Source organism: Microchirus variegatus, assembly GCF_963457635.1.
Source record: "Microchirus variegatus genome assembly, chromosome: 6".
Classification (NCBI taxonomy): domain Eukaryota; kingdom Metazoa; phylum Chordata; class Actinopteri; order Pleuronectiformes; family Soleidae; genus Microchirus; species Microchirus variegatus.
In genome coordinates, this window is record NC_139807.1 from 26,105,428 (window position 1) to 26,177,516 (window position 72,089).

Below are 72,089 nucleotides of genomic sequence, written 5' to 3' on the forward strand. Positions count from 1 at the left end.
AAAACCTGGTCCTAACGAGACAGAACCTTGTTACTAACAAACTGATTAAGATTTGAATTGTGATTAGTTATAGGTTAAAATAAGGTTAGTGTTAGGGATGCGGCTTTGTGTGGAAGTCAACGCAGTGTCCTCAGAAGAGTAGCTGTATAAACTTCTGTGTGTGTGTGTGTGTGTGTGTGTGTGTGTGTGTGTGTGTGTGTGTGTGTGTGTGTGTGTGTGTGCGTGTGCGCGTGCGCGTGCGCGTGCGTGTGTGCTTGTTTTTGTTTACTGCATTTCTTTCTAAGAAACAAAAAGCTGACATTTTACTCTCTGACACATAAGTGGTTTGGGGAGAGAAAGTAGGAAAGAGTGTGTGTGTGTGTGTGTGTGTGTGTGTGTGTGTGTGTGTGTGTGTGTGTGTGTGTGTGTGTGTGTGTGTGTGTGTGTGTGTGTGTGTGTGTGTGTGTGTGTGTGTGTGTGTAGTGTAGTGTAGTGTAGTGTAGTGTAGTGTAGTGTAGTGTAGTGTAGTGAGGCAGACGTCCACCCTGGGACAGTATGTCATCGATTGAGCTGCAGGAAGAGGCCTATTATCTCCAGCCATGGTTCAAGCGGGGGAGTCAAGTGTGTCATATGTGTTGGCTCTAATTGGCAACCCACCATGGTGGAGGCTGACTGGGGTGAAGGCAGTGAGAGCTGCACACACACACACACACACACACACACACACACTGCTGCTGATGTTTCATTGTGTTTCACTGTTTTCCAGCACCGGTGAAGAAACGACAGGTTTGTAAATGCGACTTTCAGAGACAGAGACAGAGGTCGATGCCTTTTAATTCACAGCTCATTTATGATAACTGCATTGTGCTGTTTTTACATGTAAACGCACTCAGAATTGCTGCACGGCTCTTTGTGATTGTGTTATTTTGATTAGCACTGTGCGTTCGCGACACTTGTATTGTGAGTTCGTCTCTGTTGTTGTTGTTGTTTCTTTTATTTCTCTCTCTGCTTCCTCAGGGTCGTTAGTTATTTGTTCTATTCTTCAGCAGGTTCTCTTATTATTAGACAAACCCTCAGGTTTCCTGTCTCCTCTCTCTCTTGCTTCCACCAGTTGATCATTTACATGGTCTAATACTGCCCCCTGCAGGAGGTCAAAGTCCCTGCATTTTCTGCAATGCAAATAGCTGATTTTTTTAGAAGAATTTCACATGAGTAGATGAAAAAGGACTGAATTATTGACATTTTTAAAGTTTATATTCTGATTTTTTTGATGAACATAGGTCCATTTTATATGAATTAATAACAAAAAAACAAAACACATTACATCACTGACTCACACTCATGATATATGATAATAATAGATTTATTACAAGGTAAAACATCAAGATGAAGCAGCTACAAAGTGAAGCAAATAAATACATGAAAGCCTCCATATTATATTAGATGTATTTTTCTCAAAAATATAAGACACTATAATGAGATTTACTCCTTTGTATTGTGTCAAAGTCTATCAAACCATAAAGAGGTATTTACTTTTCGTCTAATAACATGGTCAAATGCCCATTATTTTTAAGCTAAATCTCAACCTGTTGACTTTAATGTGTGATTGTGATGTTAATTATGATTTGCACTCTGTCATGGCGATAGAAAAATGACACCGTTGTCATTTATATTGATCCATGTTATAAATAATTGTAGGAAAATGAGGTCTATGTTATTCTGTATCGGAAAAACAATGAAGAGAATAGTATTCACTTGCCATTTCTTGTGTTTTCTCTACCTTAAGGTGTTCATTAATGACATGACGAGATGAACAGTGACCAATAAAGAAGTCGCCTGAAAACATAAAGAACACTTTTGGTTTCATAACCAAATAATAATTCGACTGAATCCTCAACTGATGTCAGAAATACGGTAGTGAGAACAAAGCAGATACAGTTTCTTTTCCCTTCCTCTCAATATCCATCATTAATAGTGTTATTATCAGCCTGGTGAGCCAGACACCTCCCAGGTTTGCTTCCTTATTTTTCCGATCAGTGGGGGCCTCCTGAGCCACCTGTGTGAAGTGACCTGACTCTATCTTCAAGAGTCTTCACTACCTGTTTTTTTATTTATTTTTTTTGTGGCTATTATCACCTCAGTGAGACCCAAGAGGAACAGAGGCCTTTGAAAGTGGTGATCTCATCTCTTCCTGCTCCGCCGTGTCTGACAGTCTCCATTATTTCAGCAGTGGATATGTTCAGCCGAGCAAAGACGCTGCTCGTCATATCTCCTTTCCTGCAGTATTTAATCAACCTGCATATTCATGGATCTCATGTGTCATTCATTATATCCATAAATATGCAGCTTTTTTTCCAAACTACATACAGACATGACTCATAGTTAAAAGCTTAATTTGCTCAAAGGATAAAAGGTGACTTGAATTTCCAAGGTCATGGAGTCTGAAACTCACTCTCATTTGGGCTGTTGTGTGAATGTATCGCAATACATGGTTTTGCAGATACTCTGTATATCGCAATATCCTGATAATACCGTGTCGTGACCTTTAACACCTTTAATCATGAAAGAGCCAGAAAATGTCCTGTAACTGTCAATGCTTTTGCCCATTTTCTTAGACTAACTTTCAATATCTGGCACTTATTGACAAGTTACTGCATGTTAAAATGTATTAACAATTTAGAATGAAGAAAAACAAAAAAAAACACTGTAGGTGTACATGAACACCAGATTTTGGGTGTTACATTTGTTATTTGAACAGTATAAAATATATTTAAAATAGCATTTGTTTGAGATATTGCCAAATTAAAATATAACTAAAATACATTATTTGAATTCTTATTATTTAAATCACAAATAATGCAGTTGTCAATGTAAAGAGTGTAATTTACATAAACAATATAAACAGGCTCTTTTACAACAGGCACTGACAATGACTGCACTTCTCCACCGAGCCACTGTGGGGCGCTCTATACTAATACGTGCTGTGACATCATGAGCACTTTGTGCCAGGTGCAGCAGGTGACGTTCCGCTGTGGTCTATTTTGTTTGCTTAAAGGTAAGAACAGAACATAACCTTATCATATTTTTGTTAAAAATAAGAAAAAATTATTTGTTGTTGCAGTCAGTAACTGTGGACCACTGTGTTTAAGTGTTGGTAAAGCGCTTAAGTGCTCGTCACGTGACCGTGACTGAACAATTATGTGGCAGCTTTTTGTAAGCTAACTAGCTAGCTCACAAGTTAATCTCGGAAAATAGTAGCGAAGACGAGGAAAATGCTCAAATAGTCCACTTACCACCAGCCCATCTACTGGTATTACTAACAGTGGCTAACAATGGCTAGCCCAAAATACATTTGTGTTTTTTTAAGACTTCTCAACTGGAACAAGGTGACGTCACTAAAATAAATATATAAATTGAGTGACGTATATAAAAACTTGAGAAAATCCTGTTCATGTGGTAGGTAAACTTAGCTGAGCTATTGAAACAACAAGTAGGGAAAATAAGCATCTGCACACTCAGTCTTTGCAAAATAATTTTAATGGAACACAAGACTTTCTTTTCCCATTTTGTACCCACAAATACTACTTATACTTCCTCAAATACAATTCTAAACCACAGATTTATGCAAATCTCCGAAAACAAGTTGCATCCGTTAGTGCACACTTTGCTTTGTTCACTTGGAAACACCTTGACCTTGATTACCAGTTAGTCTCACTCATGTTTGCACCTGTGCAAACTTGACACTTCAATCACGTGGTGTGAGTATAAAAGAGGCTACAAGTGACTTTTGACTCTTTTGTAGCAATTTTGTTTCGATGCACAGCTTCTCAGTGTGCTGTTTCTTATGAGAGGCCGTTTGAGAAATAATTCAGTCTTGCGCTCACGTTACATCATACTCTCTCACAAACAGTACTATAGTCACGTACATTAACTTTCATAATCTCTCACAAACAGTACTATCGTCACGTACATTTACTTTCATACTCTCTCACAAACAGTACTATAGTCACGTACATTTACTGTCATACTCTCTCACAAACGGTACTATAGTCATGTACATTTACTATCATATTCTCTCGCAAACAGTACCATAGTCACGTGCATTTACTATCATACTCTCTTTCATGCTTTTATGGATGCAACAACATAATAGGGAATGTATGAGACAATGATATGCAGTGTATGCGAGTATACTACTATGTGTTAGAGAGTTTGATTGAAACAGAGTTTGTTGGCTACAGCAGCTACAGGAGGAGAGGATCTGCTCCAGCCTGATACATACATTCCCTTTCATGTTGTTGCATCCATAAAAGGATGAAAGAGAGTATGATAGTAAATGTACATGACTATAGTACCGTTTGTGAGAGAATATGATAGTAAATGTACGTGACTATAGTACTGTTTGTGAGAGAATATGATAGTAAATGTACATGACTTTAGTTCTGTTTGTGAGAGAGTATGATAGTAAATGTACGTGACTATAGTACTGTTTGTGAGATAGTATGATTGTAAATGTACGTGACTATAGTACTGTTTGTGAGAGAATATGATAGTAAATGTATGTGACTATAGTACAGTTTGTGAGAGTATGATAGTAAATGTACGTGACTATAGTGCTGTTTGTGAGCGAGTATGATAGTAAATGTACGTGACTATAGTACGGTTTGTGAGAGAGTATAGTAGTAAGTGTGCGCGACTATACTAGTGTTTGTGAGAGAGTATGATGTAACGTGAGCGCAAGGCTGAATTATTTCTCGGCCTCTCATAATTTCTCACTGTGCTCACATACATCAGTGATATTATTTGGTTTTATTGACTACTGTGTAAAATATATACACCTGTAGGTGTTTTGAATATGTAACATGAGCAATATTGATGGCTGTGTTTTCAATTCAGTGTTTATTTTAATGCTGTGTTAGACAAAAGGTTTTTTTTAGTGGAAGGAATCAGGTTCAAGATTAACTCTTCTCAGTTTGTGTTCATTGTTTTGAGAAACTGAGCCACACTTTCTGGAAATGAGCTTAAACATTTGGGGGGAAACTGTCGAGGCACTTGACTTAATGAGCCTTAATGCAGAACAGTTGTGGCTGAGCATCTCGAGAGAAATGTAGTTTTTAATCTAGTAGACTGCAAATTAAAAGCACAGTGTCTGTAGAGATGGTGAATAAACACAAATACCACTTTATTAGGGACACTTAATAGTATAAATAAATAAAAGTTTCAGAAGTGTGGTCGTCCGCTGCGGATGATTGCTTCTTCATACCTTGGTTGTAACCAGTAGTTGTTTCAGTGACTGTTGACCTTCTGGTGTTTTGAACCAGAATGTCATTCTCCTGTGACCTTTGGCATCAATGAGGCATTTTCTCAAAGAGAACAGAACAGCTGCTGCAGGTGACGTCTCTAAACGCCCTGTTGTAAACATGGCAATGACTAAATTGTCCATTTTGTAAATGGAAGTTCAGATTCTCATGGGTGGTGGTGGTTACCATTCGGTTTGTCACACAGACTCTATATTGCTTTTAATTTTTGGTCCACTTTACTGAGAACTACATTTCCCTGGTAGTTCTCAGTACAGTGGTTTTTGCATGGGCTGAGTGCATGGGAGTGTTTTCTATACCTTAAAGTTATGTAGAAAATAATGCCAACTTTCCTCTATAGCAGCAAAGATACAAAAGCATTGTCGCTGAGATGAAGTTCATATACAGCATATATACTCCTTTTTTATTAATACATTTTGTTAAACTAAGATGCAACTCTCTCTCTATGTCACCTAGGATTGGCACCAGTGACCCCGACGACCATCATGTGGAGCTTAAAGCTGTAGAAGATGACTGAAGGAGCAGAGCTGGACAGTAACGGAGTACATTGTGAGTACAGTACTTAATTACAGTTTTGAGGGATCTGCACTTGTACTCGATCTGTACTCGAGTATCATTTTTGGGGAGTACTCATGACTTTACTCGTACATTTGAGAGGCAAATATTGTACTCTTTACTCCAATACATTTCTATCTCTAACCGTGAGTACCCGTTACTTCTTCTATATAAAAAAAAACAACAACTCCATGGTCAGATTTAGTTGAGAGACGAAACCATGGACGAAACAATGGATGAAGACGCAGTAGGTCCATCCTGGGATTGTAACACGTGGCCCCACCTCACCAGACTATTTCAATTTTCTGAACAAGTTAATACTAGTGTTCACTTCAAGTATTTGCTTTGTTTACCAAAACAAAACTTCATCACCACCTACAAAAATTAAAGGTGCATTATGTAATAAATCTAAAGCATCTGGCCATAAAATCCTCCTAATATGTCACAGAGACTCAGGAATAATATTAATATAACAAACTGAACTCACCAACAACAACAGTACAGCCAAAATATTTGCATTAAAAAAAATCTTTTGCAGACTGCAAATCATGTTTATGTTTTGAAAATCATTTTTTTGACGTGTGGCGCCACCTACCGCCGTCTACCTATCATTGCAGTCAGTAGAGTCTCAGCTGCCAAGTAACCACGGGTGCCAGTTACGTCTGAGCTATAATGGTGGTGAAAAACGAAACCTAAAAGACCTTGGTATTTTAATTTTTTTTACAGTGTAATTGGAAAGCATGTTTTTTTCCTAAAGATTTTTGTAATTTCAGTTTTACATATATGATCTACTTACATAATACAGTTTGCATGCTTCCTTGTCCTTTTTAACCAGACAAAATGTCAATTATTTTATTTCTAATTGTGTATTTTTAATGTTTTAATTATTTGCTTTCCAAATGGCGCTGTGGAAAAAGCCCACATCTGACAGGGAAGATAGCCAATACTGCAGCGTGGCACCTGGGATGGTGAAACAGTATTGTGCAACAATTGGATAATTTCCTGATTTTCAAAAATTCACTAAAATTATTCCTTAAGAGATTTGCAAATATTTTCAACGGATCCTTGTTCAGGGCAACACCGACTATTATCATGGTACATTTCAAGTCATTCCGAGATACTTTTTGTTTTTGAGAAGAAAGTCAGCTCACTGTCAAAGTGCATCAAGGCAAATGGATCATTTCCTGATTTTCAAAAATTCTTTAAACTGATTCCTTAAGAGGATGGTGCGAAATACAGGGGGGTCTGTGTTTATTAGTATTGTGCAACAAATGGGAGATGGGGGGGCCCCCCCGATTGTTAATGGGTATTTCGCACACTGAGTACTTTTACTTAGGGAGACATCTGACTGTAGTACTTTTACTTGTACTTGAGTAAAATTTAGCAAGGGGTATCTGTACTTTTACTCAAGTAATGAAGCTGTGTACTTTGTCCGCCTCTGTGAGTGAGTAATATGCAACTTAGATATTATCCACTTATCTTATTATTGCAGTCTTGTGTTGGCTCTGTTCTGCCAACAGGGGGCAGCAGAGCTCTGTCTCTGAATCTGTACAAAATAATGTCAAGCCAGACAAGTAATAAAAACAACAATAAGACAAATACAGAGCAGTGACCCACAGAGAGGCATTTGTACCAGTGTTTCCACAGCTGGGACTGGTCGCATTTGTTTGTTAATGCCAAGATGATTTAATTTCCACAGTCTTTGAAGCGACACATTAATCTGTACATGAGATTTCTCAGAGCAGACTGAGACAGGTTCACTCACATTACACCTCTGTCGCTCTCATTGTTGTCTCTTCAGACTTTCTACCTTGTCTTTTTGTTTTTAAACGGTTCAACTTAGTTACAGTTACAGTAGAAACTACCTTTGGACCTTTTTGTGTGTGTAACTCTGATAGGACCATATTAGGACTATAAGTTAGGACCGTAAGTCCTCATATGTGAAATTTCATAATTTTAATGCTCTCGTTAAAGGTCCAGTATGTATCATATAGGGGAATTATGTGGAAGAATTGGAACAACCCATAGGTATGTTTGTATACGTGAATAAAATGGAAATTAATTTTGTTTTCATACTCTTTAAAGCTAGACTTACCTTTCTTGCATTTTTACACTTTTCTTTTGTAATCTTAAATTGCTCCTAATAAGCGTATGGCACTCTAAAACGTAAGATAAACCCACCAGGTTTTGAAACTCATTTAATTCTCATATTATTATGATAAAAGTATGAACTCCATCCCCCTGACCATCCGTAACTCTGATTCACTGCCGTCACTGCCTGAAGAATCATTTCCCACCCCATCTCCCTCTCTCTCTGTATTGTTGTCTTTTTTGTTTTGTGTTTTTTGGGTGTACCTAGAAAAGCGCTATATAAAACCTGTGTTATTATTATTATTATTATTATTATGACCAATTAAAATATTCGGACAGAATAAAATAATTGGCTGAGCTACCTGTCTGTCTTCTGTTGCGCGCCTCGCCAATCGCGCCTCGCTGATCGCTGTCACAGCTTGCGAGTCACGCGCATCTGACAGAGCAGTGTTGCCAACGTGGCGACTTTGTAGCTATTTTTTTTTTATACACTGCAGAAAACTAAACCGGGGAACAACTGCGCCGCGGCCAGGTGCCGATTGAAAACCCAATTCACACCATCAAATGCGTCATTATTACGTTTACATTGTTCTTGTCAATAAAGATGTTATATTTAGGGATGATAAGTCCTCGACCAAAACACAGTGAGTACACTGTGGAAATTGCGTCTGTTATTCCCTTAATAACAGCGCTAAAGCGTCTTCTACACAAAGATTGAGACCACGGAGTGACAACAATGAAAAGTGCGCTCTGCTCTTCAGAGTCTGTCACCATGTTTTACTAAGATCTACTCGGATCACCTGGATTTCATCACGAAGATCATTATTTGTATGTATAGAAACAGGTAGAGACATGATCCAGTCTTTTTTTTCCACTTTTTTATTTCTGTTGATTTATTTTACTTTTAAATGTGTCCATTTCATGGCTTGTTTGAAGATTCACTGGTCAATTACTTTTAACTTAAGTGAAAAAATGTTTTATATTATTTATTTTAATTGTGTGTGCCTTTTTGTAAGACTCTATAGTTGGTGTTCAAGTATTGTTAATAAATGTCTTATAATAACACACAAATAACGATAACAAAACATTTTTTTTACAAAAACACCGTGGGCTGTTGGTGGGCTGCCCGAGAGGCCCCGCCACCGGGCTTAGCAGGTTTTCATGCAAGAAAGGTAAGTATAGCTTTGATAAAATGTTTTTAGCACTTATATATTAATAAGGCCATTGTGTTTCTGCCCAAGCCCAAACAGACAAAGCAGCCAGTGTGTATGATTTGTGTTTTGAAGTAGAAGCTTACTCTGTAAAAGATTAAAAATAATACATATTTTTACTGTAGCGGTGAGCAGAGGAGTCCTCCATTTGCTGCAATCTGCAGTCACACCGTTAGATGTCACTAATTCTTGAATATAGATTGCGGGTTGGTTAAGGTTAAAGTTACAGTTAGGCATTAACCAGTTAAGATAGGGGGTTGAGTTGTAGGTTAGGCTGTCAAATGAATGGAGGAGTGTGTTTTTGTATGTGTGGGTGTGTGTGTGTGTGCAGAAAACATCCGGGTGGCTCCTGCCAACTGCCTCTGCCTAAAGTGACAGAGACAGGTGCTGTAAAATCATCCTTTATTCCGGAACCACACACACATGCAAACACCCACTCAGCATGCACAGTCAGCCTGCCAACACACTCGGTGATTCTCACTGCTCTACTTTCTGCCATGACTTACTGTCTCCACTGTATGATCATAACAGGATCGTTGTCTCATTTTCTAACTGTACACTCATTTGTCCTCACGTTTGGTTTTAATTTGAAACATTTGTGCATGTGGCCTGCAGATAGAGGAGCGTCTGTGGTGAAATAGAAGCCACTGTGGCCCAGTCTTGTTTACTTTCTAAAGCTCCGTGTCGACCGTTGACCTCTGAGTAGACTTGCTGAGAGGCCGTTGATGAGTGTTCAAGTAGCGTGGAGGAGATCTGGACTCCACGCTCTCATCCCATAATTACAAACACATCTTTTGCTCCTCCCTCGAGGACATTTATCCAACAATGCAAACAAGTCCTTCCAACTTTTTCCCCCTCTCAGGCAGACAAACATCCACCTCACTCATACGCGCAGGCATTCCTTACTCGCACTCGATCGCACTCTGTTTTTTAAGTCACATTTCAAGCATCGCAGTCGTGGCGATCTCCGTTTCTGACTTCGCTCATAGATCTTCATCTTCCGCTTTGACAGTGTCCAGAATAGCAGAAGATCAAAGGGCTGTGAATATGTGAGGCCACAGCACAGCACACGCCACGCTGCACAGCGAGGCTTCACATCTGACCTCACAACATCAACGTTGATCTGGATGAGACGGATTTAAGAAGAATAACAATTCCTAAGACCTTTAAGATCCTTTAAAACCTTGACAGAGGTAGTGTTGTCAAGTGGGCTCTGTAAAATACCGGAAATATTTTTTTCTATTTTTAGTAACAAATCTATGGTCCACACAGAGCCACCTGAAACACACCTGTAATTTACTTTTGACAAAAGTTAAATTAACACAACAACACAATATTGTGGGTTAATAGAATATTACCATTACTTAATCAAGATATGATCTATTTCATGCAGGCTGGTGCTATAAGTTTTGATTTTGGCTTGTTTACAGCTGTGGAGCAATAATTGATTAAGCGTTGGCAACTTTTGGGTTGTTTCATCACATACAATCCACAAATTAAGATTAAAGTGTCCTCATACTATCAGTTCTGGTGCCATAATATCTTGAAAATTGATTTAATATTTGATTTTTACTGACAGTAACTGTTACTGACATTTTAACTGCAAATGTTCTGCTTTGTCCAACTTTTGACTCTTGACTTCCTTTTTCCACTCTTGCCATAAAAAGCACCTTTTTCAAAAAGTCTTCAGTAAAGTTTACTGACTCACTCACTTGCAACTGGTGTAGACACTTCTGTCTGCACCACCAACAGCTGCCCTGTCCCACTCTTCATCTTTATCCGTCTCTCTCTCCCTCTTTCATTGGGTTTGTGAGTGACAGCACATGTGCTGGGGGAACATGGGAGGGACGCTGCTGAAATTCTAACCCCTTACCCCCACGACTGTTAGACATACCCCAGCTTTGGACAGGGAGGAGCTGTGAGGGACGGACGCTTGGAGAGGGGAAGCAGGGAGAGAAGAGACTGTGAGAGGATAGAGAGAAGTGGGGAAACAGAGAGAAAGAGAGTGTAAGGTTGAAGAGTTTGGCCCTTTTGCCCCGTGGAGTCACTCAGGAGCTCAGATCTTAGTGGAGGAGCCTCAGATCTCTGGTCCATCTTCTGAGTGCAGGTAGTGAGGATGACAGCAAACATGTTGATGGTGTTTGTGCTGGGTGCTCTGCTTTGTCAGGTAAGAAAAAAATCACTGCCTCTTTATTGTTATTGCTTAAAAAAATAATAAACTTTTTATTTTACATGGTGGAGCAGACTAGCATTGTTGCCTCACAGCAAGAAGGTCAACGTTTGGCCTTGTGTGTGGTGTTTGCATGTTCTCTCCGTGTGTGTACAGGTTCTCTCTGGGTATGTTTACTTTTTCCCACATTCCAAAAACATGCAGTTTGTTAATTAGGTTAATTGGACACTAGTCTTAAAAGAGTGAATGGTTGTTGGTCCCTGTGTGTTTGCCCTGCAATTGACTGGCGATCTGTCAAGGTTTTACATTGCCTTTCACCCCCTTTGTCAGCTGGGCAGCAACGCCCCTGTGACACTCATGTGGAAGATAAAGCGGTAGAAGATGAGTGAGTGACTGAAGGCCCTGGTATGATTGACTCTGGTATACTTGCGCATCAGTGTCCTGTAGTATCAGACTTCACCATCGGGTGGCGGTACAAGTCTGGAAGCTGGGAATAGGACGCATTCCTACCAAAGGAGACAACAATGCTACATCTCCTTCCGGATATGTCTTAGATTTGAGTGGCTCATGAGTTGAAAGGTCCGCCAGGCAGGAGAGTATCCTTGGCAACTACTTCTTCTGTTGTCAAAATGTTTTTTCTGCTTGGTGAAGGATGTTTAATACTCCACCTACTGGTGGGGCGGAGATTTGGTTCGCGCATGCACTGTCCACGCACACCCAACGTGCTCTTTGCAGCATACAATAAAGTTCCTTTGTTTCTCTTCATGAAAGACCAAATTGCAATACTCAACAACAACAACAAAATCACCTTCAGTTACACAGTGCAGCTTTAAGTTTAGCCACTGACTTTGGAAGAACGCATAGTGCAGGTGTGACTGGAATGGAGGTTGAATGTGTTTCTGATTGCTTTGGAATCGAAAGCATTGGATTTTATGAGCTCCTGTGAGTTGTTTTCATGTTTGCGCTGAGCTGTCCTGTGTGATTCCTCCTCTCCGTCCTTTGCTGTGTGGATCTTGGTACAGTCTCTCCTCTATTTTGGTGCGCTCTACACCTCTCCCTTTCCTGCCCCTCCAAAGTGTGATCTTGTTTGGGGAGTGACCTTTCGCTGGCCTGCTGCTCAAATACACAGTTTACAATATTTTTACCTGAGTGATGTCCTCAGGCAAACATCCCCTGATTTTCATCAGCAGAGGCACTAAACACTGGCTCTGCACTCAGAGGTTGTGGCTGATGTAAACATTTGACCCTGGTGGTAAAGGAATGATGAAGTGTTGTGAGGTTGGACACTCCACATGTGTACAGAAGGCTCCGGGCATCATTCGCAGATGCCATTATTTGAGATCTAAAATGGATGGCAGTGTAAACTGACAGATTACCAACAGCACTTCCAACCATCATCAATCTTCCCCTCTGTTTGGAGCCGTAATGCAGCCCAGGTTAGAGGAGTGAGAGTGAAGGAGACTTCTGTGAGGGGAAGTCTTCATGCTCAATGTTTGTGTTTAGTGTGGAAATGGATAAATCTTTGTGCTTCAGAGACGTTATTTTAAAACCTGGGCTACTTTTGTAGATTTGGCAAATTGATTGTGGAGAAAGTCAGGTGAAAATATGCGACGTCTCTTTTGAAAGCGGGAGTGATAAATCACTGACTGAGCTGTGGGGAAAGCCAATTTGTCACAGTGAGGCCCTAAGCCCCATAACGTTACACAACATATTGTATATTTTTGCTCACATACTCCGGGATCTTAGACACATTTTATTTATGTAAAGCGGGGGAACATGATACTGTGAATGATTTGAACTTCAAATGTAGCCCGAGCATGGTGCAGGATCAAAGTCCTCAGCGTTTATAAGCTTTGTAATGAGGCTGATGTATGGAATGATGTCAGAAGGCTCCCAGAAACAAGATTAGGAATAATCAGATTAAGTAAATATCTGGTTGAATAGAAACATTCTCTTTTGTATTCACCAAAAAATATAAATGTTGATGTTAGATGTTTGAATAGTGGTCTACAGGACACAGATCAACATCAAGAAAGTGGATTCTACTGTAAGTGATTTATTTTCTCTCAAGGTTGTAATAATTGTGTTCTTTGTCGTTTCTCTATCTAAGAAAGAGGGAGACAAAACACTTTCTAAACCATTTTCAGAGTAGAATAATTGTGGCATATTCCTTTAAAGACTGAATATGCACCGTAAATGCAGTTTTTTTGACTCTGGAGTCCTTATTTTTCTTCCAATTCTGACTCAAAGATCACATGATAATGCACAAACAAAAGAAATGATGTGTTGCAAACCATACACTAGATACTGTATATACATGTTTAATGCCTTCAGTGCAAGCAAATGCACATATTTGTTTGTATAATGACTGCTAAAGGTAGCAGGTCACGTACAAGGCCACTCAGTTTCAATACAAATCTATTTATTTCTTCCTTGAGCCGTACCCTCTTTTAGTTTTGTAAATATGCTTCGAACAAAACAAGACCAAAAACATATGCTGCTTAGCAAATGTATTATAAATCCTAATAAATAAATGATCGGAATTAAATAAAAACGGAACATAGGCCACTGTCAGTCCAACTCTGAGTCTTTGCTCAGCATCACCTGCTTGCTTTCACTCAGATGTGAACAGTCGGTGTTGGATGAGTTGGTGAGTTGAGTGTGTGTGTGTGTGCCGTGGTGTGGAGTGGGCAGCAGCCACAGCTGTTCCCAGATGCATACGTGATGCCATTTGTCCCGCTCCGTAATCCCCCCTCGTGGAAAGAGGGCCGAGCCACTCCTGGACCATGAAATTGGGTACAAATCAAGCGAGTGTAGCGGCGGGCCAGCTGGCGCGGAGGTCTCACTCATCGGAAACAATCAGTCAGAGGATTTAGAGTCTGAATCTCAGGCTCCTGCTGGGCATAGATACCTGCAAGCTGTTTTACACTGACTAGGGTTTCAAAGGAGGGAGAAATGTCCAGATCGTAAACTCGCTGACTGACCTGTGAAGTTTATTTTTCCTTCTTGTTGTTGTTTAAGCCTCAGGTTCTTTGTCCAGTTGACACGAGTTCATTACCACAGAAGCTCTAACTGCATTTCATATAATCAATATTCTATCACCCTTCCTGTCTTATTCTAATCACTTTCACCAAAGTTCTGTTGATGTTTTGAGTTGTGAATGTTCTATCACTTTCCCTTAACTGTTGACAGTTTCACAGTAAATATAAGAACATAAATGTAAAAATCTTGGATTTGTGGTCTACTGTAGGTCTTTGTTTTAACAGAATGGGTCTGATTTGGTTGTCCTGATAGTAGGTGTGTGTCTCTTTTGTGTCTGTTAAAGGAAATGTGTTCTTGATTATTTTAATCCACCATCACATTGGGTTATCTTTTTTATTTTTTAGTATTATTATATAGGTTGTATAAACTTTATTCTGTATTGCGGTTATATGGATGAATATCTATAGAATACCTATAGTGAATTAAATGTATTTTCTATATATACTGTAAATAAGCTCAAATAGATGTAGTCTGCTGGGAGCAAAACAAACCATTTTTAAGTATTGAGATGTGCTATTTGACCTGTGACAAATGACCTTGTTTGTGAGACGAGAAGTTCACAGACAGCTCTCAATCACACAGGGGGTCTACTTGATTGTTTATTATTTAAATTGAAACATAATTAACATAACATGCATAATATGCGATTGAAGGTGACCTGAAACCATAGACCTTGTGAAGTCTAATGAGAATATACTGATGAGCCATTAGCAGGCGAATCACTTTGAATGGAAGTCCACGAGAAAATGAACTTCTCACTTGATTACACAATAGCTCAGTGTATCCGCGGGGTCTTAAAAAGTCTTAAATCCAATAATTTAAATTTAAGGCCTTAAAATGTCTATAATTCTCCTAAAATCTACTAAAAGGTCTTAAATACAATTTTGAAAGGTCTTAAAAATCTATGAACTTTACTTTTATTTAAAACATGCATAAACTTCAGTCTCGCTTTGAAATGTTTCTATTAACCTAACTACAACACGGAACTAAAGTAGGCCACCTGTGCTGCACGGTGAGAATTTATCCCACACCACTAGCTAGTGTGCTGTCCGCGCCGCGGTGTGTTACAGCTTAGCATAGCAGCGGAGAAAACTTAATGAAAACCCACAGCTAAGCCGAATTGCTTTCATAAGATGGATAAGTGCAAGTTCAATGATTTGTGGCTCTAAATTTCCTTCATGTCTTTTGTACTTTTTTGCCAAATGGGTCTTAAATTGTATTCATTATGGTCTTAAAAAAGTCTTAAAAAGTCTTAAATTTGACTTTTTGAAACCTGCAGAGACCCTGATAGCTATTGTTCTATGGTATCAATCACTAGTGTCAGCTCTTCATAAATGGAACATCATGTCACTTGCAAAACATCACGATCCTCAAGGCTGATTCTTCACATTCGTCAGATCATTATATACATATCATGAGCAGTGAAGCTGTTTATTAAATGAAATATAATTTTCCCTTAGACTTTCGTTGAATGGAGCTCTTTTTACAACTTGCTTACTCCTTCAGCCTTCACTTCAAAGCAAAAGACTACATCAGTCAGTTTCTTATACGTGGTCTATTTAAAACCCTGACGGATGACAGAATGGAATGCTTATTGAAGTTTAATGTCTATAAGTTGGCTGCTTATTTGTCATCAGTCTGGAAGAACTGTCAGAAGGGGATTGTTTGTTTAGTATTATTTGTGATTTATTTTCTTTGGCTTTCTGGTCTGTCTTCTGTTTAAAAATGGATGAAATCACTGATGTGTCTATTAAGCCTAACCTTTGGTCTTCTTTTTATGTTATAACCTTGCTCAGCATTCTTATGCATTAGACATCTGCTCCAAGACTGACACACACACACACACACACACACACACACACACACACACACACACACACACACACACACACACACACACACACACACACACACACACACACACACGTAGTGGCACCATAAATAGAGTTTCCACCGATGCCAGGCAGTCATGACTGAGCAAAGAGCAGGAGTGTGGGAGCAGCACTGCTGTGGTTGAATGTCAGCAACACAAGTGAACAGGGCGACACCTGTGTGACCTCTTACCCTGTGGTTGAAGGGACGGTTAGACAAAACGGTTTAGCCGCATAGTTGCTCCTTGAGATGTTTGCATGGCTGTGCCACTCCTGCATTATTATGGAGGAGACCAGGGTAGGAAAAAAATGTTTTTGGATCATTTCCCGGACAGTTTGAGTAAACATTTCTGTCAGGGTACAGGCAGCATTGTCCAAATTAAATGTAATACTTTTTAAGAACATTTCAATAGCTCTTACAATATGTATATCTTACAATACAAAGCTGCAATATCACACTTAAATTACTGTCTGTCTGGGCAGGAGGGGATCGCTCAAGTGAAAAAAAAAAAAGAATTCTGACCTTTTGGGAAAAAGCAACTGTTCAGTAGAGGTGAATCAGGTCAGGGCTGGACTTGGCTCAAAAAATCAGCCCTGGAATGTTTTACCATGGTGGCCCACTGTCATTGGTGAGACAGTAATAGTTAGATATTAATATGTACTTGAAGCTTGGGGATTTGACTTTGTCTGCCAACGTTGCAAAAAGCTATCTGTCCGTCTGTCTGTCTGTCTGTCTGTCTTTCAGAAAGTCTAAGGAATAAAATGATAGTCATTTACAACGTGGTGAACGATTTTTGTCCCCATAAGGAAGAGAAGCACCCATAATGTGACTGTGCAGATTTAGGTCCCCACAACATAAGGAAGACTTTCCTCCATCTCTCTCCATCTTGTACTACAGTTTATCCATTTTTTCGGTGTTTGGTCTGTTAGTAGTGTCCAGTCGTAGGGAGATTAAGATACAAGCAAAGACAGAGATTTTCACTGCTACATAGTGTAGTGAGCATTCTCTGGATTGGATGTTGCCTTTTGAATGAAATTGAAACGTCACACACATTATTCATAATACCGATGTAGTGTATAAACATCCCCCCCTTACACACACACCACATATACCATTACTTTAGGCTTATAACAACAGAAATGTCCATCAATATGAATGGTTAGTTGCATCTGACAGGCATTAGCACCGCCGTATTAAAATGCACTTAAATCATGGTAGTTTATCAGCAAATGCTCGGACTTACGACTGTAATGACTTCATGAATGCGTGTCCTAGAAGTAGCCTAATGCTTCTGTACCAGTGACAGCTCCATTGGCTTTGGGAACGAATGTTTCAGGATTAATGCATTTTGCAGCAGTGGTAAATGGTTTTAAACAGTCACAAATACATGTCAAATGCAGTTTTAGACTATGTTTCAATTTGTTTTGTTATTTGACAATTTCTTTGCCATAAAGATTCAACAACATACAGTATATCCCAACATTGGACAAGGACTTTGACTTTGGAGTCTTGCTCAAGTAACAATAGCTGTGTCTGTGAGAGCTGTTTCATCCCCAAACAAGCTGTCCATGCTCCTGTGAGGGCTGGGGGTGAAAGGTCAAGCTGTAACAGTATCTGGGAAAAGCCCCTAAAACAGTTGATGATGTTGTGTGGTATCATCACTCAGTTCTGTCAGAAAAGGGACGACGCTTTGGTCTAATTGGCAACGCGACACTTTCACATGTGTTACTTTACACATCCTGGTCTGGTAAAAACATTAAAGCAGTAGAAGATAGTCGGTGACCACACCACTGTCTGGCGTGATGTTTGTTTTGAATCTATAACTCAATTACATATATTTACAACATTTTATGACATGGAATAATGTTCTTGGTTTAAAGGTGCCATATGTAAGAATGTGGTGGCCGAAAACAGTTATTATATTCAAATTCAAAATATCGAGGTCTTTTAGGTTTCGTTTTCTGACGTAACTGGCAACCCGTGGTTGCTCGGCAGCTGAGACTCTACTGACTGCAATGATTGGTAGATGGCGGTAGGTGGCGCCACTTTCACTATACCAGTGTGTGAAGTGTATGTGAGAAAGAGGAGGATGAGAGAGCAAATGATCTTATCTGTTGGTCTATTTACACCATAATGACGTTAATGGTGTTAGTTCAAGAGCTCAATATTTTCTCAGGTGGGACTTTGTATTAAAAGATTGAGAACCACTTTATTGGGTAAAAAATTTAACCTGTTAGGGTTCGAGGGTAGAGCAAGTTGGCTTTCAACTGGAAGGTTATGGGTTCAATTCCTGGCTCCGCTAGTCTACAATAATGATATGTCCTTGGGCGATACACTTAATCCCACATTGCTCCTGACAGCTGTGCTGGCAACATTTGAGCAGGTATGAAAAATGTTTGATAGAGTGTGAAAGTGTGACTGAATGGGTGAAAAAGTGCTATATAAACATATAAATACAGACCGTTTACATACGCTATCAATATTGTGGTTATAATCTGAATACCTTTGCAAAAGATGATTTATTTAATTTTTACTTTTCCAAACAAAATAAGGGCTGGTTCTCCCATTTTTTTCCCCACTTGGTCAAGTGAACCAATCATTATGCTGCTGCTGTTTTGTTTTGTTTTTTCAATTCACCTATCTGTTACCATTTTTTTACAATAATTATTTAATGTTTTCAGGTCTTTTACTTGTACAACTCGAGTTTCATAAAACAGAAACATAGTGAAGAGCAGTGCAGGGCTTTTATTTTCTTTAAAATAAAAGGAAGTGACTTTGTAAATGTTATTATATTTTCTTCAATCCCTACTGCCTCTGTTGTCCTCTGTTTTCTCAGATCCACTGTGTGATGATCAAATAACACATTTATTAGTAAAAACGTGGGTGAAGTGGCCCTTTAACCCTTGTTATTAAACACTGATTCAAGATATACTATTGTTCTTCTATTAGAACATAAAGCTATAGTTTGAATTTTTTTAAAAAAAGCTATAGTTTACTCTGTTTTTCTGAGAGCAGCATAACTCAAAATGAAAATTATCTTTTTGAGCACTTCCTTTAGCCTCTAAATACATTTTTAGATGCAGCTTCTGAAATCTAATTATGACTAATCATATTTTTTGTATAAGAAATGTCTTGTTCTTCTCAACTCAGCAGTTAACATTTAACACGTGTGAAATCAGTCAAACTTTTGTGAATGTGCTAAACAGGTGTCACGCAGTTGTTATTGATTTTGAGGATAAGTAAGCTATGCTGGATCTGTATCTGAGTGTCTGAGACATGGAAGTGGATGAATTCCTGTGGGTGACATACAGTACAGTGCCGGAATGTGAGTGTAAACATCTCTGTGTGGATGTGTGGATGTGTGGATGATGATAGCTACAAAAAAGCTAAATAGGTGGGGGTCAAGCATTATAGAACAGTCTAAGATTAGCTTGCCCTCCGACTCGGCCCCTACAGATGCCCACAATTGTTGCCATTCCTCCCCGCACGGCCCTGCAGTGTGACACAGGATCAGAATATCAGCTCCCACACTCCAGAGACAGGGCAGGGTTTTTACAGGAGCATACACTACCGTTCAAAAGTTTGGGGTCACTTAGAAATGTCCTTATTTTTGAAAGAAAAGCACTTTTTTTTCAATGAATATAACATTAAATGAATCAGAAATGCACTCTGTACATTGTTAATGTGGTGAACGACTATTCTACACACTAAGAAACAAGAAATACTAAGAAAGAATGTACGTGACTGTATAAAAATCATTATTTCTAATCTTGTCAATGTCTTGACTATATTTTCTATTCATTTTGCAACTCTTGATGAATAAAAGTCTGACTTTTAATGGAAAACACAAAAAAGAGATTGTAAAGGTGAACCCAAACGTTTGAACGGTAGTGTATATACCACCAAATATTCACAGATTCATCCACTCATTTGGCTGATTCAGTCTGGATTCACTCAAAACTGAATCTATATTTATTTATGCGTGAGTGAATACTGACGTTTATGTGCATTTTTCCCGTGGATTTGAGCGGTTAAACATGTGTGAAGTATAATGCTGACTCCAGTGTATTCCCACAGAGGAGGAAGGAACCGACGGAAGTGTGTAAACAGTGTATGTGTGAGCGTGGGCTGTTTTTTTTCTCTGGTGTTTATTTGATGCATGTGCATATCCTGTATGTATATCACATACAGGCGCTCACATACACACTGTATGTATCCGTGGAGTTCCACACCCGTAAGGTGACTCCAAACTCCCAGTCAGGTGCAGAACTGAGCACAGGGGACGGAATTTGTGAGCACTCAGTGGAGAATGTGGGTGGGAAAGCGCAGGATCTAAATTCATAGTGGACAGCTGTCGTATGAGTGTGTTTCTCATGCGTGGGTGTAGTTTGTGTGAATGTGGTCCCCCGCAGCAGCGCTTGTGAAGAAATTAACATGAGTGTTTGTGTTTCCTCGACCCTCGAGCTGTATCAAAGGAGGCCGTCACAGACGTGTATTAGCGAGTGAAACCTGAATCTGTGGACCTTCATCACTCCCTCACTCCCGCCCTCAACAATCCCATGGATTCTACATTTACGACACCGCAGCTAACATATTCCATCAGGCAACTGATGCAGCACTGAGGAATTCTCCTCACGTTGTTTGTTAACAGCTGCAAATATCTATAATGACAGAACTGGTGTCATTCCATGAATCTGAATGTCTGATGTGTGATTTATTCCCTCATATCTCCATGTTTGGGTAGAGAAATGCAACATGTGTTCATGTCTGACTAAATACACATTGCTGTGACTGTCTTTTGTGATTTTCATGGTGTGTGGTGTTGCTTTTTTTTTACCCTGCAGGTGTGGAGCTCTGTTGAACCTCCTCGCAACGAGGAAGAGCTGCATCCTCAGGTCCTCTACCCCTGGAGAAACCAAGGCATGGGAGTGGTCAGAGTGAAGAGGGATTGGATCATCCCTCCGATCAGAGTGCTGGAGAACAGCAAGCAGGTTCCTGAAAACCTTGTCCAGGTAAAAGAATGTCAAAGAATGAGAACACTACAAAACTGCCAAGAATTTCCAAATTCACATGAATGGAAAACGGTCAAAAACCCAGCCCACTTTGGAGCCTCACAGTGTCGTCATATTTTAACGTAGAGACGTGGTTGAAAATTTAAACGAGTCACAAGACCTGAGACTTTTTTAGCCTAAATTGAAGTTTTGATACCTATTACAGTTTTTAAAGAATTACAGTTTAAGTTTTAACCTTTTTTTCTCCTGCCCACAACTTCCAACCTACGCAGACCATTTTTACATAAAAATGTTGCTATGGTTGTTGTTTTGTTGTCTGTGTGTTTTAATTTTCATCCGACTTGCATTTGTTCTTAAAATCACCTGAAAGTGCAGAGAGTTCTGACCAAACTTCCCATTCACTTCATGTTAAAAATCAGCTTTCTTTTTAGCAGTTTTTAAGCAGTTTTAAAGGTTGATCCCAAAAAACAACCTACATTTTTAAGTAGTTAATATTTTAAAGGTTAATTTCACAAAAACACTAATTTGTCTAAATACTAAAATAAATATAAAGGTTCACTTTCATTTTAAACTTTTAATCTCGCATCTTGATAAAGTAGTGTTAAAAAAAGTAAGCAGCATCCAAAATCTTTATCCTAGATACATCCTATATCAGTATTATTGATCATATATACACAAGTAGTGCAGTAATGAGTACAAATCAACATTTAAACAGAGCTAATTTTAAATACAACCACACACATAACCATATAAGTTATGTGAGATGTAAATGTAAATGCTGTTACAGATCACCAACAGAATATAAATATGGAAGTGATTCTATGAAGTGATGGATTACCTTACACATGATATGTCAGAAACAGTGAGTGGGGAAAGCATAAAATATGGACTCTCAGGGATTATAAATTCACAATCTTATTTCCTGATGTAAGTAAAAAAGGCCTCTCCGGGTTTGTTTCTGGGTCCCTGACAACATACTCACATCTGGTGTTACGACATATGGTTTTCAATCTTTAGCCCCCACCACCACCACCACCATCCCATGAGGTTCTAACAATCACTTCTCCCTTTTCTCTCCAGATCAAATCAGACAAAATCTTTACAGGTGAGGTGATCTACAAGTTGGAGGGGCAGGGTGTCGACCAGGAGCCCAAGAATCTCTTTGAGATAGACGATAAAACAGGAGTGATCAGGAGCAAGCGGCCACTGGACCGGGAGAAACACAACAGCTTCACAGTGAGAGAGCATTTATCGATGTGACATTTTAAATCACCCCGACACTTGAGCAGTGTTTCATAGCACAATCAAACAGAGGTACTTAACACAAGCCCCTTAAGTGCTCAATAAGATAGTGGCCAGGTTTTGGTCCATGTTGTTTTGTTTTTTTCCTGCTCAAACATATATTCATCTCAGGGGCCAGTACAAACAGCCAGAGGTCAGTTTCCAAGAGCCTTTATGGGCGTCAGGGGAGACACTTCAGGATGTTTCAGACCAGATGACTCGTGATGTAGAGGCAAACATCCTGCACATTTCCCTCTCTGCCATTTCCTGCATATATTGTGAACACGTACGGCAAATAACGCTGTACTTCTCAAATGTACACTACCGTTCAAAAGTTTGGGGTCACTTAGAAAAGGACTATTCTAGCTGCAAACGTCTGGAAAACACACAAAAAAATATAAATTAATTAGTGATATTTGTGGTGTATATATATATATATATATATAGTATGGAAACAATCCTCTCATTTCTCTGTTGCGTGTCTGTGTGTGTAGCTTAAAGCTTTTGCGCTGTCGCCCAGTGGAGAGAGACTGGAGAATCCCACCACCATAGAGATCATGGTGCTGGATCAGAACGACAACAGACCCGCCTTCACCCAGAGCCAATTTGTTGGCAGCGTCGCCGAGTTCTCAGTCCCAGGTAAATGCATGTGTTACATATTCCTCCTTTAGTAGCTTCCACATAGTGGCCTTAAAGGTCCAGTGTCTCATAAACTCGATGAAGAACACTTCTTCATTGTCCAAAATAAATAGGCATAAAAAAGTAATAGTTGTGCAGGGTTTAAGACTAGAAATCAAGGAGGTACAAGTCTATTCAGCCTACTATTTTAGTCATGAGTAGGGATAGACTGCTTATCGGTCAGGCAGATTATCAGTGCTGATATTTGCCATTTTGCCGCTTAACAGACCCATAAGAGATCAATGTATTTATTTAAAATGTCAGTTAACTTTATATGACATGCTGCTGAGCCTGGAAACTCCCTGAACTTTTTGTTAGAATTTTAAAACAAAGTCTATTGTCTAAGATAAAAAAAAACCTCAACATGTTGCAAATCTGAGAAACTGTTTAATAAACATATGCTTAAAGGCTTTTTAAGTTAAGTGTTTGCATTATTATTATTCAAAATTGCAATATTTTCACTGCAAATGAATATCAGCTCCAAATATCGGTTAGCCTCTTTGACGAAAAAAAAAACATATCGGTCTGAGTCATGAGTCATATCGGAGGATCTTCGATCCTCAGAAACACGTGACCTATCACTGATCCTAACAGCTGACCGAAGCTTCTGATTATTTTCAACAGGCACATCAGTGATGTCAGTTTCAGCCGCTGATGCAGACGACCCCATGACAGAAAACGCTGCTCTGAGCTACTCCATCATCAGCCAGGAGAGTATTCCTGCAAACGCCATCACCAAGACTATGTTTGGTATTAACAATGAGACAGGAGCCATATATACACGAGACGTGGGCCTGGACAGAGAGGTAAGCAACAACATGCTGCTTAAAATCTTTTTGGAAATCATCATTGCGTGGGTTCATTATTTTTAATGTCTGTTGTACAATTTTTCAGGTGGTGAAAAGTTTCCGATTAAAACTGCAGGTGGCTGATATGGGCGGCATGGGATTAACAGGTGAAGGTTTAGCCATCATCCACATCACTGATATCAACAACCATGCTCCAGAGTTTCACTCTGCCTTGGTGAGTTTTAAGAAAAATCCAACAATATTAGTTTTCTGTTGTTATTTTAAGGTCTAGTTTGAAAGAACAGTGAAATCTCATGGTGAGACGAGTGTTTGAGCAAAATGTTTGCTCTGGTGGCTGCTGTTGTAGAAACATGGCAGCAGATGATCAAAGCAAGTGATTAATCTGTCCAGTATTTTCTCAATGAATCGAGTCATCATTTGGTCCATAAAGTGTCAGAAAATGCTGAAAAATATTGATTGATTGATTGATCAGTGTTAGTCAAACCTGGAAATTACGCTGTTCTCAAATGTCTTGTTTTTCTCCACAAACCAAAATGATTTAGTTTTAATGATTTCATTGTTATGAAACCAGAAAATATTCACATTAAAGAAGCTGAGAAATCAAAGAAACTGATTTTAATTCTTTAGAAAACACTCAAAGCGAATAATCGATTATCAAAATAGTTGACGATCAATTTTGTTATTGATTAATAATCAATTAATTATCCCTATATAAAAGGTTTACTTTATTGCCGCTTTTTCCACTACATGGTCCCAGCACGACTTGCCTTGGCACGGTGCGGCACGCTTGTGGCTCTGCAACTAACAATTATTTTCGTAATTCATTTGTCAAATTTTCTCGATGAATCGTTTGGTCCATAAAATGTCAGAAAATGGTAAAAATCGTTGATCAGTGTTTGTCAAACCTGGAAATGATGATGTTCTTGAATGTCTTTGTTTTGTCCACAAACCAAAATGATCCAGTTTTAATGATTTCTTTGTTATGTGGATCAAAGAAACAAGGAAAATATTCACATTTAAGAAGCTAAAACAATCAGAAATCTTGTTTTAATTTTTTAATTTAAAAAAGCTTAAAACCGATGAATCGATTATCAAAATAGTTAAATTAAATCAAGATATCTATTTTTTTATTTCTGTGTGTGTAGTACAGTATGACTGCAGTGGAGAACAGGCAGGACTATGAGATCGGCCGCGTGAATGTGAGCGACAGAGACGACCGTGGAACAGGAAACTGGGAGGCCACATACTTCATCTCCAACGACCCTGAGGGAAACTTTGCCATGGCGACAGACGCTGCAACCAACCAGGGCGTCCTGTCAGTGGTGAAGGTACAGTCGGCTGGAAGAGTTGTATCTTATGTCATATCTTTCATTATTCTTATTTTAAATTACTATGGGAACTACAATCAAAAAATGAGGTCACAGTTGAAAATCTGAACTCCTGAATCGTGATTTGGCCATGTTGATGTTTTGCAACTGAACGTTCAGAGGCATCGTCTGCAACCAGGATCCTATCAGAGGATGCCAGCTGTCAGTCACACTGGAATCCACTCATATAAGTCTATTTTATGGGAACATAATTTACAATATTGACATTATGTTCTATTGAAGAGGAACTAAAAAGTGTAGAAAAAAACAACTCTTCAGTAGCAGGTTAGCAACATGAACTTAAAATTATGATATCACAATAAATATATATTCATGATGATTATTTTACACAGAATTTTAAATTAAAATAGTTTTTTTTTTTGATATGGAGGAATATAAACTTCACAGTAATAATAATATAAATCTATTAATGTCAATAATAATTTGTGTAAAATGTGATTAACTGTAATTAAAACCCCAAACAAGCTTTGTTTAACATGAATTGAATCCACTTTATTGAAACAAAAATCGTTTCTGTCGCTCTTGGCAACAGAAATTACGATAATATTATAACTGTTTTATACCTTGCTATCACTACTTGTTACTGGATACAGTAAACGTTATTACAGTTATATATAACTCTGAAATTGAAAAGTACTCCCTATCACGATCTGTCACATGTTGTTGGTTTTCAAATCAAAGTCTTCATTGACACAACTCAACAGCACCATCTAGTGGTTAGATTTTAACCACACGTTTCAGAGAAAAAGATTCTTGCAACATTTGTAAATGTTAGCTTATCCATCAGTGCTCACACGGCACAGATCGGTGCACCCATGGTAAATTACCATGGGAATAATACACAACTCCTTATATGGACTTCCTTGGGGTGTGTGTTCATAGGTCACATATTCAGGCTTTTAAAAATTAGGTTTTTCTTAGACAACAAAGTAATGGAGAAAAGCAGCTGAATTGCTTTTATGTATAAAGGGTTAAAAAAGACTGAAATATTATTTATCATGTATTTATATATTTCCCTTTAATAAACAGGTTTTCTGTCCCCTTTTTTTGCAGCCCCTGGATTTTGAGGGACATAGTAAATACGTCCTGATTCTCACAGTGAGAAACCTCAACGCTCTGAGCAACAAGGCTCCAAACCTCCCGGTGAGCACGGCATCGGTGGTCGTCACCGTGGTCAACGAGAACGAAGCTCCTCATTTCAGGGAGAACCCCGTTCAGATTGTGGTCCCCGAGTCTGTGGCTCCTGGTACGCTGCTGAAGAGCAACATCGCCTTTGACCCTGATGATTCTGACCTGAGGTACAAGGAGGAGGATTTAATAAAAATGTTTATAAACATTTAATTCATGAAATACGAATAATGAAAGAAACATTGTCTTTTACTGTGTGTGCTAGATATGAGATTATCAGAGATCCAGAGAGGTGGCTACACATCGACAGAGATACAGGAGACATTTCAGCCAAGAGAACCTTTAACATGAGATCTCCATATGTTAAAAACCATGTCTACAGTGCTGTCGTGAAGGTTACAGGTCAGGTCATCCAATCATTATTATTATTATTATTATCATTATGTTCCTCAAGCATTTTTAAAAAATGGTAAACTATCACTTAGTTTCTTGACAAATCAACTCATGAGACTGCTTTAAAGGCCCAGTGTTTGACATTTATGGGGATGTATTGGCAGAAATTGAATGTACTGCACATCATTTTAGTTTATATAAGTATATATTTACTTCATTTGGGCTTTGAATATGCATTTTAGAAGAGCCACCATGTTGCATCACCATGTTTTTTACAGTTAATGATGTAACCTATGTGCTATTATCACCATATATTAGATTATTTATCAACCTCTGTCCAAAGCTTTTAGGCTGCTTTCCCCAGTAGTTTGTTAAAGCGTATATACAGAGACCATAAGAATGTGCAATATAGAGTGTCTTCTATCCTCTTTTTCAGCACAACCTATAGGCAATCTGTGATTTTATTACCAACTATAATAAACATAGGTACTAAAATCTTTTAAAATCAGATTGAATATTTAGAAATTTTGATGTATGTCACAATTCCAAATTTGTTTTTATGAACAAAAAGAAAAGAAAAAAGTGTCTCTTTTGTGACTTCTGTGCAATAATTATTTTTTTGTTGTTTTTTAAATATGCAATGTGAAATGAATCATAACTTTGACTCGGCAACACATAAGAAGATGAAAAAACACATTCTGTAAAGCCTGAAAATGTGACCTATAAACACACCCACCCCTCTGGATGTCCATATAAGGAGATGTCAATTATTCCCACGTCAATTTACCAAGTGTAAGCCTGTGGCACAGATCTGTGCTGCATGAGCACTGAGGGTTAAACCTGGAGTGGAACTGTAATTAATGTTGTTGCTAACACCTGTGTCCTAATATGTAGAATACTGCTGCTGTAAACATGTCTACTAGGCCAGGTTTACTCTGTGGTGTGTGAGTCAAACTCATTGGAAACATGTTCATCTACAAGAGCAACATTCAGTCACATCATTCTGCTCAAAATCCCAAAGATTATAGAAGCTGATGGACATAGAATCATCATTTTTTAGCACCAGCAAGGCTAACACCAGAGCTAAAGGTTTACTTTAACATACTAAATGAATGTTGTGCTGTGTAGATGCTGGAGGCGTCTCGACCACAGCGACAGTTGCCGTCACGCTGAAGGAGACCAACGACTTCCCCCCTCAGCTCTTCCCTCTGAGCGGCTCTGTGTGCAGGAACTCAGACCGCGTGAACTCTGGTCTGATTGTGACCGCAGTGGATGAAGATTTACCTCCGCACGCTGCACCCTTTAACTTTGAGATGGCCGACTACGTCTCAGTCAACTGGACTGTTGTTCAGATCAATGGTAAGGATGGAGGATGGAGGAGAGAGTGGAGTGGATTTATTTTGAGTCTTACTTTCTCCTCCCCTGCCTCCCTCAGGTACTCACGCTGTGCTGCGGCCCCTCATAGACCTGCAGGAGGGAGAGTATGTGGTCACAATGCTGGTGTCAGACTCAGGCAGCCCAGCTCTGAGCACTTATGCTCAGGTCAACGTCACCGTGTGCGTCTGCGACTCGTACGGAGACTGCAGGTCTGAGGCTGGGGCAGTCTTAGGCTCCAGTGTGGGAATCAGCTTCATCGCACTCATGATCATCATGGCCAGTGTTGCACTCCTGCTGTGTAAGTCGTTGTATTTTTTAACAAAGATAAAGCACTGAAAACAACATACACACTCTCACAGTCACATACTAGTTAGAGCCTGAGCACGAGGAGCCGAATAATAATAATATTTATTATTCCATGGATTTAGGATCATTTTTGAGGGGGTTAAAGTGCATAAAAACTCTGGAAACTTGGCGAGGTCAGGTGTGGTGAAAATGTGATATTGTCATAGCACTCAGACCAGGGCTCTATAGCACCCCCTAAGGTGAAACGTGGATGGAGCAAGCCAGAATTTTACGAAACTCAACAAGAAGACTTTTTGAATTTTGAATTTTGGCTTCGTCCATTTTGGTGATTTGCACCCTACGTAAATGCTTGTTTATCGTACCGTTTATCGTAAAAAAATAAATAATTATTGTCGGTTTGTACTATTCACATCAAAGGCAAAATGTTACCGATCGTGAATTCAAAGGGAGTGGCCACGGCAACCATCGGAAGTTTGGCTAATTTTGACGTTTGCCGCAAAACAGGAAGTGACCTGTAACTTCGCCATATGTCAACCGATCGCCTGAAAACCTCACACGTGACACAAGAGGCCGACCCAGAACACGTCTATGGACACAACCTTGACCCAACAGGAAGTCAGCCATTTTGAATTTTTGCTTCCATTTTGGTAATTTGCACCCTACGTTAATGCACAAACTCCTCTGAGCATTTTTATTGTACCGTTTATCATTTTCAAAAAAAATTGTCCATTTGTACTAATCACTTCAAAGGCAAAACTTTACCAATAGGTTTCGCAGATTCAAAAGGGGCCATGGCAGATTCAAAAGGCCATGGCAACCATCAGAAGTTTGCCGAATTTTGAAAGTTTGCCACGAAACACAAAGCGACCTGTAATTTCGGCATACGCCTCAAAACCTCACACGTGACACAAGACACAACCTTGACCCTACAGGAAGTTAGCCATTTTTTAATTTAGCCGCCATTTGGCCACGAAACAGGGAGTTAGGCTGCTCACATACAAAACATACCTTGAAAATGTTATTATGCTGACTTTATACCCTGTGATTGATTGATTGATTGATTGATTGATGGCAGTGCTGCTCCTCCTGGCGGTGGCGGTGACCACCTGTGGCAGACGCCACCACATCAAGAACAGAACAGGTCTCCTCATCGGGGAGTCGGAAGACGACATCCGCGACAACGTCATCAACTATGATGAGCAAGGAGGGGGTGAGGAGGACGAGGTGAGGCCACGCAGGTCACATGACTTCCTGATTCTACATACACACAACACCTATGAACTGGCCACTGCTTTACTCTACTGTGAACATTGACACCTGGATCAACACATTACTAGATATACACTTGACAACAGCGGTTTAAGGATTTAGTCAAGTCAGCATTAACTGATTATCACTAAAATCTCCTCTCTCACTCTTAAGAACGCCTTTAACATCGATATGCTGTGGAATCCCCTCGACACGCCCTCCACCCCGGGTTCTTACTGCCCAGTGTCACGCGGTCCTCGAGGTAAGCAGCCGCTCAGGAGAGACGCGCCGCAGAACCTGCCCTCGCCCATTTACCCCAGGAGGCCTCCTGCAGATCCCACTGACATCGAGGACTACATCAACGACGTGAGACGCCTCCGTTAGAAAATCTATATCATATATATTTAAAAAGCCAAAACCATGAAGGGGAGGTTGAAAATCAAAGTCTGTCTGGTACTGATTTGGTAAAAGTGTTTTTGTGTTTTTTCCTATTTATCTATTTTTTGCAATCTTTAAATCAACTACCTTTATCTCATACTTTTATTGCTAAATGTTTTAGACAATCTGTATGCACATTTCATCAAAAAATAAGTAAATTATTTGTTGTTGTCAAACTATCAACAATTAGCAGTCAATAATAATTGTTCCTTATAACTTTCCTCTTTGCTCAGGGCCTTGAAGCAGCAGACAACGATCCTAACGTGCCTCCGTATGACACGGCTCTGATCTATGACTATGAAGGAGAGGGTTCTCTGGCAGGCAGCCTCAGCTCCATCGCCTCCAGCACCTCTGACGGAGACCAGGACTACGACTACCTCAACAACTGGGGACCACGCTTTCAGAAACTAGCCAACATGTACGACCCGCGCTAACATGGACGTGTCATCACGTGTTTCTGGACTCGATTTGAGGAGCACAGAAGAAGAAGAAATGTCACACAAAACCACGGTGATTTAATTTAGCGTGCCGATTTAAATCACGTGGAAGCGACTGGTTTGTTGTGATGTTTTTGAAGATCAGCTCAGGAAAAAAGTAAATGAATAAGAATGTATAAAATAATGTGTTGACGTAATCGGCCACAAGGAGGAGCTGTGCATGTTACGACGTGTGTTGAAATATGTGTCCACGTCTGGTTTTTGTTTATCCTCAGAAATATGAAGAAAAAAAACAGCATTTTAAATGTATTTCTTCTTTTTTTATACAAGTGATTATTTTATAAGATGATTTTGTTTTTCTTTTGATCAAAAATCCTCCATTCCTGCATCTGTTGTCTGTGTTTTGTAAGTCATCTTCTTAACACAGATACAACACAATGTTCTCTAGTCATTTTTTGTTTGGAGGTTCAAAAATGTAATGTTTTTATTATTATTATTATTATTATTATTTGTATTGTTTATTGAATTTTGATTTTTCTGGTGTCTGCAGAATAAATGTAAATCTCCACTTTAGTGTCTATTAGTATTGACTTATGCAGAATTCATACACAAACATACAGTTGTGAATGTCTTTGCAATGAAGCTGATTCCAACGAGACACAACGTTTAATATTTAAATATGTCTTTATTTAAATATTTGTCAACAACATCCTTTGCAACGTCATATTAACAAACAATCACTCACTCTGTGTGCAGTCACATCTGCTGCTCTGCATGACAGCTTTTACAAACTTAAAGGGCCATTTCAAAACGTCACATGTAGGAAAAAAGTTTCCCATTCTTTTGAAAGCAGCTCAGTATGTCCATTATTATCGCTTCTATTTACCAAAGAAATGTACTACAGCATAATTTATTAATACTTTCTTTAGATGTTTTAAATACAATGATACAGACCATAGAGTGTTTATGAGTCACCTGAATGAATGCAAATACAGTAAAGTTGTTTTGACTCTACAGGTGTTGGCGCTGCATTGGACTGGCAACCTGTCCACGGCGTGACTCTCCGCCTTTCACGCTGCGTCAGCTGGGATTGGAAGTTACATTCTCACCAGTGTAATATTGCGAAATCCAATGGCTTTACTTTTTTGTTCAAGGGTCAGTACTGACATTTAGTGGCGACACTGCAGAATTGCAACAAAGAGGACTCCTTCCTCACTCCTCCTTTTCTCAGGGATATCAGAGAACTACTGAGCATTATTTTTTATTATTAAAACCCAGAAAAACACAGAAACTCTGACTGGTTCTGTGTGAGCTGCTCTGATGGCATTTGCCTTAAGGACAAATCAGATGATCTTTTAAAGTGATTTTACATTTGTAAGAACATAATTATGTTCACATCTCTGCTTATAAACCCTCCTAAATGTCACACACTGAAGATTTAGACCAGCTCAGGATTCATCTCCTCCTCGTCCGCTCTGCGTTTGCGAGGAGGCGGCTGTGGTTCGTCTTCTCCTGTGTCTTGTTTGTCCTTCTCGGCCTCCACCCAGCTCTGAGGGACGATCATCTTCTTGGGTCCGTGAGGAGGTGGACCGAGCAGGGCCTCGATGTCGCTGTAGTTCACCACCTCACTTTCCAGCAGGGCATTGGCCAACTACAAAAAAAACAAAAACAAAACAAGTGGGTGTAACTTAACTGTAACTTCACACTAAACCAAAAATAAACCCCAAAGGATCAGAATGTACAAAATGTACAATGAAAACCAGGAACAACTGACCAGTATCAGCTTGTCTCTGTTGTCCATGAGCAGCTTCTCCGTCTGTCTGTAAGCACGAGCTATCAACAACTTAGCCTCCTGAAAGAACGACACATCATCCAAACAACAGTCGGGAAATTATTACAAATAATAAATACTCTTGTTTTAAAGGATTTGACGGCCAAAACTCATTATGTCAACATGCACAGCGTGTGTGCTAATTTAAGCGCAGAGAACTCGTTCCACTTTTAGCACCCACGTGGTCCATCTGTTGCTGCAGGCCTTGGCTGAAAGGACGACGGCCGATGGCCCCTTGTGGCTCCGTGTCGGGGAAGGAGACCTGTCCCACGCTGTCGCACATGCCGTACTGCTTCACCATGGAGTACGCGACACGGGTCACCTTACGCAGGTCGTCCTGAGCTCCTGAGGGGAAACAACAAGAGGAGGGATTCTTCCATCACTGTATTTAACGTCAACGTATATCACACAGTGTTTACTGTATATATACACTACCGTTCAAAAGTGTGTCACCTATACCATTTTTGTTGTATTTTCCATTAAATGTCACACTTTTATTCATCAAAAGAGTTGCAAAATTATTAGAAAATATAGTCAAGACATTGACAAGATGAGAAATAATGATTTTTTCTTTTGTCAAAGAACCAGCAAAACTATTTTCAGGGTTTTCTAATCATCCAATAGCCTTGTAACACGATTAGCATTAGAACACTGGAAATGGGCCTCTATACACCTATGTACATGTAAAAACCACGACGTTTGCAGCTAGAATAGTAATGTGTATAGTAAGTGTATTTCTGATTCATTTAATGTTATATTCATTGAAAAAAAGTGCTTTTCCTTCAAAAATAAAGACATTTCTAAGTGACCGCAAACTTTTGAACGGTAGGTTAAACTTTTCTTTTTAGCTTCAGCCTGAGAAACTGTTAAATAACACCATCTGTTAACGATACCCGTTTCAAATGAGTTTCAAATGTCTTATTTTTAGCATGGATTCATATCTGAGTATCAGTTTGTTTGGTAACCATGTGTGCAGCGATCACAGTGGATATCAGAGCATATCAGAGGATATTAAGAGGATATTAGAGGATATCAGAGAATATCAGAGAATATCAGGTACCTGTTGTGACTTTGTTAAAGGTGATGGCTTCAGACGCTCGTCCTCCCAGAGCCATGCACATACGCTCAAACAGCTGCTCCTTGGTGAACAGGAACTGTTCACGAGGCAGTATCTGGGCAAATCCCAGCGCTGCATTGGTCCGTGGGGCGATCGACACCTGACAAACAGAGACAGGCCACGTAAGCAAATCAGTGAAGGAAAGAAAAAGAAAAACTTTGCTTCTTTTCGTTCAACTACTATCTTAAAGAACTTTCTGTAAGTCCTTAAATTCATACCAGTCTCTTGGTTTGACAGGCATTTTTGTGGCATTTGAAGGTGGACATGGTCCATCTCATGACCATGTGGTGCTTGTGTAGTAAAGCAGTGATGATTTACGAGTCAGATCGCCAACATTTTTACAGAAATTGTAGTCGTCGTGACCTCGTTACAAAGATGCTCTCGAGTTTGTTTTGCTGTAGTTTGGTCAAACGTATAAAAAGCCTGATCTGATCTTCTCATATTTGAGAAACGGTAATTCCAAAATCACAGTTTGGCTCAGCTCAGTACATTCAGATCCTCTGTTCTCAGACCCTTAGTTCAGGTAAACATCTGATATGCTGAATCTGGGTCCATCAAAATGTCATACTTTCTTCCTTGGGACTTAACATCTCTAGAACATTTCATCAAAATCCCTTGGAGGAAGTGGAGAAATGATAACTGACAGACAAGATCTTTACCTTCATGACTGCCTCCGTGTGCTCGAGCAGCCATCCCACAAGAGCATGTCCAGACTCATGGAAGGCGACGACTCTTTGCTCCTCTTTAGACAGGATCTTACTCTTCTTGACACTCCCTGAGGGCGGGCACATCTATGTCAGATGTTTCCTTAGCAGTAATTGAGATGTTGTTGTTTGTGTTTGTGTTTGTTTTTGGCGTTTGTACCTGCTATGACTCTCTCCACTGCGTATTCAAAGTTAAAGGTGTGGATGGACTTGTGTCCCTCTCTGGCAGCGTGCAGAGCTGCTTCGTTACAGATGTTTGCGATGTCTGCGCCTGCAGAGACACCAAAGTGAGTTAGTGACGGAGATTTCGCGACTGTTGTGCTGTGATGAGTGTTGAGATTTATTGATCAGAGATGCAAACAGATGTCATTTTTGTACCACTGAAGCCTGGGGTGAGCTCAGCCAGACGGAGAGAGTAGAAATTAGCCGGCTCGGTCAACTTCAGGATCTTCAGATGCTGCTCGAAGATCTCCTTCCTCTCCTGAGAGACAACAACAACAACTAACACTGAACAAAACTTAACAAAACAACATAGTTATTTATGTATGTATGTATGGATGGATGGATGGATGGATAACCTGCAGTGTGGGCATATCTATGAAGATGTGTCTATCCAGTCTGCCCGGTCTCATCAGAGCATTGTCCAGGATATCTGCTCTGTTGGTGGAAGCGAGCATAATGACGTGGTCCGTCGTTCCCATGCCTGCAAAAACATAACAATTATTTAGACGTCTCTATCCTCTGTCTGTCTGTCTGTCTGTGACAGCGGCAAAGAGCTCCACTCACCATCCATCTCCACCAGCAGCTGGTTGAGGGTCTGCTCCTCTTCAGTGTTGGAGAAGCCCGACATGTTGGTGGAGCGCTTCTTTCCGACGGCGTCGATCTCGTCGATGTAGACGATGCAGGGCGCGCGTGCCCGAGCTTCTTTGAACAGACTCCTGACCCTCGCAGCACCAAGGCCTGCACAAGAAAAAACACAAAATCACTAAGGTGATTTAGGTTAAGTAGCGGAAACAAAAAATTGGCTGTTGCTCACATTTAACCTTTAATACTTCACACTATATTATTGTCCCAGTGTAACTGTAAATTCAAGTTTTATACACATACAAATATCATATTAATCCTTGACATACCTCCAATCACCTCCACAAACTCAGAGCCAGCCATTGCCAGAAAGGGAACCTGAGCCTCAGTAGCTACGGCTTTAGCGAGCAGCGTCTTCCCACAGCCCGGAGGGCCCAGCAGCAGAGCACCCTTAGGAACCTTGGCTCCCAACTGGATGTAGCGATCTGGACTCTGACAACACATTAATGTGGGTAAGAATGCGACTTTAGTGTTTAAAACTGTACTCTATCTGTATCTGTGTATCTTTGTAATTTTTAACAAATGTCTATCAGCGCTACACATGACTCTCTCTCTGTGTTTCTGGGCATAGCTGAACAACAAAACACTGATTTAGTAAAGCGCGACGACTGTAAACAGGTTGGAGTACGACTGAAAACACAAAGAAACGTCCACAAAAAAATTCACAAGTGATTTCTATTCAAAATAAATCAAAATGTTCAGTTTTATGGCAAAAACACTTCTCGTTTCCTCCTGCCCCTGCTCCACCCACTGCTGTGTACACACAAATGCTCCCTCGGTCAGGTCTGATAGTATTGCTTGACAGTTACGTTAAAAATCGTCTGATTTCTTACCTTGAGGTAGTCGACAAACTCCTTCACTTCAGTTTTGGCCTCATGCAGGCCGGCCACGTCCTTGAAACTCACACCTTTACCTGACTTTCCGTCAACAATGGTGAACTTGGCCATCTTCAGCTGATTCTGTTAGGTTTGTAGAAGCGTGCAATTAATTAATAAATACACACAAAGAGGAACAAAATGTACACACTTCATGTGATGTCACTCACAAAAGCACTGAAGCCGCCTTCTCTGCCGCCCATGCCCGCCAGACGAAAGATATACCAGAGGATCGCCACGCCGATAGCAGCCATTCCCAGAGAGTAGACCGCACTGCAAAGACGACAAATATTATTAAAATGTGTTTCTTTTATTAAATTCAAAGCACAACAAAATCTAAAGCAGGGGTTTGAGGCCAGTCATAAGCACATGGATGGGAACAGACTTGTTCTAAGGTAATACAAATACAACTGTTCATAACTTTCCAAGTTATAATAAATCAATTAATTTAAGACATATGGTTCAATATCAGTTCATAAATTACCCATAAACATACCACACTGGACCTTTAATCCTATGCTGGCACCTCATATACCGATTACTGATGTTTTGACCCTCCTGTGGAGGATAAAACGGTAGAAAATGGATTGATGGATAAAAGATAATTTCCTTACTTTCCAAAGAATCCACTGCGTTTGTAAGACACCGGTATCCTGTCCTTCGTGTGGATATTCAGCTCTTCTTCAGCCACTCGAAGCTTCTCCTCAAACTTGTCAATGTTGGCCACCTGCATTCTGTACATGAGCGCCAGCCTCTGCAAAGCAGGTGAAGTGACAGGAAAATGAGAGGTTACCATTTAAATCTGCTTTGAAACGTTTGCTTTGAAACTTCTTCTTTTTTTCTACTCCTGCTCAACAACGTACAGGTCTTCCAAAGATTACTGCTCCGGGGTGAAGGTAAATTTCGACAATGTCGCTCTCAGGAACAACTTGCACACGCGACACCTCTCCCTTGGCCAACATCTCGTTGACAAAGTCATTCCATGATATGTTGCCACCGCTGGTGTTGATGGCGTTCAGCAGGCTCATGACGAGGGCGATGATGAAGAGGGTTCGCAGACGCTCTCTGTACATCTGGTCCTCCTGCTCACGCCGTTTCTTCTCCTCTGAACAGTGAAGCAAATTACTGAAGTGAAACTAAATAATATCCGAATGAAAAAACTACGTTTTTTTTAAAGTAATTCACTCACCTTCATCTTCCTCTGGAGTTTTTCCCTTTGATTTGTCACTTTTATTTTTCTCTTGCTTTGACTGAGATGTACTGAAGAAGTGTGTTGCCCCTGAAATCAGCAAGTCACTTTGTCATAATACAACACATACGTACACAGACAGCATATTATTGCGGGGTTTTTTCTGATTGCTTACCTAATAGATTTACCAAACCAACAGGATTCCTCAGTAGGTTGCTCCTGATTAATTCTTTACTAATTCCCACCATGCCAGGACTCAGGGGCCTGTGGAGAAGACTCTAAAATGGGAATAACAGCAATGATACCACATGTGTTGTTGTGCTGTGACAAAAACATTAATAAAACAATACAAACAAGATGTAAATACATGTATATAGAACTCTAATTGTCTCTCCAATCTGCATTTTGTGTCTATATACGTGTTCAGTATATTTTAAATGAATAAATACATGTCAAATACAAGACACGTTGGATGGAAGAGAAGTTTAAATGCACTTTGCAGGACTTATCAAGTTTCACTTGTTGCTAAATGGCAAATATCAGCCAGATTTATTGGTCTACCTCAAGTCACAAATACATTAGATTCTTATAAATACAACATTAACAGTTTAGGTACATGGTCTGGTTAAAACAGACAGGTGTGTAGATCACGCCACACAGACTGATGGCACGTGTTGTTATGGTTTTTCTGGATTGTATTCCCAATAAACAGAGAACTGAACATGTAAAAACAAGGGTACTGTTTTCGTGTTAGCTGAATGAATTAGTTTGGCCTCACCTGGATGACATTGTGGGGTTGATTTGTCCGCTGTGATTCTGACAGAAGTGTCTTTCTGACACTGACGCATCTGGACAGCACATTCTTTAAGTTGAGTATCGGTTTGTTTGCCAGTAAATGACCGTTTCGCCTCGACAGCGTCCACAGTAAACGGGTATTGTATTTTCTACACAGGCCAGCGCGGTGCTGTAACAACAAAACTGACATGGTGCCGGTTGTCATTGACAGCAACTGAGCAACTGTAACACCATAGTTATTAATGTTCTTTTCCGCTGAAAATGGTTTGTTTACTTCCTCCGTGTACAGCTAGCTTGCAGTTGTTCGATCGCACAGCTGAACAAAGATAAGAAGCAAAGAGAAGAAGAAGACTAATATATACAAATTTGACCACGGAAAAGGAACAAAAAAAACACAACGAATTCACCCTAAACTAAATATTATCGTAATTGCTTAGTTTTCACGATTGCAAAGACCTGCACGCTGTTGAACGCTGCATTTCTTGTAACATCTCATTGCATTACAAAAACATCTTTGTTTTGAACTTTGAACCGGATGTTGTTGGAGAACCTACCAGCTGCGCAGATGTTTGCGCAGTGTGAGGAGTTTTTAGTGAAATTCTCTAGGCTGTGGTCTGTTTAAAATAGTTATGCTGCAAAACTTGAATCTAGATTTAAAAGATATGTTTTCCTAGTACATAACGCTAAATATTTAAAGCTTACTTTGAGAGTGTGTGGCGCATAATACACCACGTGACGAACTGTCACTGCGCATTCAACACATTTATTAAGTTTCATATCTTTAAAAGTGTATTTAATGAGGTTAAGCTTAATATTTTTTTTTAACTTAACGGCACAAACAAGCACTTTTTTCGACGTAAGCGGATTTGAATTTTTAAAAAAATAGCAGGATTGCATAAGTGTAGTAGATAACACTACAGTAGTAGACCAGCAGGGGGTACTGTTAGATAAGTCGTAGGGTGCCATGGCTTCCGCGAGTGCAGTTTCTTTTTTACATATCATCATTTTGCTGACAGTTGTACATTCCAACTTGTAAAAACGTGACATATTTTGAGGTAATGTATCACAAAACATTCTCTGGGTTTTCATTGCAAACAACCAACTGAATGGGTTAATGTTAATAATGATGTCAAGTCCAGTGACATCAGTGGACAGTCTTTTGAAACTAAGGGCAAACAATTACATATTTAGTCTCTGAACCACCTCTCATGCAAATAATACAGCGGGTAACCTGGTGAACCGCTACGTGTACAGGTTAGTTTGACTGACATATTCAGCTATCCAATGAAAGTATAGGACTTGAACCAATGAGATCCTTCGTTACATCATCTCGCGTTTCGTTTGGACAGTGGATGCTTCGATTGCTTCACCGGCATACTCCGCCTTCGAGCGGAGTTATGCAGCGCGTTAGTCCTGTCCAATGTAAACAAAGACCCCAGCTCCATAAGAACCTACATGTATGGCCAGTCGTGGTCAATGTAATTAAATGATGATTAATATGTGAATTGGCCATTTCATACAGTCAATTTAATATTTTATAAATGTCTTAGTTTGTATACTAATAGTGTGCGTGTGTTCAAAGTTGTGTTGCGATAAATAATTCATGTCTAAATATTTAAGAATAGCCAATAAAGAAACATATTCTAGTATGTTGATATGGTTTGCGGAGTGTAGCGGTGAAACAAACAAGCACACTTAATGTTTGTACTCCATTTCCTTTTCTTGGTCTCCAACCATATAATGGAGTGTGGTCTATTGCGTTTGAAACTGCGAATCACTGTCCGCCACGTTGGAGCCAAGCTTGAGCTTGTCCTCCAGCGGAAACAGACTTCCGTGTGGATCCAAAATGGCGTCAGTATCACTGTGCGCTGAAACGGTATCCGCCCACAACACTAGGGCCAATCAGATCGCCCGTTTTATCCTGAAGCATTTCCGTTCCGTATGTCCACACAACGAAGTCAAAGGCCGATCGAAAACCGCTCGAATGGGTTGGCGGAGAGGATTAAACAGAAACAAAATATCATCGTTAGATGACATACGTCCACTGAAGCAAGCCTAACGTCGTGCATATGGACTTTTTAATGTTCCTAGTTTGCGGTGCAGGTGTAAAGGCTACGCTGTAAACGACTTTTCGTGGATATTTTATTCCTTTTTCTTTTGGACGCCTGTGTGTTGGTCTGTACGGTAGCAACAAGCTAGCGCTAGCCTCGACTCCGCTGAGCTGCCGTTGAGCTGCCATGGTCGTCGCGACTTTATGCGGATGTGTCCGGGCCAGTCTTTACTGAAACCGACGTCAACAAATGGGACCATCCAGCATCGACCGAAGACACCGCGGCATAGACTAACCGTTTCAGTTTCATTTAATTATTTGTGGAAATCAACAGAGGTAAGCCCCACTTCGCTCGCACTTACAAAGCTAACATGGGAACAACAACAAACCGACAATTTCCACCCCCGTGGTTCTCTGTGGTTGTTGGGACACGAGTCATATCACTGTGTACATGTATACTGAGGAGTTGTAAACATGTCGTACGGTGTAAATTGGATTTTAAGTATTTTGATTTTGATCTGGTTATGTAAAGAATTTCGTTGCTGACACCATGTTGCTGGGTTCACTTTGAAAATGCTGAAATAAAGTACTCGGCAGACTATTGCATATTAGAGTTACGTCAACGAATTGTAATTGTTATCGTGAATTTAATCTAGCTCTAGTATATGTGTTGGAACTAATCGAGTATTTATATTTTTACTCTAAACGATACTACTTTGAGTAATCTTGTGTTGCAAACCCTCCTAAATCATGAATGCATGTGTACGTGAGCTACCAGCTTGTGTATTTGGAGGGCTTGTGTTCGATGTAATTTTTCATAGAAATAGAATAGAAATGTGGTTCTTGGGCATACTCTCAGGTTCATCATTATGAGGCATTCTCGATATCTCACGCTCCAATTATCACTGCAGTTCCCAGAGGAGAGCACTAATAACATCCAAATGTTGACCTGTTTTTGACCGTCACAGTGGCGGTAGTTATTTTGCAGGTGGCCTGACATAATACTAGTCCATGTGCTTATCCTGTTAGGTGTACACACCGTCTTAATTTACTGTCATGAAGCACCAGTCTTATCCATCTGCTGGACTATTGCAGCCAAAGGCAAAATGGATGTGCCACGAGTTCAAGTGACTAGATTGCAACAACTTCAATGAGTAAAATACATACATGCTTTTTAGTACCATTTATAAACCTGTGTATGGGAATGCACACACGCTATATGAACTAATCAGTGTGTTGGTATATAGTTGATTAATTGTGAGTTATATGAAAGGATAACTGTCTGATTATTACATAAGCTGGTTCAGTGGAGTATGTGTGTTTTCTGTGGTAAATAACATAAAGGAGAGGCACAGCTTTCTTGGATCGTGGATCTGTTGGCAGAGGGAAACAGGATGTGGATGAGAACCTCTCTACTTTGGTGCAGTACCAATGCTGAGGAAAACACTGCAGTGCCGCTGGTGGTGTTTTCCACCAAGATACAGAGAGTGTTTTAGTTTGTTGGGGCGTTCATGTTGACTATACTGCAGAGGCAGTGATGCATATCTCTGTCTCCCTTGAGGTTGTGTAGGTTCTCTGTGCTACAGTTAAAGCCCCAATTCATATGGTTTCTAATGCTCCATTCTTTTACTCATGGATATCACAATGTTTAGGATGTAAACATAAACACATTTTTTGCTGAATTCTTAGTTTTTGTTGTTGTCTTGTGCAGTACCAGGCACCACTGGTGTGTTTACAAAGTGAGAGTGTGATAACGCATATACTAACTGAAAAATCCTATTTGAATTTAAGTTTCTCTTTCACACCTGAAATAACTGTCATGTCATTATGCTGTTGTTCTGGTCAGTCAAATTCATAATATCACTAATTCTCCCTATGATATTCTATCTATAGTTTTGTAGGACTGCAGTGTAGTGGGCACTTCTATTTTTTGTTTCATCGGTGAGCTATTTACTAGTGCTAAGACTGTCTTAAATCAGAAGTGATGCAATCTCAGTGGCATGTTGCTGCGTTATCATAGAATTATGGCATATCCACCTTTTGCAACAGGAAATTGAGTTTTGCTGGCACCAGAAAGGTCAGTGAGCTGAGACTGTATCTATTTTGTGTATAATTCAAAGGCAAGTAGCATTCTTTCTGCTCTTCTCCACCTGCTGCCTATCTTGGATATCCCAACATGTGTTTTTAATATGTATTTTTTATAATTTGGTTAGCAGCTTATGTTACAACATTCAGATACAACAGAATTAGTACAATATTCATAGACACTGTAATTATGGCCTGCACAGAATCAATCTGATTATCACCATGACCAAGTCCCATTGGAATATTAAAAAAGTTGTTTTTGAGACCCACAACCCAAATAATAGCAGAATTATCAAAACAGAGAAAAGCATGTCAAGGATGACAAATGAGGGAAGATGAAAAAGATGGTGAGCACTGCAGTTGTTGCAAAGTAGTACTTCAGCTTAAAAATCTGACTCTGCATGTTTACTTAAACAGTTTATTCTCACATAGGGCCACAACATTCAAAGTCTGCAGTGGCCTACAACATTTTTGTTACCCTTACAGTTTAATCCCAAATTCACAGTACTACAAGATTCCCAGTCAGATAATCCACTCGCTGATGAGTTTTTGCAAGTTGTTGCTAATTGGCCTTGATTGGTCCAAGCCAATCAGGGACCAGGATGGGGGTGATGGCGGCTGAAACCCAAACAGGAACACAACAGTGGTTTATCAGATGAAGAAGAGAAAGAAGGAAAACCAGAAATACAACACCTAAAAATTCAGGTCATTTTATACAGATTATCATCACAATACAATGTCAGTTAGCTGAAGATGAAGTTTGGCTCCCAATTTAAGAATGTTACCCATCAAATCTGAACTGTTCTGAAACATTTGAACTGCTGTACAGGACAAAAGACGGCTTGTCGTGTAGTGTGTAGAGATGGTCTTTTCCAGCAAAAGTGCTATTTGAGATTCTAAACTCATACGCATGAGAGCTAGTGAAAGGTTTCACAGCATGTTGAGCTTAGAGCAGATAACAAGATGCATATAAAGCCCTGAGTGGATTTCATTGCTTCTGTGGAATCTACAGCGTATTGGTCTTTGTAGGAACAGCTTCAAGAAACCTCTGTTCAGTTTTGAATGTCTGTTGTATCGTTGTTTGTTCATGTGCAGCGTAGGTATAGTGATTATAATGGATGATGGATGTTGAAGATGGAGCTACCGGGCAGGAGGAAAAGGGGAAGACTACAGAGAAGGTTCATTGATGTTGAGGACAGTTGGTGTAACAGAAGAGGACACAAGGGATAGGACAAGATGGAGGCAGATGATCCGATGTGGTGACCCATAAAGGGACAAGCCTAAGAAGACCAAATAGTCACAATAACTGATCAACGTTTTATAATAAAAAAAACAAAATATTGAATATCTGTGCTCATCCCTAGTATTGTGCGATGCACAGCAATCCTTTGACTCGGAAAGTTGAGAAAAACAACAATTTGGTTCAGTGAAAAGAATGGCCCTCCTGTAAGATGTGTTATGTAATGATGAAATGCGTAGGTGGCTGACAGTACATAAACCATTGAGCAATTTCTCCTGTAATTATTATTGAGAAACCTCCTTAAGGTTGAAATGCTAGACGTCGATGGCTTGTACCAAGAGGGAAAGAAGCCTTTAACTGCAACTTCAGCACCCACTATGCCTGCCCTCTCTGTATGCAAGCTCTCCCCTCCCCCTCCTGTGCTGAGAGTGTGGTCCTTTTAGGTAAACAAGCATGGCTACTCCTGTTTCTTGCCCCTCTCTCTGTCTCTGCCTCCCTGTCTCTGTCCCTGACTCGGTTTCTCCCCTCTCTTCTTCTGTGTTCAGTTTTGCTGAATATTTTAAAGCTGCGGTTCACCAGCACAATCCCAGCAGATACTCAAATGGTATATGAAGCCCTTTGAAATACAGCCGAGTCCTATGCCCCCTCTGCTATCCTCAAAGCGAAATGGAACAAAATGGCGGCCCCCAAGTCCTGCTGTTTCCCTCAGGGACTGTTGAGCCTCATTTTGGGTTTCAGGAGGTCCTCATGGTTGACGGCATCTCTAACCCATGTTAGGCTGTGGTTACATGCATGCCTTCCACCACACCACTCATGATAATATTTTCTCTTCCCCCACTTTCTTGCATATCAAAGGGAAATGTTCCCTGTTTCGCCACGCTTGTGCTTCTCCAGAAATGTGCTTTTTACAGACTTGGTTTTTGATCTTTCTGGTAGCAGCTTAAAGAAGAGATATTTTGTGCTATTATTTGTAAGAGATAGTACCTGTATACTGTATAGTATAAAAGTGTGCAGAGAATTTCAAAACTAGTTTCACACTGAAGTAGACTCCTGGGGGTTTGCTATGTCTTGCCTTTTTAAAAAAAGAAAAAAGCCAAGACATAGATGCTAGATTGTGTTGTTGATTCATTTTTCAGAGTTTAAAAATGGCAGACGCATCTGCACTATTCAAGAGAATCAAAGTAGGTAACACTAACTGTTTTCAGACATGAACTTTGAGAAAATTAGGTCAATGCATTCTTTGGAATTGACCATTTGTATGTGAAGAACACAGTGGGTGATGTTCACAACAGCAGGGGCATCAGGTGGGAAGTGACATATTGGCTTAAATATGCAGGACGAATTTCCGTGCTTTGAATTTTTTCCAGCCTTATCCTGCTGTGGATTCACAGTATCACTATCCAGACAATCAACCAGGGAGGTGGCAGCAGATGATCTGCAGAATGTCCGAAGCTACTACTGCGTAATTTTGCGTTCTTGCATCCCAACCCCTCCAGACAATCTCTGGAAAATGTCAGTAGTCCACCATATGTCTGAAACCAGCTACTGTCAGGCAAATGGCCATGTCTTTCTCACTATGTAAATACTGATTTGTCTCGCCTAACATTATTTTTATACCTCTGTATCACAAATAATCCATAGCAAATAGCCTATTTGCAGTTGGTTGCTTCATTTAAAAAAAAGGAACAATAAAATGGCACTAGCAATGTCTTTGCTTGGACTAACTATGAGATGCGCTCTGTCTAAGGGTTTGTGTTGCTTTGCATTCACAGCTAAAAGTCATGTAGTGAGTGATAAATCCCACCCTGGGGGCCATGTTTCCAAAAGTCTCGGTTTCTGCCATTCATCACTGAGTAGACAAGAAAGCATTTGAACACTTTTTTTTCCCTTTGTCACATAAAATGTCAGAGTAGAATAGAAATCGGGCATAAAAATTACAACCAAGTCACTGTTGTGGATGTAAGGCACTCGTCAATCTTAAAATTGGAATTATTTAATTTAAATACATTTCCGTTGCATACAAACGACTCTATTCCTAAGTAGAGCACACAGGAAGTGATGCATTTAATCTCAAGACAGACGGAGGGACAGGAGTTATTGCAGTGTGCAAACATTGCAGTGAGTGAGTGAGATGTCTTCAAACGGTTTGGAGTAGGACTGAAGCGTCCACGAAAGTTTTCAGAAGTTAACTCCTCTTTTAAACAAAACAGTCATTCAGCAGTATGACTGTGTTGCTGCTGTATACAAACAACTGCTCTCTCAGAAAGTATTGCTTTACAGAGCCACGTTTCAGATGAAGGAGGCAGCTTACAAATAACGGTTTATTGTTTATGTTCGCCAAGACTAAGCGGAAGCAGAATAAAGTAAACACAAACTACCAAACGTTGCGCTCTGCAGCTTTTAGGTGGTCAAGAGCTGCGGTTTAAATTGCATGAGCAGGAAGTTGCATGGGATGATGTATTATCCATACATACATGACATTTGAAATGAGGGCTAGTTGACCAGGTCTGGGACCTAATGACCTGGCTAATCTGTGAAATGTGTCCCCCTGGGCTAGGCTGCTGTTGTCCGATCACTCTAAAGTTTATACACCAGGAAAAGGCCATAACAGAGTTGCTTACCTAGATTTCTCTTAGCTTCTCTATTTTTTTGGTTTTAAAGCTGCTTTTAAAACAAAAGCTGCCATCAGTCAGTAAACCCACACCAACACCCATTAACATCTGGCTTTTGTCCACATTAGGAACCTGCAGACCATTTACCTACTGATCACACATCGATTAAGTATTCATTGCCAGCCTAGAAGTTAGTCTTTCTGTCTTTTTCCTCTGGTGACTTGAGTTTAACGTCATGAAAGAGACACTGTCAACATTCAGCACACAACTCTTTCAAACGCAGCAGCAGCGGAACCATTTTTGATTTATGGCTTTATCTGAGCTTGTCGTCATGTCATGCATGAAAAGGTGCAGTCCACAACTGGACTGCCAAAATACATCAGTAGAAGCTCATCTGTAGCATTCGTCCTGGGAGTTGATACCAATTGTATCAATCCCACTTCAGATCTGGCAGTCAGTTCCCCGCTGGACCTGATTGTGTATACTGCACTTGACAAACTGAAGTTGTACCTTGTCCCTTCTAGTATTACAGGTCTTACAGAACTGGAATAATAGTTTTCCTTGAGGATTCAATTTGTTATCCCTGTATTTTCATGAGTGCATTATGAGCTCCTCATCCAATATGACATCTTAACAGATTATTTGAAATGGAGGCTGGATATGATCAATGTGAAAGCAGTTTTGACCAGAGCTGCAACTAACAATTATTTTCATAATCGACTAATTGGTCGATTATTTTCACGATTAATCGTTTGGTCCATAAAATGTCAGAAAATGCTAAAAAATGTTGATCAGTGTTTGTCAAACCTGAAAATGAGGATTCTCGAATGTCTTGTTTTGTCCACAAACCAAAATGATTCAGTTTTAATGATTTCTTTGTTATGTAGAGCAAAGAAACTAGAAACTATTCACATTTAAGAAGCTATAATAATCAGAAATCTTGTTTAAATCATGAAAAAAGCCTCAAACCGATTATCAAAATAGTTGACAATGAATGTACTCATCAATTAATAATCGATTAATTGTTTTAGCTCTAGTTCTGACCTTTTTTGTTTCCGTCACTGCAAACACTGAGCTAGTTTTCATTCTTGTCCATAACGGTCACCCTGATGTCAATAAAACATGGGATAAAGCTGGGATTTATTGCCACATTGAGAAATTACTTCATGCCGACTGCTGGTGCGAGTGTTTACAGACAAACGGCTGTATCAGTTTTCTTTAAGCCGTCATGTACTCAGCCGTCCTCTCCATGTTGGACATAAGCTTTAAGCTGAGACAGGGGGTGACGGTGTTGTGACAAAGTGCCGTGTGGGGGAGGGTAGGGATGGTATGGCCTGGCTGAATCTCAATCACCAAGGCCCTTCAGCGTGGCTGGCCTTTTGATGGGCCAGCTGCAGCCATTCATCCACCCATTTACATTGAAATGCAACAACAGGGGAGGGGGAGGACTGTGGGGAGACAGGCCTCTGCACTTGTGCAAGTGGGATGTGAATGAAAAGCAAAGGCATACCTAAAGACCAAAGAGAGGAGGTCCGTCAGCTGGGGCCCACGCCCCTGCTCTCCAATCCTTACTTTGTTTTTCCCTCTGCATGCTGTGGGGCAGTATAGTTGCCACAAAGGATCTAAGCACCCCTTTGACCAGTACATGCATTTTCAACACTCAGCTCTTTCCTGTCTTTACAGCCAGACTGGTGGCTGTAAAGAGATTGTGATTCATCCCACTGTCTATTTTAGCAGCACTCTAATGTTACACCTGTTGATGGTGATGCTTTTCTTACGTTTCCTTCTTTGTATATTTTGAGGGAAATTACTTTCATGCCAGCGATTTGCAGTTGAAGGCGTCTTTATAAAGTTTTGTAGTGCTTGTGGAATTTAAGTTCTTTTTCCAGGGTCACTGTAAAGGCCACATTATACTTCTCCGACTGCGTATGCGCTATCCGTCTGCGTCACCACGGAGACGCCTCGAGCATTTATACTTCTGCGTCGTGGTGACGGACACTCGCTGCAATTTCCCGCCCGATCAGTAGGGGTCGCTGCGCAAGGTTGTTGTGCTTCTGGCTACAGTGAGCAATGGCGTCCGAGAAAGAAAGAGAGAGAAAGACTGTTGTTGTTGAAAAAGTGGCCGTTTCTCACTTTTCTGTGTCACGGAACGCAGTTTTAAGATAATTTGAGGCGAGAAATTGGCCATTTAGAGTCTAAACATGTGCTGTGTGTGTTAAGATATGACGTATTTATAGTTCGGCAGCGGCGTTATCGGCGGGGATCAGCTCCGCCTCTGTCAGGACGCCCGGAGCGCACTGAGAGCCGGCACAGAGCAGCTTAGCTCGGCCTGTCCTGAGGACCAATCGCAGCTCTTGCCGTCTCCGTTGTCCCTTGACGGAGTGACGGACACTTAAAAAATATTTTGTGCAGACGGAGACTACGCAGAGGCTCTTCGACAGTCTCTGCGTCGACGCAGAGTCTCTACGTAGCCTACGCAGAGCACTTTACGCAGAAGTATAAATTGGGCTTTATGGAGGCCACACTGTGTTGTTGACTGGAAAAAAGAAGGCTGTTCTCATTTAAAGCTTTAGACTCAAAGTGTAGTTCAGACAAATGAGGCCAGTGTGTCATTTTTCTGAGTTCATAGAGCCTTCCAGGATAACTTGGATGTTCTCAGAGGTATGCATGTGACAGTTTTTAAAAGGGGCTCTAGGGAACGTGTCATCTTCACACCAGCAGCAGCATTGCATCACAAATCACGGCCTCCTCATTAATTTCAGACTACTGCATCGGCAACCCAGCAAGTGGGCTGTGGTTAAAAACAGCAACTTTAGACACTATTTGGCCACTCATTATCACCTATTAAAAATACTGCGATTGCTGGTCAAACATGCTCTCATGCTCATAAAGCTTTCTGACTGCTTTTGGCAACATAAAGATCAAATATTGTCACAAACAACTAATAGTGCCAGAGGTGACTGATGTAAATACTACTACTTAAGCACTCAGGCAGTGTGATGCCCGATATCAAAGTGCACTTAATATTATGCAGCAGTTTTTCAGAAAGCTTTGCTTTTTTATGGCAATTTCAAAGGCAAACACTATGAAAACATAGCAGCAGCTCCACAGCAGACAACGTATACCCCCTGCGTGAACAACAGATTGACGCAGCAGAGCAGCGACAAAACTGTCACACACTGCACACACACATCCAGTGGGGCCCAGGTTTTTGACAGAAATGGGTTTAGCAGACGGCTAAAGACGGTTCAGGGGTTTGTGTTCATGTTGTCCACATTAAGAGTTGCTTGTGCTGTGAACTCCATTAAAAAAAAAAACCCAGTTAAATCCCAGGTTTAAACAGGCTTTTCAACAGTGGGGATATGTTTAATCAGCATTTACTCCGGGGTCAAATGACTGCATGCAAGTTTTAATGGCTTTGGCTTCGATTGGTGTTGGTAGGTTGTTGCTAACATGGGTGAACAGGCACATTTTTCCTTTGCTGCATTTACTGCAGTGCACAATCTTCTGGCTGTTAGCATTCACGGATGTAGAAATTGTTACTTTTTAAAACTTGGGACAGTGCTCATTATCATTTATCTAATTAATTTCATCTAAAAAAAATATTTAAATTGAAATCAAAGTGAAAGATGCTCAAAAACTAGGGTTTTGTTTATTTGTTGTTTTTAGCTCACCCACTTTCTTCCTTTACAAATTGCTCTAGCTTTTCAAGCTATAACGTGGTCATTTGGTGGTTTGCTTAGCTGTAGCATGTGACATTCGTGATGAGATGGTAGCGTTTGTCAAATGGGTCAGTTGTTGTCCTGAAAAAGACATTTGTCTTTCAACCACTGGCTGGTTAAAACGAATTCCAAGAATGTCTTCAATGACTAAAATGTCTGCTGGTTGCATGCATGTAGTTTTATTGTTGTGTGGATTTTTCAAGTTAATATAAAGAAATTAATTGATGCATATAAATAAACATTCATATACTGTATGTCATAGTGACAGTGTCTTCAGGTTTTTGAGTATGTAAGTAATAAATGTAGCATTCAATTCTATAATAAGAATCATTACCTTCTTTCATACATATTCTAGACAACTGAGTTATTCCCACAGGGGCTATATGTTTTACAGCAAATGTCTGCAGAAGTTGATCTGGATATTCGTTGGACTTTTTTATGCCAGCTCATCAGTGTAAACTCCACATAATGTCTGCGTCAGCTTGTTTGAGAAGCAGCAGGACAAATGCTGGATTCTCCACCGTGAGAGTCCTGCCTCCTACGTATTAGAGCCAGGTAGCACCCTCTCACCTCTGTCATCCAGAAAATATACTGCACTTGTGAATGTATTTAACCAAGACAATGTCTCAATTTGTCATGTGTGAACACAAACTTCAGTCTTTTCCTGGAGTTCATATCTGAAAACAGCTGTGGACAGGGTGAGAATGAAATGTATTTTTCAGAGTGGGGACATGGTTTGGAATTAGCTAGTGTGTTAAAGCAGAGCAGTCAGGAGGGAGTGGAAAATCACATCGACTTCAGTCAGCCTGCTCAGGGACTTTCCCTTCTGAATATGTGGCAGCTAAGAGCAGCTCTTAAAGCTACAGGCCAGCATGCGTTAGGCCCTGTATCTAGGCTTGTGTGTCTACATCGTGTCCCTGTGCCACTCGGTGTAAGGCAAATTCAGGAGTTTTTTGCTTTGCCCAGAAGGAAAGAAGTCTAAATGAGAAGTTGAAAATAGGAGAAATATAGAAGGCATTTTAAGTTGGCTTGGAGCTACCAATAATCTCTCCAGCATTTCACAATGTTTGTCTGCCAAGGCTTGCAACAGTCACAGATCTGTGATTGGATGACTGGAGTCAACCAGACACTGATCGTTAAAGTTCTTGTGATGCTAGAACCTACTTCCCTATAAATATTCCTTCTTGCTTTTGTGTGTGTAGGGTGTGTGTGTGTGTGTTTGCATGTGTGTTTGTGCCACTCATACTCCCTGCAGTGAAGCTTTTTATAGAAGCCAGCAGCCAGCAGTGTAATCTCTGGCGTCGATGTAGGGCAGCCTTTTATTCTTCCTCATTACTTATGCAAAGCCATTTCTCACCCACAATCACTGCATAGTCTGTTTGAATATACAGTTATCAAAGGAAAAGGTGAACAGTCAAAGGAAATGTGTTTGTGTGCTTTTTAGGACAAATTGTGCATATTTGGTGATTGCTGGTTCATTTCCAGTTGTATTCAGTAGTTCATTCATTCATTCAGTTCAAAATTGCTTTCTGTCATTATATTTTTTTGTGATAATACAGGTTTAGCAATATTTTTTCGGTCATCTTCCACATGGGGAGGAAATGGTTATCAGAGATTTAGCAAACAGTATTTCATTCATGGTCTGTGGTGTCGGAAAACACACCTGGAAGACAGGATGCAAACCGTAGTGTCATAAAACCAGTATAATGAATCACATGACTTCCTGCATGAAAATGCCCCCCTGCTTTGTAGCCAGCTCAAGTCAGATTTAAGAGCCCCACTATTAAATTATTTACATAATGGAAAAACACAGATCCTGTAAGCTTTAAATGTGCACATAGTTTGCCTCCAGCGTTTCATCTCAAACAATGTATGTCAGAGGCTATGATTTTGTTGATACCTCATTACGTTTCCCAAGGTTGTGATCAGTCTGTTTTTGTGGACTGTGTGGCACCAGCGTTCCAATTTTGAAGAGAATTTCTCTTTTTTTTCAGAAGGGTTCTAGATTTAACATCATTTTGTTTAATAATGCAAAACTGTGAATTGATAGACCAGTTATTTTTTAATTTTAGGATTCAATTTAGTAATCTCTTGCCCCCTTGTACCCCAATACCTCTGTCAGAAATCTGAGATCAAATTAATCTTGGGATCAAATTGTTTTTTTGACCATTGGAATTATGTAATTACTCTGCAATGCTTGCTGCTTTTTATTGGTTTCAGCTCAGCTTTGCATTTGTGGGAATGCAAGACCACATTGGACACGCCAATTTCCTCTTTGTCTGCTTCATTTGTTGCAACTTCTATCCATTAACATAATCTATTTTGTCCTACTTTGCATTTTATTAGCACCTAATTGTTAACTTGCCGCTGAGTTTGAATGAGGGACGGAAGTAATAGTAAAAAAAAAAAACTACTGTAATATTGTCACTGGGCTCTTTTGGGTAGTTGTTTTCATCTTCAACTTGTGATATGGTTTGAAAAGATTGTGGAATGTACACTTTAAGTCACTTAAGTCAAGTGCTGCATATCTATTTAATTTCATCACATCACCCTGTGTGATTCTTGGACAAATTATATTATTGTCTACTGAACTCTTTCCATAGGCTGTTATGTTGCTCACTCACACACTTGGCCGAACTCTTTCCCTTGTCCTCTTTTTCTTCACCCCCTGACACCTCTGTTCTTGTCTCTTGTCCACTTTAATTGTTTTTATACTAAACGTAGTTTCTCTCCCCCTAATGGTGTATGTTTTATTTCTTTTCCCTCTTTGCCAAAGTTGAAGTTACAAATGTGATATATGAACATTGGCAATTTGTGACTGAGATAACAAAGAGCTGCAGAAGTTTTCTCTTTATCAGTTGCTCACATTGATACCCAGACACAATCACACGGACAACAGACCCATCTGTACAGTCAGACTTATTGACATGTTTTTGCTCTTTTTTTCACAAAAATTGCCATGTGTATTTGCTTACAGCATGGGGAAGTGTCAGTCTAGCATTCTGGGCATGTGTACTCAATCTATTGTTTTGTTTAGGGCTGAGCGATTTTATTAATCCTGCGATATATATCTATTTTTTATTTTCCCAGAAAGTATCGATTTTTCAGCCACAAGTATCGATACATTAAGTCCCCCCTGTTCCGTCTGGCACCTCCTTGCAGAAGAGTGATTAGGTCAGCCAGCCAATAGTGTCGCTGTAGAGCATTTATAGCAAGTGGCTCATCTTCACCCTCTTCCTGTTTACTCAGTGAGCACGAGGAGATTCGAGAAATAGCATAACATAGGTCCAGCACTTTCGTGCTTAAAATCAGTAGTGTTGGAGCACTTCGGGTTTAAAAAGGAGGAAGTAACGCAGTTTTTCGTGCAGCGGCACCGGAGTCTAGGCACCGTTTACCAGTTCTGTTAGCCGTTATCCTACAGTCGAACTGGAGCGTTCTGTTTAACAAAACGAAAAGAGCAGCGTAAAACTGTGTATGTGTGCCTCTGTTTTTCCACGTTTAGCGTTACTCTAGAGACTCTTTTTAACAATCGGGAGTCACGTAAACATGATGTAACGCGCATATTTATCTGGTCAGTCGTCATGGAAACAAGTCATTTGTTAATGCTGTTCATGGCCCAAAACAAATTTTAAGTTAACTGTTTAAAACCTGTATTTATTGACTGTTCGGGAAAAGCCATGGTATTATGTTTACTTACCTGGTGGCTAGACTGGCTATCTCATATGTTCAGTGTCAAGCTAAAAAAGCAACTGTTCAGAACAGGCCACTTGATGCACTTTTTAACTCGCCATTGACATTTTCTTGTGTAATTGACATTTTTAGTTTTCAGTTCAGTTAATTCAATCCAAGCAAATGGAACACTCACAAGATGTCACCAAAATCACCCTGTATTGTTGGATATCGTCGGATCTTCGGATCGCTGAATATCGTGACATATATCGTATTGTGAGCTGAATATCGTGTATTGTATTGTGAGATTAGTGTATCGCTACATAGGGCTGGGCGATATATCGATATCTAAATTTATGATGATAATATACGTCATTTTGCCCATGTCGGTATGTTCAATAATTTAAAAAAAAAGAAAAGAATAGTGTGTATGTGTATGTAGGCAGGCTACCGGTATGTTCATGTCCCTTGGCTGTGTACAGCGTGTGTAGTCACGTGACTCCACGTCCTCTGTAACGAGAAGGGAAAGAGACTGTGCGGAAAGACGATGCGGCTACGGTAGCAGTTTTGCCAACTTACCGACTTTTTTTTTGTCAAAAGCGACTTGTAATAAATCTGCTGCCACAGTCTAATTTAAAACAATAACAGACCCGCTAAGATCCACATATGTTGCTAATGACGATACACTTCCTGGTTTTTAAATGATGCGTTCATGGCTGCAGGTTTTTACACCTTCAATACACCTACACCTACACTACGACATTCTATAACATACCACGCGAACAAGTATATACGCATATATATATATATATATATATATATATATATATATATATATATCATTATGCAAATTAGGCGATGACGTCATCTAGCGTCTTCAAACTTATCGTCCATTTACTGTTATCGAGGTGAGCTGCTCTATATACGGTGATATTGATTTGAGGCCATATCGCCCAGCCCTATCGCTACAGCCCTAGTTTTGTTCCACTAGTGGCAATTTCCCACCAGGAGATTGCCCTCTGTTGTATGTCATTGTGTTCTTTTTAACACCGTGTTGTACATCTGTGGGATCTGGGGTGACCTCCTTGCCTAACCTCGAGCAAGTTTCCATGGTTACCGAATTCTGAGTTGCAGTGAGTGAATTCAAATTGGAGGTGTGCTTGTTTGTTCACAATGGGTCCACACGGACAACCTTGGAAATAGGCAGTAGGTGAAATCTGTGACACTTGTCATCAGAACTCTCAGAATGAATGGTGTGACCCACGCACCCGTCTTTAAAGGTTTATTAACTTGTTTTTGTGCTTTATGTTGTAACTGCTGTGAAACAATTTGAATTATATATGTGTCTCTGATCTCTGATGCAAAAGCCAGTTTTGGTGGTTGTTGGTTGCTTTATGTCCTCTGAATATGTGGGGGGTCCCGTGGGTCTCTGCCACATCTTCTTTCACATCTTCACAATTTAGAACCCTGCACTACTCTATCTTCCCTCTCCCGTCTGTGACAGTCTCCTCCCCCATATCCACATCTATGCAGTAGCTCTGGTTCCTCAGGAAGCAGTACTCGCAGGAAGCAAAGGGCGTTGAACCTAATTGTTTGCCTTTTTCCTTCTGTGACAAAAATCATAGTAAATTATGCTCACACACCAACAGCCTTCACAGTTCTCCATATTTAGTTTAATGCATTTTGTGTAAAGTAATAAATGAGCATTTATATGACATGTGTCATGCAGTCCACATATCAAGATGCATATTTATAGTATTGATGCAGTGTTTCTGCTTTTGCAGATTTTGATGCCTTACAATCTCACTGCTTATTCAAGCAGCAACCTTCAAGAGACTGTAACCTGACTGCATAGAAGTGAAGGCCCTCGTATACTTTAGCGCATATCACATACACATGTATAGTAGGGCTGCCACAAACGATTATTTTGATAGTCTATTTTTTTTGGATTAGTCGACTCATCGGATCATATGTAAATTGAATGTATAACATACAGTTTATCTCACCTGCATGCAGCTGCTTTAGCTTTCCGGTTGAAGTGATTAAGGTGTATGTTAACTAAAATGAAGACAATTAAGATGCTTGTTCTTTAAACCTTTAATGAAATATGCTTGTTGCAACAAACATAAAATGCAAACAGCTGAGTAAACAGATGAGGCACTGTTATGATGTTACTTAAAACACATTAAATATGTGTGCTAAGGCTAATGAACCAAATGTTGTTGCCGCCGGGTAGCCATGATACCTGAGAGCCCGTCTGGTATAACTTCCGGTTGACATTACGGCTGACCAAGATTACCACTACTGCGCATGTGTGTCAAGGACAAGAGAGGCGGACAGAGAGGCAGACGCGGCAGTTGAAGGTGCCGCAGCAGTTTTGAGAGAGAAAACAAGGTAAAAAAAAACGATGTGTCGGCTATTAAATTAGTTGTCGACGATTTTAATAGTCGACATAATCGTGATTAGTCGACTAACCGTGGCAGCCCTAGTGTCTAGATCCTGTAGTATCCTTCATCAACAGTCAGGGTGGCAGCAGGTCCATTGGTCGTCAGTTTGGGGCTCGGGTGACTATTCTTGGTGACCACTTCTGTTGCCGACCAAGCAGGGCTTATACTACGCACTTTGCGGCATGCACACAGTGCGCTCGGAAGTATACCAGGTAGAGCTGGGACAACTAGTTGACATAGTCGACTTCAAAAATTCATCGACATTAATATTTTGCGTCAATGCGTCACAATGCGGTTGTTTGCAGACTATGCAAATTTACTTTGGCGTACCACAGCATTACAACAGTTGTGCATGAGCATTTGAAACGAAAAAACCCTGGAGGGCTGTTTATCAAGCAGTCGCAGTCAAGATAAACACTACGTTAGACAGTTGTTTTCTCGATTAATCTGTCGATTATTTTCTCGATTTGGTCCATAAAGAAAATGTTAAAAACCGTTGATCAGTGTTTGTCAGACCTGGAAATTACAATGTTCTTGAATGTCTTGTTTTGTCCACAAACCAAATGATTCAGTTCTTTGTTATGTGGAGCAAAGAAACCAGAAAATGTTCATATTTAGGAAACAAAAACAATCAGAAATCTAGTTTTAATCACGAAAAAGGCTTCAAATCGAATAATCAACTTTCAAAATAGTTGAAGATTAATTTAGTTAACGATTAATTATTGATTAATTGTTTCAGCTCTAATACCAGGGCCTTGATTGAGCTTCTTCTTAGGTGTGTAAGGCAACAAGAGGCTGATTATCATTCAACAGCAATGTTTTTATGTACAAATGTCAGGATAGAGCAGAAACTGAGAGTGGGGAAAAAAGCAAGCTCTTTATTGTTTTCAGTTTAATTACTTTATTGACTTATGGATCAGGTGGGTCTAAACAGTTAATTTGTTACACTTCAAACACTCCATCTTCTAATATGTTGTCCTGTGTCATAACGTTATGACCACTTCTCTGACAGCAGTGTTAGCCAGAGTAGCCCTGTATGTATCAATTGGAGTCCTGTATGTCTCTGCCCTGGTGTGAATATACTGTAGCTGCAGTCATACCTCCAGATAAGAGGGTGGAGTTCTCACGTGCTTCTCTCATGTAAGGGATCAAAGCTCCTCTGCCCTCATGTGATTTGTTTGTCCCCTCCCAAGAGTGTGAGAAAAAAATAACATGCACTGCACTCACGTTGTGTGGGTGTGTGTGAGTGTATGTTTGTGGAAATTATAGTAGCTCCAGTAAACACCGATGACCTCACATAGTTTTCTGACTTGGTATGTTTACATGCAGAGGCAACTTATTTTAAGGGGCTGTGTTGTCTTACCATATACATGCATGACCACTCACTGCTGTAGTCATGTTCCCACTGTGTTTGGTGCTGTGCAGTATTTTTCACACTGCTTTAATTCATGCACGCCCACCCAGTGCTTTCTATAAGCACCAGCTGTCTGCCAAACGGACCACTACTTGTTGCAGACCAGCTGGCTACTGTAATTCTTCAAAGTGACCAGGGGGCTTGTATTAATCTCTACTGCAGAAGACAACAGACCCAAATTTGAGACAAGTGTATTGTAGAGAAAGGACAGCTAATTTTTGTTTGTGAGAAAATCCAGCAACAGAGGGAAGAAGGTGGTTAACACGAGGAGGGACTGATACTTGTGTTCTGTATTTTTCCTTTTACATGAACAGTATTTTGATGTTGGGAATATTACGTTCACTGAGCTCTTTTGCTGCAGACAAGTATTTGTTGTAATTCCAGATGCAAATCATGTTTCAAAAGCCAAATGATATGTAATGGATCCTCCTGCCCGATGTCAGCTCCAGCTCTGCCAGTGACCCTCAGGTGTGAGTGAATGATTGTTTGTCTCGGTATGTTGGCCCTGTGATGGATCAGTGACCTGTCCACGGTGTAACCCACTGACACTACCGTTCAAAAGTTTGGGGTCACTTAGAAATGTCCTTATTTTTGAAGGAAAATCCCTTTTTTCAATGGATATGACATCAAATGAATCAAAAATACACTCTATACATTGTTAATGTGGTAAATAACTATTTTAGCTACAGATATAGATGATGTTGGGTTTTTTTTTTTTATACAAATCATTATTTCTAATTAATCAATGTCTTGACTATATTTCCTATTAATTTTTCAACTCTTTTAATGAATAAAAGTGTGACTTTTAATTTAAAACACAAAAATAATTGTATAGGTGACCCCAAACTTTTGAACGGTAGTGTATGTCAGCTGGCTTTGGCTCAAGCTCTCCCTGCAAACCTCAAGAAGATAAAGCATTTGACGAATGAACATTTTCTGCAGTAATATACAGTACATGATCAACTACATTTATTGTAAGATGGAATAGTGGCATTAAAATATGAGGCTACCAGATATGGGCTTTCTCAACAAACAACTCATGCATGACCCTCCTAGTTGGTTGATTTTTACTCACTGGCTTCATATGCTTGTGAAAAGCCATGCCTCCTCTGGTTTGAGAGAGCTTTCCAATGAGGATGAAATGAGAAATGTCACAAAGGAACTCTGGAGTGCATGTGGCGCAGGCCTGTCAAAAAGGAGAGGATAGACTTTGCCATTCAGGGCCAGTGAAGTGCAAGGAAGGTCTGAAATAGCTCTTTGTCAAGATAATCATGGCAACATGCACGATGTGTTTGCACAAGCAAGCACATGCAACATACTGGGTTTGTTGTACCAGGACATTTTTTGCCCAATTATTTACTAACCCACGAGCCTGCATGTCAGCTATGTGAGGTAAACACGACCGATGTGCATCTCCCTATATCAGACTGACACGATGAATTCATGCTGTGTGATGATTTAACTGATCACTCATTGAGAATCTAGTTTTACTTGCATATATGGAATTGGAGAAGAAGCTTTATATTCAGATACAGCGTTTAGCCTGTGTGGTCACAATGTGTGTCAGTGGGAGATATTTATTAAATGCCTACTTTTTAACTGGCAGAGAAATGTGTGGGCGTACGGATGGCCACAGGCTTTCAGAACCAACAGTGTCGACTTGTTCTGTGGTGTCGGAGCATGTGCGGGTGTTTATGTCGATAATGTACCATGTGCTGCTACTCCTCCATTTCCAATATTCATAGAGCTCTGTCTTTCACTGCAACCATGGCAACAGAAAATGACAAATGGCAGAGCTGTGGAACTCACTGAGCGTGTGCGTGCGTCCTTGCGTGTGTGTGAGGCTGAATGGCAGAGCAAGCTTTCTTCAACGAAAATCAAACCACAGTGCCAGTCAATAGGCTAAATGAATTGCACATGCTAGGTTTTGTCTTGGCTTTTTGGCTTATATTTGGGAAATAAGCAACAGAGGCCACACTGACACACCCCAGTCCTTATCTTAATATATGTTGTCATGATTTTGGATGAGCACTGTGTAGTGTCTTTTTATCTTATTATTGTATGTACCAGGTTTTTTAAGCTCCAGTTTGTAACTTAAATATACATGAATATCCGTTACATTAATCCAGTGGCAAATGACTTCACAAAAGAGTTCTACACGGACAGTATGGTGATGTTAAATCTTTTTTAACCTTACCTACATATGAATTGTTTCAGGAGAGGATGCATGTAGAGACCTTCTGAGAAAGGGAAGTTAACTGAAACTGGGCAACATTGGAAGAGGTTTGTTTTCTTTTGTTATTTGTAAGGCGTTTTTGAAAAATGTAAGAGTTGTAATTAGTGGAACAGGAAACGCATGGTTCATCCTAACATTAGAGACGGTTCACTCATTAACATTAGTTACGTAACACATCCAAAGCCACATTCCTTGCTCGACCCGCTCTGCCTTCATATGATTTGTCTATGCAGCAGTCTATATCATCCAGGTTGTACTTGGTTCTAAAGCATATCATCATATCGTACGTTTAAAAAGAGCAGGAGAACATCTTATTGAAAGGATGTTATCCAACAATAGCAGTAGGTGGTTAATAAGCTTGCTGTCTGGCTTAAATTAAACTTGGCTGTTTGGATTGGCCGCTTCTGCCAGTATTTGTCAAATATAATTCTTGAACACAGCGTTTGTAACGTCACTGTACAAACCTGAGTGTTTCTGCAGTGTCAACAAGTCCAACACAGTGGGACGTCTTAGCCTTTCATGTCATGTCACATCAGGGAGTGATTCTGTATTTGACTGAATGGAGAAGCACATGGTTTGTGCGACATGAGTCGAGACTGCAGCTGTGTTTTATATAAGCGGAGTAGCGAGTCAAATGTGTGGCAGGGTGCACCTGGCTGTCGGTGTTTTTTTTTTTCGAGTGCCTATATCTACACTGGAAAATGGCGGCACACATAGATGCAGCAGCTCCTTATTCTTAGCGTAGCCTTTATCCACTAGTTTGCTTGTGTATTGCCATGAACCTCACAAGCCGTTACAAGAAACATTCCTGTGTTTGTTAAATAAATCTATTTTGTTGAGTTATATTAAGGATTATACTTTGTTGACAATTGTTTAATTAGTTTAAAGCTTGTTGTTGATGAGGCCTAATATTAATTTACTCAATTATATTGGCATGGAGCAGCTCTGAACATTATTATTGGTGTTTGAACAAGCACCACATTGTTATTGTTCTACATTTTTATTCCAGCTACATCAGCCAAAATAGCCTACAGTATAGAGTTACATTATGGTAATGTTTGAATTCAGGCTTTCCTTTGTTGTAGCCAACCTGAATATACATTAAACTGCGCAGACTGTGTATTGGGAACAAATGCAGGTTTCAGGTGGAGGCCAGCATTTGGGGAAAAAAGACATCTTTTGAATTCAAAGGTTTTTCCCAGTCCAGAGAGATTGTTACCTTGACAACAGCAGAAGATTCGTAGCAAGGGGGACTGAGCAAGTGAGAGAGTGAGCTGAGCTTGCTGTGGCATGGCTGTGCTGAACAAACAAGGGCTGTTGCAAACTATGTCACGAGCAGTGCTGCTGTTACCGCCGTCTCATTGCAGCCCTTATTCCTCTACTCACTCCTCTTTACTTCAGTACCAGGCTTTTATTTAACTGTTATGTTGTTCACTTGTTATCTACTCATCCCAGCCTTCTTTATTATTCATTTTCAACCGGCTAGTTTCATCTTGCCCCTCCTCACCCCCTCTCTCTCTGCATTTGCTTTTTGATTACCTGTCATCGCATCTTCTATGCAGATACTATCTCACACTGGTGTGTTTGGTTTTTGGCTAAACTGATTTGAATATGGTGGATTGTGTGCTGGTTGCATATGCTGAAGATTTGCAGGACCAGTGTGCTCCCTGTATAAGACAAGCTTTATCAATAATGTAAATGCTTTTGAAGAGGAGATGTTGTGGTGTGCATCTTTTTGTCTCTCCTCCCACTGGCGCACCCCCCCCCCCCCCCCCCAGCTGTCTCCCCATACTCTTCAGTGTCAGGTTTTCCCTCCAGTATTTGTGCATGGAAGAGCAGGGGACTGAATCTAATTAGTGAAGATATTACAATAAGCCCTGATACCGGATGCTCCGACATACTGCAGGCCAAATCCAGGCTGCTATATTAAGCTGCTGTTGCTTCCTATTGTTCGTCTGGTTTAGGGCTACAGCTTAATATAGGGGTTTATCATCAACATCATTGATGAGTCACAGCCAAGCTCCAGATATTGTAGGCAAGGTATTGTCTGTGTTTCATGCAAACTGTGTTGCATAATGATTGTTGTGCTTTTTAAGCTGAGGTAGAACCAGACCTGGACTGATGTCCGTGTAAAAGTTAGAGCTAGCATGACATGACACAACACCAGCGTCATTGTGTTATCTGAAACTTCACTGACTCTAGCATTAATACAGGATCTCTTTTTAAACTGCTTAAGCAAATATGGATGTGCATGTGATGCAAAATGACTCTTAGAACAAGTAAAAGAACATTTGACAATGACCTGAGTAGAGCTTATATCTGCATGGCCAGTATCAAACTGACATCTGTTAGCATGGTGATAAAAGCTCATCAGTCATTGTTGTTCTCTGTCCTCTTCTCTAGGATTTTCTGGAAGTTTAAACTTTGCTTAAATTTAGTTTTATGTTGAGGAACATGTACATAGAACTTGTACATAGAACTTGTTGTCAGCTGTAGTAGCTTTGGTTTCTCCTGTAAGTCTTCTGCGGTGCGGTTAGCTGCTTTGCTAACTTGCCGACTTTGTGGCTAAATCCGGTTACTTTCTGACTCCTCCTAGCGACTTTGTCAAAAGTGACTTGTGACAAATCTCCCGACTTTTGGTGTAATTGGAGACTTTTGTGGTGTTTGGAAACTCTCACGTGAAAGCACATATCGCTCTCAACAAGCAGCAGGTGCTGCCCGAGCCCTTAAACTTATCGTTCATTTATCGTTATCCAGGGTTTCCCCCAGTGTATTATAAGCCTGGCGTCATTAATACGGTTATATTGTTCTTGTCGATAAATATGTTATATTTAGGGATGCACCGATAATTCGGCAGTCGAAACATAGCGAGTGTTAGCCTGTTGAGCGCTATTAGTGGTCTTATTCTTCGGTATACCGGCTTCTTCAATTAGTTCTGGTTATCATTAGCCGGGGGAGTTGGAAATGAGGTGCATTTGCAGCTCAAACAAACCAACTAGAGTCTATCCGACTCTGGTACGACTGACAGTATACGAGCAGCAGTAGATCGACTCCCAATTGCATTATCTGGGTATGTTAGCAGTGTTTCTCAAAGGGTTAAAGTCAACTCTGAATCCAACCTTAAAATAATTGATTTATTTATTATTAAAATAATTGCAATTTACTTTTTTGTTTTATTGCCATTGATAGGACAGCCAACAGCATAACTTGACGCTAATGTAATATTTCATAGGTCTGTCATCAGGCTACATTTTTCACTTTCTCACACCTATCAACACCACATGTTAGTTCTATCTGTGCCAACATTTCTAATGTGCCTTGCATACCGTGTCCTATATATGAACTCCACGGAATTCAGCAAGCCTATAAATTTTGTTCAAGATCATTTACTGTGCTGCAAACACTGCAGTGTGAGGGTGAATGATGTAGATGTCTCTGCATGACGTAAGCGATTCCTGTAACACCCTTTATGAAATAAGACGGTGGTTAGAGGTGTTGTTGTGGCTCGCCTTTCAGCTGCCTGTGATCTGTTTGCTGATAAAACAGACAGACATAGGACTAACTGAAGAGGTGTTCTGTAGCCCCAGGATTTGCAGCAGCAGTAATTCTTCCTCGTTTTCTATAAGCTTCCAGTAGAAATGGAACTTTATCCTTTTATGAGGTGCCAAATTACACAGATTTGGACAGCAATTCTTGTTAGGACTTGGCATTGACCATTCATATTGGCAACCTAACCAAAACCATATCTTTACCGCATCTAACTGCAAACCAATAATTCAGGAATGAGTCTTCAAAACCAGGATTGGGTCCCAATAAAGTCAATGTTTATACCAGAGAATGGCAAACAAACAAATATCATGTCACCAGTGGTCATGTACAAGGAGCCAACAGTCTTCATTCAATAGTTTTTGCCAATAAGGAGGTTAGTGGTTGTTACTGGTCTGCAGGTTTGTTTGTGTTGACTAAATGTTCCTTCAGTATTTAACTTGTCTCATATTTGGTACCTCACCATATAAGTTTAATGCCATACTTGCCACCATTGAGCATTTACTGCAACAGTTAGCACTAAAAGAAACAGCACTGTTGGCTTAAATTGTCATTATAAAACTGAGCACATGGTGTAATGAAGAAAGAAAACTGACAGCATCCAATTATTTATTGCACCACTATAAGCCAAGCTTTCTCTGTTGTTTTCTGTGCCATCGAGTTGTTTTGGGGGAAAATAATGATCACGGTTAATTTGATTGATATTGAAATCACGATTAATAAACACGATTATTCATTGATTATTCATCGTGATTGATGATTCAGCAGCTGTGAGGTTCGCTTGCAGTAGTTTCAATGCAGGTTTGTTTACAAGGGAGTAGCATGCAGTGAGAAGTCGGGAGGCTGGGAGGAGAGTAGACGCGGCCGCTATGTAGCGGAAACTGGCACCGGTATATCTCTAGATCGTAATCCACGGTATTACCTTCGCTTAGAATTTTTGAGTCGTGAGTTGAGTGTATCGTCACACCCTAATTGATTGAGTCTGAGCACAGAGCACCTTCAAGTACACATTTATTGAATTTATTACAGTTTGGATTTCTTTTAGCTCAAGAGTCACTGTTGATGATGGTGTGCTGTCCAAAACATGGTTGTTTGAGCATATTAAAAAGTTATTTAAACAAATACAGTACCGTAAAATACCGTAAAGGCCACATTATACTTCTCCGACTGCGTATGCTTTATCCGTCTGCGTCACCACGGAGACGCCTCGAGCATTTATACTTCTGCGTCATGGTGACGGACACTCGCTGCAATTTCCCGCCCGATCAGTAGGGGTCGCTGCGCAAGGTTGTTGTGCTTCTGGCTACAGTGAGCAATGGCGTCCGAGAAAGAAAGGGAGAGAAAGACTGTTGTTGTTGAAACAGTGGCCGTTTCTCACTTTTCTGTGTGACGGAACGCAGTTTTAAGTTAATTTGAGGCGAGAAATTGGCCATTTAGGGTCTAAACATGTGCTGTGTGTGTATAGATATGACGTATTTATAGTTCGGCAGCGGCGTTATCGGCGGGGATCAGCTCCGCCTCTGTCAGGACGCCCGGAGCGCACTGAGAGCCGGCACAGAGCAGCTTCGCTCGGCCTGTCCTGAGGACCAATCGCAGCTCTTGCCGTCTCCGTTGTCCCTTGACGGAGTGACGGACACTTAAAAAATATTTCGTGCAGACGGAGACGACGCAGAGGCTCTTCGACAGTCTCTGCGTCGACGCAGAGTCTCTACGTAGCCTACGCAGAGCACTTTACGCAGAAGTATAAATTGGGCTTAATAAGAGTACCGTTAAATCCTCGGATTGATAAACGGTATTGAATAAAAAAAAAGAAAAAAGTTTCATTAAACTCTAAATGGTACCCATCTGTAGATGTCAGAAAACAAAACAGCACCTGGATGTCTTGAGCACAGAGTGAGGGCACACTGCTCCGCTGTGTGATATTATTGGGCCTTTGTTTTGGTAACTGCTCCAGCTGTTGCATTAGATGACCCATTGGAAAAGCTAAACTCTGGATACAAATGTGCTGCTTTGAAATGGTGTTGTTTACCAAGGTTATTAGATGTCCTCTCGCTGCAGTTATAAGTTAGAGTTCCGTTCGAACACAGCAATAGACACAACAAGCCACTCTGTGCTAGCAGAAAGTAGTTCAAAGTGCCCGACATATCTGTTTCTGTGGTGTGATTTACTGATGTGTGTGAGCAGTCAATACTGCGTTTGTTTTGGTAATACATGCTGGTGCTAAGTTTAGCATTTTCCACTGTTTTAAATAAACAAAATCAACAGGCAAGAGCCTCTGGTTTGCTTCAGCTAAATGTTTGCCTGAACTCAAGTGAAGAGATTTCATATTCTGTTGGTATCAATAGCAGCCAATTATTCTTGTTGAACTTCACTGTTAAAACCAACATTGGTTTCACCTGCTCTCTCGGCTTGTGGCTTGTTCGTTATACTCACCCTCACTTCCTTCTCTGTCGCTGACAAACTGTTCTGTTCCTCATGAATGCACAGTATGGTTAAAAAAAACTTGAATACATTGATAAGCTGAGGCACCTTTTTGGTAACAAGGACATGTCCAGTTAACTTGCAGGTGAATTGAATATGCAGAGATGTTGCCATGGCGATGCAGATCTAGAAATGTGTAATTATGTGCGACTGCTCAATGTTTAGCTGCACCTCCACAGTATGGAGGAGGGCTTCTCCGATTAATTGTTTTATACCTAGTTTGACCTTTAACCTCTGATGCTTTTATCTGCTCAACCGTAATCATCCTGTGCTATGTGCTAAAATTACATTGCGTACATAAATTATATTTTGTAAACAGCTTTTTGCTGTTTGCCGCAGCAGTTTTTCTTGTATATGTGGTGTTATTGTTTTCTTATTCTGTAAGTGTAGCTTAGCTAAGTTAATTAGGAAATTAGGAAAGCAATTGTTACTATTCTGTAGACTCTGTCTTTGCCACCTAGTGTGCTACTACCACTTCAGTCCTGTAAATATATTAGCTGGAGATTTACCAAATTATAAATAACCACATTCTTACGGAAACATAGGGGATTGATTAAGCTGGAGATCAACGACTTTTGTATCACAAAAGTTGCATACGTTTTTGTCAATAGCGTCAAAGGCAGAGTAAGTGGATAGTGACTCCACTTTTGTGTTTTGGTGTATACTTGAAAAATTACAGAAACAGTTAAGGCCACATTATACATCTCCGACTGCGTAATGCGTTACTCAACTGCGTAACCACGGAGACCCCTTGAGCCTTCATACTTCTCTGTTGTGACAGATACGCGCTGCAATTTCCCGCCCGATCAGTAGGGGTCGCTACACAAAGTTGTTGTGCTTTTGGCTACAGTGAGCAATGGCGTCCAAGAGAGAAAGGCTTTTGTTGTTGAAACAGTGGCCGTTTATCACTTTTCTGTGTCACGGAACGCAGTTTGAAGATAATTTGATCCGAGAAATTAGCCATTTAGAGTCTAAACATGTGCTGTGTGTATTAAGATATGACGTATTTATAGTTTTGCAGCGACATTGTCAGCGGTGATCAGCTCCGCCTCTGTGGACGCTTGGTGCGCACTTTGGCCGGCACAGAGCAGCAATAGCTCGGCCTGTCCTGAGGACCAAGCGCAGCCCATGCCGTCTCTGTTGTCCCTTGACGGAGTGACGGACACTTAAAAAATATTTTGTGCTGTTTCGGAGACGACGCAGAGGCTCTGCGACAGGCTTTCTGTCGACGCAGAGGGCTCTGCGTAACCTACATGGAGCACTTTACACAGGAGTATAAATTGGGCTTTAGCATTGGAAGGGGGGGGCGGTGTCTTAAGGGATAAACTGTGGTCAATGAAGTTAATCCAACGATCACCTTCAGATTTTTTTCGATTAGTTGAAGAGTAGGTTAGGTACAAGTTCAGATTCAAGGTTTTCTTTGATGCCCAAGCCAAATTTCAGCCAGCCTTTGCTGATGTGCCTTTATTTAATTGAGCTATAAGAAGCCTTTGCAACTAAATATTGTGATCTGTTTTCATACTCTAAGCAGCCCAGTTCCTCTGAAATATTATGACCGTTCTGTCTTGCCTAACTGTTATTTTCCACCACTAATTAATGGTATATTATATAAAGTATAAGGTCTTTGGTTTAGGCACATTTTACAGTGTACAGCTCTCAGTGGAAACGGTGGAATTCTATATTGGTGATCTTTTGGAAAGGAAGTGTCCTGTGTCCTGGCTGGGATATTACATTCTATCAGTGCTGTGATTCCTGCTTGGAAAGCCCCTTAAATTCCTGTTCAGAACAAACACAAATACAAATCTAACATTCATGCTTCCTAATACTTAGGCCTTTGCAGTGAGGTCTGGCCTTAATCCTGTCCTGTATTTCCACCTGCCACCCGTCTGTACTGTCAGCTTTAGTGCTCTTCCCTGTTAAACCCTCTATACAGGCCCAACACAATAGTATATCATGTAGCAGAGATATCGGATAACTCTTAACAAATGTTGGACGCGTATATGTTAATGTAGATTGCTGGGTAACATTCCCAGGGATTTGTCGAAACAATTTTTTGTTTTTTCCTGGGGGTTTTAGCCGTGACAGCTAGTTGCTAGCAACTGCTCGGTTTTCAGTCCCCTCGTGAAGCTTTAAAACCAAATGGGACAAATGTGGGTTCAGACTGGGGAGGTGGTGGGGTGGTCCAATAATCACTGGAATGTTACCAGTTTAGCCTGACAATGGACCTCTGTTAAATACCCTCTCGTGCTCCGCCTCCTAAATCCTGATAAATCCTTGTCGTAGTTGGGACGGGACTGGGGGGAAGGGCCAGTCAGCCAGGCACGCTAGGAGCATTAGCTGGCTTCGGACGCTGGGCTGTGGCTGGATATGTTAAATTGTGTATGTATTGTAGACAACCTGGTTCAACCCTAATTTTGTGGTTAACAGTGCGCAAAAAAAGTGCACAGTCATTCAGAAATCTTTATCTTTCTGTATGTCCTTTAATGGCTGCTTGTCCGATACACTAGAAAATTAACCAGGGAACTGCGGTGTCAACTGTGAAGCCTCACTCGGTGCTATCACACTGCTGTGATGTGTTTTGGATGAATGAAGGGCTGGGTGGATTGCTGAGCTTTTAAATTATACCAATATATTTTCCCACATTTATAACAACGCTATAAAGTCATGCTTATGTCTATTTTAAACTACTTTTGCTGTGATGCTAAATTGCAGTAACTTTAAGTTAAAGTGCTTACATAGTAGACCATGGCTGTCATACCTGTAGCCTATATATTTTTTCTTAATAACTAACAGTTTAATTTCTTTACTCAATGTCTCTCAATCTTTACCACAGAACGCAGACAGTTGATATTTTTGCGTGCATTCATCCATTGCAAGAACAACTTTACATTGACTGTGTGACTGTTGGGGATTATCAGTTGGTAAATCTCTCTGTCAGAATTCAGCTTTTGAATATTGGCACATCGATAATCCCTCTATACCTTTCTCCATTTAGCAGGGAAGGTGTGGGCTCAGTACATGCAGCTCAGGACAAGACAAACTAGGTACAAAGCAAAGTTAAAGACAAGGTTTTGAGGGGAAAACAAAGGTGACCAAATGCTTCACTACATGTCGGCTCCTTAGGCTTTTCTCTGTGGAGAATGAATCCTGGGAGGAGAAACATGACGCTCTTCATCCATCCTAGTATATCTAGCATTAGTGAATGTGAAACTGTTTGTGCTGTCCCAGTAATTAATGCTTGGTTTTGTTTTCATCTTGTTTTTCAGGATTCTGCAGCAGGTGTTTTCTAGTTGGATTTTAGCCCACTGACATTCTCCTCCCACAGCCATGGAATCGGTATGTAGATCAATTAAATCTTCATTACTCTGAACCTCTGTCTTATTAAGCCAAATTGAAATGTACGCTTGTTTTGACTTTCCTTCTACACGTTAGAGGTGGCATCACAATACACGTTATGCTGTATCTTGTGTGTATGCTGGTGTGGTGATGCTTGTTTTGCAGTTTGAGAGCGTTGAATAGATCCATCAAGTTTCTACTTGTATTTGTCTTTATGCTCATCTCAACCATGTGGCACTTGAAGACATCCTTTTCATATCATCGTCTTTGAATTACATCACAATAACATGTACATGGCTTTAGACCATCAGTCAACCTATGTTGTATGATAGAGGGATACTAAAGCTTGTGGTGTGATGATGTGTGGACTTTTGACTTGCTAGGATCTTTTCATGTTGTGAGGCAAGCACAAACTTTACACAGCAGCACTGTTTGGCATGGATTTTTCTTCTTCCTCTGTGTTAATCCATTTGGATTACAGTGTGAGATGAACCAAACATTGTGTTCTGATGGAATTGCACAGATATGCTTCCTATTACATCCCTAAATAAAAACACAATGAAATGGCTTTGATCTTGGGAGGCAACAAGAAGACAGTGACAGTTCCTGCTATGAGATCCCCAGCTACACAGGATTTTCCACAAATTATCCTGCCATTATCCTAGAGAATCAGTTGGTCATTAGTTTGTACTTTTATATGAATTGATTAGCGATCTCTTTTAAGAAGTGAAAATGATCTAACATAGATCACTTAAAAACAATGTCATCGTTTTTGCCTTAACATGTTTTAAAAGACACCCATCTGTTCGTGGGTGTTCTTCTACACATGTGTGGTCACATGCTGCAGACCTTACCCCTTATTGTCAGTCATGCAAGAGATTTTGTGTGCAGCGGTTGCTTGTACCAACAAGCAAGTGCAGCAGCACTGAGGTCTATCCACTGGAATGCATGTATTAAGAACAGGGCTTAGTGCATGCCTAACCTCTGCTTTCCTGTCCCTTTGTCAGAGGCTGTGTCTGTGCATTTGCACTTGCGTGTTAGAGACTGTGAAAACGAGGTCACAGCTTCTGTAGTGCAGAACTAGCATCCATCACTCTGTCTCTGTCCCAGTCAAACAACCACATCCTACACGGCTAAACATTTGTTTCCAATCATGTTATAGATAAGAATAATTTCTTAACTCTTAAATTGATTGAACTATGTTGTCGTGAATTGTGGCCTCAGGTTCATCAAGATTTGTGCTCAGAATTTTGTGGGCCACCTAAAGAAAACGATGTACTAGAGCAACGTTATAATAATTAGATCACATTAGCATCAGTAGTCGTTCAGTTCGACTGTAAGTTACTGTACTTGAAGCCAGTGTGCTCGCAGGCTGTGCTCTTGTTGTCTGTATGCCCAGAATGTGCAGAACAACCCTCCTTATTTAAATTTTATAAGAAAGATTAGAAGAAATGGTGTATTTATTTGTTGTTTGAGTGCATATCGAGGACCACCAACACGGTATTAAACGCTGCATGTTTATGTTTGCCTCAAGTGTGACATAGAGTCATCTCTAGTAGACAGGAAGTCATCAGAATGTGTTCCCATCGAGAAATGTTCCATCTGGGAGCTGTAAAACCAATGGATGTGTTATTAAAAAATCAACAGCCTGGTGATCAGTGTTTACTGCCTGTAGCCTTGACCAGCATTTGCCACGTTGGAGCTAAGGCTGCAGTCCGACTTAAACAGGCAGTTGTACAACGTGCCTCGTCTGAGTATACACGCAGAGGAGAAAATCGACTTATTGGCTGTGTACGTCTGACTCCGCCTCTGTCTGTGACCGTTTTTTGCTCTATAAAACGCGCATTGAATCTGTTTCATGTTGACCTTTAGGTCACAGAAAAAGAAAAATGGCGACTGGCAAGATGGACCATGCTGTGGTTCTGTCTTGGGGCTCTCGGCTGCAGTGCGCAGCAGCGAGGACAACATGCAAGCTTCAGCTCTCTCCTCTCTCTGCAGATATATAGTGTCCACCACTTCTGTGGAAGGGCAAGTAAATGAATAAAAGAGAACCACACTCGATCCCAGTCAAGCTTACAGACTTGTGTTTCTATCACGTAAAATCATTAAATGAAGCTGTTAGCATTTACAAATGGCTACTGGATGATAAAGAACATGAAATGTTGGTTTCATCCCACTCTACTGACTGCTGTATGTCATTAATGGGGAGTGGTGACGATTGAGCGATTTACACGTCATAAATTTGTTCAAACTTTAATGAACGAACGAGCACAACTTGGTGGTTGCTGTGGTGTCCGAAGAAAGACGCCACTGCCATGTGCGTATATGTTCTGCTATATGTACGTCTGGTACAAAGACTATGAATTGCATTATCCGTGTACGTTAGTTGGACTAAGACTCGAGTTTAATCGGACTTGCGTGTTATGACATTAAGAAAGCCAAATTATTGTGATGGTCTGAAATTGGACTTTTAACATGCGCTGACTGACTCTCTCTAACCCCACCTTCCACTGCACAATTTCATCTCGCTCCCTTTGCTTCTGACTCTCTTACTTACTCTCCTCCCACCTATCTCTCTAGTGTCTGTGTGTCTGTAGCAGTGCACCAGCAAGAGCTGCTGTTGTTTACCTCTCTGAGCTGCCTATATCTGCTTACTGGCAGTGGAAACCAAGGAAACTGATCACAAAGCTCATTGTGGTGCTGGGAGTGAAATACATGCTGTGTGTATTTGAGCCTATGGGGATAGACACACACACACACACACACACACACACACACACACACACACACACACACACACACAACCCCTGTGCCACTCTCCTCCTCCCTCTTCTCATGTGATGCCAGTCACATGGTTTCCAGGCAAGCAGCTCAGTAAATCTGACTTTTATTTTTAACTGCTTTAAATCCTCCACCTGGTCTCCATGGTTAGAACTGACTGAGGTGTCTGGTGATTAGGCGTTGCCACTGTTTTCCCAACACTATGCTGTTTAAATTCAAAGATCAATTTCAATTTGTTCAATAAAGTCCTTACCGTGTATATTATACAGCTTATCAATTAACGGTTGTTAACCGTACAAGACTAATGTGACAACTATGTTAACTAGAGCTGCACTAACAATTCCTTTCGTGGTGGATTAATC

General features: G+C 40.3%; 2 protein-coding genes across 2 annotated transcripts; one reads left to right on the top strand and one right to left on the bottom strand.

The window, feature by feature from the left end:
• Positions 1-11,068: 11,068 nt before the first annotated feature.
• cdh15 (cadherin 15, type 1, M-cadherin (myotubule)) lies at positions 11,069-31,294 on the top strand. Its single transcript, XM_083891635.1, has 14 exons — positions 11,069-11,321; positions 21,083-21,250; positions 22,331-22,486; positions 23,026-23,170; positions 23,834-24,015; positions 24,104-24,232; positions 25,164-25,346; positions 26,460-26,704; positions 26,800-26,936; positions 28,056-28,286; positions 28,363-28,602; positions 29,686-29,834; positions 30,033-30,224; positions 30,530-31,294. The coding sequence occupies exons 1-14, from the start codon at positions 11,271-11,273 to the stop codon at positions 30,728-30,730; spliced, it is 2,409 nt and encodes an 802-aa protein (XP_083747761.1). The 5' UTR covers positions 11,069-11,270; the 3' UTR covers positions 30,731-31,294.
• Positions 31,295-31,472: 178 nt separating this feature from the next.
• On the bottom strand, positions 31,473-38,613 carry spg7 (SPG7 matrix AAA peptidase subunit, paraplegin). Its single transcript, XM_083891188.1, has 17 exons — positions 38,092-38,613; positions 37,489-37,591; positions 37,314-37,403; positions 36,988-37,229; positions 36,739-36,878; positions 36,295-36,397; positions 36,083-36,208; positions 35,519-35,681; positions 35,172-35,345; positions 34,964-35,088; positions 34,764-34,866; positions 34,546-34,656; positions 34,341-34,456; positions 33,625-33,781; positions 32,746-32,909; positions 32,508-32,585; positions 31,473-32,384 (listed from the first exon to the last, which is right to left on the bottom strand). The coding sequence occupies exons 1-17, from the start codon at positions 38,311-38,313 to the stop codon at positions 32,172-32,174; spliced, it is 2,430 nt and encodes an 809-aa protein (XP_083747314.1). The 5' UTR covers positions 38,314-38,613; the 3' UTR covers positions 31,473-32,171.
• Between the last annotated feature and the right edge of the window lie 33,476 nt (positions 38,614-72,089).

Excerpts from the sequence above, each read along its gene's own strand:
- spg7 (XM_083891188.1), bottom strand. The coding sequence starts at position 38,313 with ATGACAACCGGCACCATGTCAGTTTTGTTGTTACAGCACCGCGCTGGC. Across the intron at positions 37,404-37,488 it reads TGGTTTGGTAAATCTATTAG|GGGCAACACACTTCTTCAGT; the intron begins GTAAGCAATCAG and ends TGCTGATTTCAG. Across the intron at positions 35,346-35,518 it reads GTTTGTGGAGGTGATTGGAG|GCCTTGGTGCTGCGAGGGTC; the intron begins GTATGTCAAGGA and ends TTTCTTGTGCAG.
- cdh15 (XM_083891635.1), top strand. The coding sequence starts at position 11,271 with ATGACAGCAAACATGTTGATGGTGTTTGTGCTGGGTGCTCTGCTTTGT. Across the intron at positions 11,322-21,082 it reads TGGGTGCTCTGCTTTGTCAG|GTGTGGAGCTCTGTTGAACC; the intron begins GTAAGAAAAAAA and ends TTTACCCTGCAG. Across the intron at positions 28,287-28,362 it reads GACTGTTGTTCAGATCAATG|GTACTCACGCTGTGCTGCGG; the intron begins GTAAGGATGGAG and ends TGCCTCCCTCAG.